At 41.4% G+C, this 60,948-nt stretch overlaps 1 protein-coding gene across 1 annotated transcript; it reads left to right on the top strand.

The window, feature by feature from the left end:
* Positions 1–723: 723 nt before the first annotated feature.
* Positions 724–27,916, top strand: NREP (neuronal regeneration related protein). Its single transcript, XM_016224926.2, has 4 exons — positions 724–858; positions 2,166–2,229; positions 21,961–22,038; positions 26,175–27,916. Exons 2-4 carry the CDS (start codon positions 2,215–2,217, stop codon positions 26,298–26,300), a joined length of 219 nt encoding a protein of 72 aa, XP_016080412.1. The 5' UTR covers positions 724–858; positions 2,166–2,214; the 3' UTR covers positions 26,301–27,916.
* Positions 27,917–60,948: the final 33,032 nt, after the last annotated feature.

Below are 60,948 nucleotides of genomic sequence, written 5' to 3'. Positions count from 1 at the left end.
AGGCACATAAAAGGGAAGGCGGCTGCCGCCCGCCGCCGCCCTCGTTCCCTCAGATGCCCTCTGCCGCAGGTTTATTATTACAGTAGGGCCGCGCCGCCGCTCCCGCGGCCCTGGCCGGGCGCCGGGCTGTGCAGCGCCCTGGCCGCCTTCGCGCTTGGCGCGCCCCCAAACCGCCTCCTCCACCTCCTTATTTGTCTGAAAAGCCACCGCACGTCGAGGCGGAGAAGCCCGCCGGGGGCGGGAGAGGCAGGGCCGGGTGTGTGCGCCCGTGCTCCGGGGGCGGGGCCGGGGCTGCGCGCCCAGCCGCGGGCCCCTTTGTCCCCGGGAGCCCCGCGGGCGCAGCGGGGGCCGCGCGGCGCGCCGGGGGCCGGGGCCGGGGCCGGGGCCGGGGCCGGGGCGCGCGCACGCCGCCCGCCCGCCCGCCGACGGGCCCGGGCCGCCGATTCCTGCCGAGTAAGCAGTCTGGCTCCGCCGCGGCAGCGCGGCGCGGCGAGGCTGGGCGCTGGCGCCGCGCCAGCCCCATCAGAATTAGCTCATTGTTCACTAGCACACTAGCAGCGGAGAGGAGAGAGGGAGGGAGAGAGAGAGACTCTCTGAGAGAGAGACACACATACTCTTGAAGACAGAGCACGAGGCAGGGAGACCTTCCCCTCCTTCTTTTTCCGAGGCTGCACTTCTTGGAAGTGCGGCGGGTTTGGGTTTTGTTTCCCCTGCCCCCTCCCCCCTCCTCTTCCTCCACCCCTTTCCCCTCCCCCTCCCCCTCCCCCAGCTGTCTTTCTAGCATGATGCCCTTTTTCATCCACATTTGTGTTTCAGGTGTAGAGAGGAGAGAGTGAGCAGGGAGCGGGGCTTTTGTCTGTAAGTATATGCCATTCCCATCCCCGGCCGGGAGCGCTGCTTTCTCTTTTGTGTCGATTTCTTGCCTTTGCTCTTAACCGGACCCTTCAACCCTGCAGAGTTCATGCTTCTTCCCTCTAAATTTTAAGGAGCTGAAGCGTGGACCTTAGAGAAATTCTGGCATTTTGGTCCTGCTGCATTAAGGCTGGAATTTAAATTGGGCTTAAAAAAATGCACAAGTTAAGAGGGAGAATTCTTTGGGGAAGGGGCGGGTTTAATCTGTTTATTTTCTTTTTTGCTTGTTGGTGTGGTTAATTTTTGTTCTTCTTGCTCCTAAAGCATTGCGAGGAACTGTTTTGTTTCTTTTGCATTGAATGCACTTTGGTGCATGCACCCCTCCCCCTTTTATTAAATGAATTTGTGTCCCTCCATCTTTATACTTTATTACTCTTTCAACGCTGCTGTTGCCGCCAAGGGTCTTTGTAGGCATTCAATCTTGCAACACTTTTTTCTGCATTTTCTTATAAAGCAATTGAACTTTGGAGGAAGAAGGGATGGATTAAAAATAAATGACTGCTTTTTGCTTGATGATGATAATGTGATTTGCATTTATATGTATGTATAATAACATATGAAAACTCTAAGAGCTTATGATACCCTTTTGGAGAACTTTTAGTTTCTCCATTCATCTTAATTTTTGTCATAACTTACGTTAACAAAAGAATTGTATTCTGATGATATAAATGTTGAGAGGAAAATCACTGCAGCATGTACATTAATGTTGATTTGGTTTAGGGAGAAGGGCATAATGGTGTATATTCCTCACTTTCTCCCCCCCAGTGTAGTTTTTTTTTCTTTTTTTTTTTCTAAACACGGAAGGTTATGTAATGCAGTGCCATTTCCAAAAATATCCACTCTGAGGCATTACACTACACGGTGGAAGGCTAATTCCTATTCTGCTGTCTTGATTGCAAATATACTGCCAGTAGTATGTCTGGGAACAAAGAGCAGCCAGAAAACAATCTATTTTTATCACTTGATTCTACTTTTAAGTTGCTAAACCTTTTGAACTTCGATTTAAAAATGAATCAAACACTAAGAATAGCCCAGGACTCTGCAAAGCCAGGTACCAAGGATTCCTTTGTCCCCTATTTCAGCCTATAGACAGGTTGGAAAGCTCTTTCAGAAGCCCCAGCAGTAACAGTAATTTGCATGTAACTTGTCTTAACCACAGAAAATGGTTATTTGTCTGTAACCTCTAAACAGGCATTTTTCATTTGCTGACCTATGGTGAGGTGATTTGTCTACTGTATAAACATATTTTGCAGGTTGGTCTTCCTGGACTGAAGAGAGGGAGGGTGCAAGTCCAAGACTGTTATGATTCTCAAAATGGTAAGAATTGGTCCTTAGAGGAGATTCTCAAGCCTATTCTGTCTTTATTGCATATAAATATCAACCACCCACCTTCATCCCCACCTTAGCCCTTCATTGTTCCTACCCCATCTGACCTTTAAAATGTTCTGTCTTCAGCCTGTGGGAGCTTTGCAGCACAGTAATTTATATGAATCGGATGTGGTGAATTAGGTAGCTCTTTTGATTTTTCAGTTATCTCGAATAGAAAACTGAAATTCCTTTTTCAGAAGTGAAGATTTATTTAACTTGAACAACAGAAACCATTCTGTTCTTTAAGAAGAGTTGTGTGTTGTGACATGCAAGGAATGGGCGACGGCAGTAGGGCTCAAACAAAGCAATGGGTCTTATATTAGAGATAGCCAGAACTTACCAAAAAGTAGGAGTCTGTGGCCAGCTAATCAAATTGGTATGGTGCCTGCTGTCCTTAAGAGCAATATATATGAAGAACGTGGACTTTTCTATCGATACACTCTGTCTACCGTATCTCAGATGTAATTAGCATTGTTTTGGGTTGATTTATAACCTTCGTTTATGAGAGACACCCGCTCGGTTTTAGAAGTCAAGCATGTTATCCTCTCAGTGCAAGGGTAACTGTTTATGACAAGCATTACAATCCAGAGAGAAAGCAGTTGAGTGCTTGACGGCTGATTAAATAAAGAATTAAGTGAGATATACATTAAATACAGCTGCATAAGCGTATCAGTCTTCTATGAAAAATTTCCTCTTTGGAAAAAAGTTGAATCAAAAAAAAAAAAAATAAATAGAAATGTCATGAAACTTTTCAGATAAGTACAGTGTGTCCTCCTGCAGATGTTTATACTCTTTAGAACACCTCTTTGCCACTTAGAACGTGTGGTTTCCAAATTTAGTTTTAGTCTTTCCTTTTAAACGAGGGTGGAATTTAATGAATCAAAGTTGAATCTGATATACTTGATGTTTGCTTTGAGCACAACCCAAGTATAAGCTTCCAAGGAGGAAAATGAATTGGAAGCAATTACATGAGCTCTGTTTGAACCCTGTCATGAAACAGGCTCGCAATTTTTTGTGTATGCCTCACCTGTTGTTTCAACAGGTGGATTCCAAGCACCAAATAAAATAGCTCTTGCTCGGACTTTGATAATGGTGAAATTAAGGAACTTGAGGTAGAAGAGCAGAAGGGATGAACAGAAAATTAAATTGATCAAGGGTTTGGGGCAAATGGTTCCTAACCTTATGTTACATTCCTAATTAGCCATTGCCCCCGAGTGCCAGGATGGAAATAAAATGAACCGCTGTGAAGTATTTGTTTATTTAATTGCCTTTTACTGGGACTGGCCACATCACCTTGCGGTTTAGCTCTTTATCCTAGAACCTACTCTCTGTGTCACCGTAGATGGTTGTAATATGTCAGGCGATCAGTTTGGTTAAACATAAATTTGACCGCTGACCCTGCCAAAACTAGCCCTTAGAGATCAAGCTCAAAGAGTGTCATGTTTCTATGGTAGTGAGTGGAATGAGCTTTGCGGAAAGCAAGCATGTGAGCCAAAGCTGGGAATGAAAGTTGGAATGATTTGAACGCAGAAGAGCAAATTCAAATGATTATTGCATGTTGTTAATTTCTTGCAGTTGTCATTTATGTATGGTGGCAGAATGAGAAATTACAATTTGTTGCTCTTGGAAGGATTTTTACTCATAGAAAAATTCTCACAACTTTTTGGTGATCCTTTCATCAAGATGTCAGTCCTTTTTGGCACAGGCCACTGCCTGAAATGAAACCACCGACAGTTATTGTCTGTGGGTGATTCCAAGTAACTTTCTAGCAATTCTCTTATTCCGGGAGTTCTGAGCTCTTAAAAATTTTTGTACATAGTAATGTACAAAAATTTCAGTTGTGTTTTTTAAAAACTGATATTAGAGGTGTTTTGTACCTCCACTTTTTCCTTTTTGGCAAAATGAAGTTATTTTCTCTCCTTGATTAAAACTGAAATTACTTTGTTGATTTATAACTAACTTAAAGATAGCCCACATACAATAAAAACTACTGCTAGGGAATCAGATTTGACACCTGACCACCTCTAGAAAATATATAAACACCCTTTCTGTTAAATGTGTTATTCCATTTACATAATTTAAAACACTACAGAATGTCTAATGTCAGTGTATTTAGCCTGTTTAGTAAAGGGCTTATTCCAAATACAAATTTATAATTGGCTCATTCCTATATAAGAAATTAACTGGTAGACTCCAGAATTCAAAACAGAGTGATTGAATATCTAGACATTTTATATACCTTAAAATGATAGCATTTCACAACAATAATTTGAAGATTCACTCGTGAATCCTAGAGTGAGTGCCTTTTGCATTATCAAAAAAATACAACCACTTTGTTAACTCTAGGAGGCACTAATCACATCGAATGCTGTGTATGGGACCCTTTAAGCACAACTCCAGGGGGTACCACTGACATAGACTACAATCACCTGGGACTGTGCAACTCAGGAGTACTGTTAAAAGTTTTAAGTTTGAGTACAGTTTTCCATGTCTTGGTTGAACATAATGTTCTTTTCAGTAACCCATTCCCCAACTTTTTACATTGTTTAGTAAACATGCCTTTTTCCAGTTGCCCTTTTTAAAAAAATGCAATTAACAAGATACTGTGAGTCTGCAGAGATCTTCAGCATTTCTTTAATTTATATTTGGCTTTTGCTAAATTTTAATTTCTAAGATTACATTTTGTATGGGTCCTTGGAATTTACATAGGTGTTTTATTTGCCTGCTTTTGATATGTCAGTGAGAGAAAAATACTTCAGAATGTACAGATGGTCTTACTGAATATTTTGAAAAAATAAATTATTTAATCCAATGTCAAGGTTAAGTTCTGGCTGTCAACATGCCTACCCTCTGTTCAGGAAACTTGCCTCTGAGTGTGTGTGTGCCATGGACTCAGTGGCATAAAGCATGTGCTCATTATATTTTAACAGAGACCTAGGAATTGGAACAATTTAAGTTCTCTTTAAGGCTGTTGCTGAGCTTTTAAAAAAGATGAGTTGACTCCATTGTATGTTTCATAGAGCTCTGCTTTCTGTCGTCTGTGAAGTGGCATTCATGGGTTTACAAGGAGACTCTTTGAATAATCTCTCCATTAACATAAGGTTTTCCTGTTTAGAGAAAAAGACAAAGATTGAGGAGGGATGTGGTTCTATTGGTAGCTGTGCCAGTGGGTTTTAGAATGTAAATTTGCAAGTTGCTCACAGTAATTCTTGATTGTGGGGATGCTGAAGAGTACCTAGGAGGGTAATTTTATATGGTCCTATCTTCTCTTTCACCAGGCCTTTCAGCACACTGGAAGGGGGAGAATTGGGAATTGTTTGGGAAATTAGGACAGTAGGGATGGTCTATCTGGGTTTAACCTCAGTCCGGCTTCCTTTTGAGCTATATAGATCATTCAGGCAGGATAAGGTGTATGTTAGCAGAAATCTTTGAATAAACACCTATTCAAAGTATCATTCTATTTTAACCTAATACAGTTCTTAAAAACTTGTGTGTAAATCAGATAATCATAAATACACTGAAGGAATTCATTTTATTTTAAATCCTAAGATGAATACTTCTAAAATAGGAAAATAGACTTCTAAAATATGACTATTTTACTAAAACTAAATGAGTAACCTCCGCATTTCTAGTTTTGTACATTAATTATTCATCTACATTGGACTGACTAGGGAGTGTTGGAGTGAAATACTGTGCCTGCCTTGGTCTTGCATGTATTTTACTTAGTGCTGTTTCTGACTGGAAAGTCTCTTAAGGCCTTATCCTCACAGGCAAAGGGAAATGTAGGGTTGAGATAATGTTCTGAATAATTATGCTTAAAAAAACGCTTAGTTTTTTTCTGATTCATTTTGGTTACTTAAAATGTTGCTGGAGTGATATAGGAGTGGGGAGGATTTGCCTGAATTATTTGAATTCCTTTGTTATACAGTAAAACACTAGGGACAAAGAAATTTTATCAGCAAATCCAGTTAGAATATAGCAGAGGGAAATGTATTGAATGTACTTGGACCTGTCAGCTTGGTTGATCAAGGTTCCAGTTTTAAACTTCTCCTTTACTTTGAACTGGAAAACAGGTTAACTATAAATCTCAGCCCACATCTGTAGAAATTATGGCTGCTGAAATTATCATTTATTGGGTTTAAATTTATGTGAAATGGGTGTTTCTAGGCATATTTTGCACCTAGGGATAGCTTCAAGAATTTCACATCTCAATGGTTTAAAAAATGGCAGTGATTCTGAAATTGATCTTCTAGTGTGTTGCAAGTGTTAGCAGCTCTAATGATTTAAGATTAATAATTAACATGGCTCTCAACTAGATTCTAAATATCATTTCAGTTATTAGTAGCAATGACTGGGTATTAATCTGAGCATAACACTAGATTATACTCTCCTGCCTTATTTGTTGGATCATATGCATTTCTTTCATTGACCAACTAAGTTATAGGCACCCAGAGAGTTTATAAATTTCATGTACAGTGCTAAATAAAGTATTAAATATATGTCAGGAACTATTTGGTTTGTGCATGCTAATATAAATTAAGTTGGACTTCTTTTATTTATTGTTAATGGCTTAATCATGTTTAGTTTGGGTGAAATGGAAGTCATGTGTGTCTTTACCTTTGTCTAAAAATCTAGGAAGTTGATGTGAATGTATTTTAGTTTTCACAACAAATTATTTTCCATAATTTATTAACAGGAGTAAAAAAAAAAAAAAAAAAAAAAATTGTGGTTAAACCATAAAGCCACTTGCCAAAAAAGAGTGGCTTACAACTGCTCACCTTGACCAACTTTTAATGCCACACTCTGAGCAACCCGGTGAGATCGTAGCTGTCTAGGTGTGATTCAGCTGTGGTACTCAAAGCTCACAGCAGCTTTTCCTGTGGCCATAAAAATCCCCTTCAGGGTCCAGGAGGAGCTGTGCTCCCAGTGTTGGAAATTTAAAGTCCTCATTTATTTTCAATATAATCTGATTTTGTGGTATTTTGAAGATGATCCCAAGAACACAAAGATGCTGCGTCTGAAAGTATTGAAAAGTCTGAGAAGAGTTAACAGTAGGATTATGCATCTGTTCGTATGTCAACTGAACAAGGATATTTTGGGGGAGTTTTTTTGGGGGGGAGTATTTTATTTGTGCTTAGTTCTTTGCATTATAGAAAGTGCACACCTGCCTTATGCCCTCAGTGGATTTACATTTCAGGTGTGGAAGGAAGGCTAACATGCATGACAAACTTAACAAACAGCGTGGTGCAGTCTAATCTAGAGGAGTGCTTGAGGACAGGACTGGGGGTTGTAGGGGAACACTTCTTTTTTAGGAAAGTAGAAATTAAGCTAGATCCAGAGATGGCAAATATATGGCACACATGTCACCATTAACTCTTGCTACACCTGTGGCAGACATTGCTAATCAACCTTGACAGCCATTATTATTATTATTCAGCCTCAATATGATTTCACAATCTTCAGTATAGTGTCCCATCAACCACCAGTTGGAGTTGGCACAGAATTTGAAACCTAGAAGAGGGCTATTTGTTCCTGAGAGCAGGCACTGTGCCTTCTTAAGTTTTCTGTCCCTAGTCCTTAGCACCAGTCCTTAATAAATATTGAGTGAATGAAGAATTGAGAACATTTGGGTAGATTTAGATAAGAGAGAAGCATATTCCAAAAAAAGGGAATCCATTAGAAAGGTACACTTGTGGGAGCGAGCTTAATGCATTTTTACTGCAGTAGGGAATGCCCTTGTGCACCTAGGCCCTATTTGCTATCAAGGACAGAGCTCACGAACTAGACCTAGGAGTCAAGGACTTGATGGGCTGAGCCAGAGGAAGCTGCCGAGCAGGCATCTTAGACATGGCCTGAGGCTCTCACTCAGGTTCCAACCTGGGTCAGGTTCTTTGCAGTTTGATTGTGCCCAACAGAAAGGAGCTCACACACTCACATAGGTTTTCAGTTAAAAATAAGCTGACTTTATTGCTGCCTCTCACTGCCTTTGGGCTTGGGTGGAGCGGTGGAGAGAGAGAAGGTCCTGAGCAAAAGGGACTTGGGGAGGAAGAAAGGTGCACACTTAACCTTTCTCTTTTGAGAAGGTGGCAGCACTTCCATTGGCAAATCCCAGCAGTTCAGAGGTGTCCACTTGGCCAGAGAGGGTATTGCTACTGTGCCAGGTGCCCAAAAGGAGGCACCATGCTTCCCTCTTGGGAGACTTGCTGGGTGTAGCCATGTGCTAATCAGTTGTAACCACATGTACCCGGCTGGTTCTCTCTCCCTCCACTTCTTCCTGAGTAGCCAGACATACTTATTCAAAATTCAAGCCAACACTTACATCATCATAATAAAATTGTTTACAATTTGAGGCCTACAGGCTGTTATTAATTTAGTCAATAGTCTGGTGACCATCTAAAGAGAATCTCATCACATGATATGCAAAAGTTGGGGCAAGCCAAGAACAAGAAGGATTTTTCTGAAATTTCTGGATATAGCACAGGCTCCTACCTTAGAATGCATCAGCTGCAAGATTTTCAACATGAAATGATTTTGCTCGCTCTTTTAGCCCCTTCATATGAGGTTGACTTATCACCGAGTCGCTCAATAAAAGTGACATAGATAAGCATTGCTCCTTGAATTCTTTCTGCCTACTCCCACTTCATACTTTCAAATACTTTTTTTCTAACTGCTGCATTTAGACCTCCATAAATTTAATTTTTTTGGCTGGGCAGCCATGCTAGGAGCTATGTGAACTACTACTTTATTTCTAGCCACGATGGAATATATTTTCTTAGAGGAAGCAGGCCACTTGTTATTCTAATGTGCCCCAGGAGTCCCTCCTTTGTGCCTCTGCTTACTCAGTCCTAGAAAGAATGCTCCTCTTGACAAAATAAAGCTATTCTTCCAGACCGAATTTAAATGACAACTCCTTTATGAAACTCACCTCAGTACATCCAGCGGGAATCATCTCATGCTCCTCTGTACACTCATTACACGTTCAACGTTCTACCTGTAGCTGCCTTATTTCTGCCACTACCCTCCAAGACTGGAAACTTGAAACAAGAAAATCGACCCCTAGTAACTTAGCATCATCCCTCTCTTTGGTAGCAGTTGAGGCTGTGATGCCTTATTTTTTTCCTTTGCCTCCATCAGCAGGATGGTGAATTTAGGTGTGGAAAGGTTTCACTATTAAGAGGGAACTCAAGTACAGCTAGTGAAGTTGATTGGCCTTTTCTTTCTCCAAAGTGGAAGGAAACCCTGGCCTTCATTGACATGCTCTAATGGGACCTTGGAACAGATTCCATATCCATGAACCAGTCTAATAGCTACTCCAATACCTATACAGGATCTGGCACGTCCTTAGTGATCAATAAATGTCTGTGAAATAAATGTGTGTTAATGGTCATGGGTACATGGAGATCTGTTTTTCTTCTGAGCAGAACCAAGTGGCTCACCTTGAGATTTAGAACTAGTAACTGCCCAACACTTTGCAGAGTTGAGACAGTTGAGATTATAAAATATATAAAGCCACACAGATTATGAATTTGCTACTGAAAAGTCCCTTCCACTGAACATTTCAGAAGGCTCAATATTAGGGAGGTAAGGGTGGGGGGAGAGTTACATGAAATCTAAGCAGACTACAAAAACAACTTCTAAATTCTGGGCTCTCTTCTTTTACACTTGTTTAGACAGAAGAGGTCCTGAGAGAGTCCACACACTTAGTTTGGTCTGGTCTGCTGAAAGAGGAACCTCATGGTAGAGTAGATTTCGCACATCCAAAACACTGGCTGTGGAGAGCCAGCATGCACGAGATTATTAATGGTGTTTTCCCAGCAGTTCCGCATTTGTCTCAGTAATCTGATTGAGGTATTCATGGCAGTAGAGCATAATCTGCCCCGGTTTCACCAGGCAGTGAAATCTTCATAAATAAAATTATTGCCTGTTATTACCTTAGAATGATTTTCCATCTAAGCTTTTTGCCTTAAAAGTGTTATGATTATCTAGCTGGAGATAGTTTTAAGCCCTTGATTTTAGACTGCTTTTTCAGTGTTCATCCTTACTTTCATAGACTAAAATACAAATAGAGCTCACGGTTAGAAAGGAGGAGATACATAAGAGAATGTGGTCCATGAAAGGAAGGTCTGTTTGCCCCTTTTAAGCTGAAATGAGGGACCAGAGCCATTGATTGGAAAGAAAGGGAGACTAGCTGAATAGTTGTTGCCAGTAAAAAAAAACGAGCCAAAGACTCATACCAATAAGTAATTAAAACAAGAGGGAGATTCATAATGTGCATGGAACTTTGGAGTGGTTGCCCAGTTCCAGCTCTTCTCGCGTCTCCAGCCCTTACTCAGATCACCATCACACACCACTGTCTTGATGACTGGGGCAGGTAACAGCCTTCCTGTCTGAATTGTGTTTGATACCATTCCAGCCGGGAAAAGTACTGCAGTCCGGTGGCTGAATAGGGAGAAACTGACACAAGTTGTGTTTAAAATGGGTTCGGGCATTTTGAGGACGTTTTGATCGGATGAGGTCAGTGTCAGACACAGAACCTGTTCTTGGGCAGGAAAGAGTGGAAATTAGGAGAAGATGTTGCATCTTTGGCAGTCAACATTCAGAACTGTCAAGGAAGGTCTATAGTCAGTAGTTAGATGGATAAAATATATTGACTAAGGTGCTTATAAACATGACCCCAAGTTAGATGATTACTACATACTTTCCCAAGACATACTGTTTTGTGCCCTTCAGGATGTCGCGGTAGAGTTACTCAAAATGTTCACTGGGACCATGACCTCAAAGCCTGTTGTTTGCACTTTTGCCAGGCAGGTGCTGAATCTCAGTGTGTCCGTGGGTGTGGGTGTGGGTGTGGGTGTGGCAGCACCTGGTTGAACACTTAGCCTAGTGCCTGCAGCATTTTAGGGATATAATACTGGCTGAAAAAATGAACACTGTGCAGGAAATGGACCCACTGTTTGAAACAGGCAATATCAGGGTCTTCAGTTACATGGTTAAGAGAATTAGAATTTGAAAAGATGAATTGACTAGCCCGCTACTTTCCTGAAAAGATGTCCCAGGATTTGGTAGCTTAGTTCTAAAAAAACTTTTTTTGCAAAAATGAGTCTCTTTTGCTACTTCCAGCCCAAATTAATGGGACATACTCTTTGATAAAATATTCATTCTATGGGATTGAAAGCTACCTACCAAATATTCAATACGTCACAGAAAGTAAGTACTTAGTAAATATTTCTTGATTAGTTGGACAATTGGGATTATATACCCAACCAATTCAGTTAATACAGCACCAGAAATTCTGCCCACATCTTCTCTCAGCCCTTCTCATCTTCATAATTTTGATCCTTAATTACCAAGATTTGACTGTTTCCAATGCCTAGATGCTCTGGACTGTAACTGAGTCTCCATTTCATGCTGCCCTGTGGAAACTTGGGTCTAATTATATGTCATGAAATGCCCCCGGCTTGGATATTTTGCTCACTTCTTGATAATAGAGTCTTAAATTGTTCTGATTTTGTTACCAAGGTCTGGGAGCCAAGTCTCCACATCTTTTCATTTTATCTTCATTAAGTCTATTTTTTTTTTTTTTTTTTTTTATGAGGACTGCTTTTTAAACCTTAATTTCATTATATGAGGCTTAACTGTCTATACTGTCACAATCAATTCAATCAGAAATTCAATTAAATTTGTTATTTGGCATTATACAAATAATTCATCTGATAATGTGCATTTTTACTAAATTGATCAGGTGTTCTGCTGTTGTTTGGATAAAGCCAGAGGGACACCACAGCTTTGACTGTGATTGAATGCAATACTCTACGTGCAATCTGAGGATCAAATACGACTTACCTTGTTATTTCCTATTTGGTACCTTCATGGTAGTAATAACTAATAATTGGCTTGTTACTCCAGCTTCAGTTTTCCATTTTCCTGTCTTTATAACTGTCTGCATTTCTACTACATTAATTTAAAGTTTCCAAATGGAGTCAGGTTAAATTTATTTTTCATTCCCAACCACTATTCTTAGTAGCTTATACACTGCCTCTTTGGTCTAATACGTTTTTATGTTCTTCCTCTTCAACTTGGATCACTTTATATTTTTATCTAGTGTATAGTTTGTATATCTGCAGATCACTGATAAAGACAATGTTTTAATTGTCCCCTAACTAAGCAGTTTTTAAATTGACTGAAATTTTGAAAAGCAAACTCACAGTAAACATGATTTCAGGTGCATCTGATGGAAGAAAGATATTCTGAATGAGATTGGCCATTGCTAGGCCATCTGAGAGGTGGTTTGAGAGTTCACTTGGGGATCATATTGAAACAATTTGGTTTCTTAGCAAATGCCCTTTATAATTAGCTGCAATAATTACTAGACATATGTATTGTGCTGCAAATCTTCTATACCCTCAAAGAGTGCTATATTTTTAAGGTAAGTTATTTTTGAAGGGCAGCTATTTATCAGAAGCACAGGTAGCAGAGCAACATATGTTCTTGAGAAAATTGCTTTTGACAGTAGGTGTCAGAAATCCATCTAAATTTCATCACAAGGGCACTAAGCAGAGATGCTCAACACCTACTTGGGGGATTGAAAACAGGGTCCAGCACTCAGGGGGCCTTGTGGTGTCACTCCAGGTGGCTTTGGGGAAATAGCAGAGAAGATGGATATTGACGGACTGTATTCTATGAGAGGAGAGGCTGGGTTTGCATCCTGTCTTCCCAGTGCTTGGTTTTGTGACCTTGGGCAGGCTCGTGTGTAGAATGGTGAGGATGATGATAGTGATTGTTAACCCAGATCCAACTACTCCTGTGCCTGACCCTGTTGCCAGCACTTTATATCTATTGCTGCATTTCATCCTTGAAGCGGCACTGTGAGGGTTAAATGAGTGCACCTGGAAAACATGCCTAAAATTAAAAAAGCAAAAACAAAAAACATAATGGACTCTATATGCATTTCCACAGAAAACTGGGGGTCCCAAATTTACATACTCTGCCTACATTGGTGCCAACAAGTCTGTGTATTGCTCACAGTTCTCTTCCTTTGGAGAAGTAAAGTTTTGATGATTGGTTTTCGGTGGAAAAGAGACAAAAAGATGAGATGGGATTATTCCGTTGCAGAATGTAGTCAGGACTTGGAATGAAGGTCTGAGTTTCCGTTTATATTTTTTTCATATCTATTAGAGTGTGTGAGCCCCTTTCCAGGGAACACAGCCTCCCGATTCCGCACGCCTTTTGTAGTTATCGTCACAACTCATGAGCTATTTGCTTCTCCCATGACTTCCAGCCTTGAGACATCTTATGGATTTGGGTTGGTGGCCACCGCTTAGGTCTTCTCTGCTTCCCACGGCACTGGCTGGCTGGGCCCTCATCGGAGCGAGGGAAGCCTTCCACTGAATCGGACCCTGCTCCACACAGTGGGGTTGAGAATCCAGGTGGTGTACAGGGGCACATCCATCCTAATCTTATTCTCTTCCTCTTTTACTTTTAGTTTTTGCCAGTTTTCTTGGAGGACAGGTTATTGGAAGCCTTCTAGTAGCCTCTTTGTGACCTGAGTACTTGTAGCATGGAGGTACAGATCTGGGAATATTTTTCCTCTTTTTAAAGGCAAATGTCTTAAGAGATAACCAGCAAGGCTCCGATTGAAACCTATTTTAAATACATCCTCCCACAATAGAAGCCCAGACCAAGAAAAATCCCAAATCGTCATGTCTCAATGAATAAATACGTATCTCACTAGCCTTTGGTTGAGGGCTTTAACAAAAGGAATCTGATTTTTGAAGACTTATTTTCCTATGTGGTTGGTGAAAATTTTCATAAGATTTTAATGGATGGCACAGTCATTTTAGGACAAGAGGAAAGAAAAAATAATTTTCTTGGTGAGTAGAAATTAGACTTCTTATAATTATTTGTAGGAGAAACCCAGCATACCTAAAATTATTCAAGCCGGCTAATGAAAGCAAGTCTAGATGTTTCCTATTAACCTTGGAATGTGCTTGGAGAAAGTCCTGCTGACTCCAGATGTGTAGTATTGGAAAGCATATCAAGAGCACTGCTCTCATTTGTGGCAAAGAATATATAGTTCAAAAGTTCTGAGTGCAGCTTGGTGGATGAGGGAACAATATAGTTTTCTTTCTTCCTTTCCTTTCCTCCCTTTTTTATCTTAAAAGTAGGAGAAGCATCGCAAAATGCAGTGTTTTAAATTTCTTGATTACAAATGAAAACCAATTTATATAAGGGAGTAAGGTGGTCCAGACTTGGAACTCAGATGTGTTAAGTAAATATTTACTCTGGTTCCACTCCAGGGAGGTAGAAGATTTTATTAACATATTTGTTGAGGTCACAAAGGCAAGGAAAAGCTTATGCTGTGCTTAAATGCCTGAGGGGCCTTTTTTCTTTTTGCTGCTAGTTAACAAAGGCCAGCATTTTATTTTTTTTCTGCTGAAATGAGCAAATATCTTGTTTCGTGGCCTTTCCTTTTTATTGTTCATTCGTAAACTGCTTAATCTCAGACCAGAGCTCTAAAAAGCTGCTTTATTTTTTTTTCTCTTTGTTCGAAAAATCTCTTCTTAGATACCCCGTATGAACTTTGCTTCCAAGCCTTACTTCTGTGCTTTTTCCTCTGGTTGACTTTGGGCTGTTATCAGCTCTCTGTATTTTGTTTTGTCTTCATCACTGAAAAGAAAAGTCGCCCATTTAAAAGTCCAGATTTGAAGTGTTGAACTTGATTCCTGGAGTCCAGTCCACAGTTTGGCTCTGGTTACTGTACCAGGCTGACCTCCAGCCCAGGGGAGGGTGTCTTGGCAGAAATCTGAGAATTCCTCGATCAGTAACTCCCTTTTTTGGATTTATGGAGTCTTTAGGTGGATTGCTTTGTGCTAAGCATGTTCCTCTTGGAAAGGAATGAGGCTGGGACGAGAGAGGAGAAGTTTGCTCAGCACAGATGTTTGCTGCTAACCTCTGTTCACTGTGCTCCAGTTACCCAGCGGCAGCTGCACCCTGCCTTGAACCACACACCCTGAAAATTCACCCAACAAACTGTTTTAAATAGTGGTGAAAAAGCAAAGTTGGGTAATGTTGTTAACCTTTTGTGGCTTGCTCCCGACTTGATTCATTGCTCCTCTTGAAAGTCTGCTATTATTCTTAGAAATCAGATTTTAAAAGACTCAGCGGCCAACAGTACATTGTGGAACAGAGTGACTCTGAAAGCTCTTTGTGCTGACGATTAATTTCACATGTAAACACTTTCATTTTGTTGCCAGATTTCCTTTTCCTTTCTCTGCTTAGTTGAAATTTAGAAATGAAATTCCATAGCTGTCCGCTTCCCACAGATTCCTCCGTGGCCTCTCAGCATGGCCCACAACGAGCAGAGTGAATTTAGAGGATTCCACTGTTCAAGTCCACACAGCAGGGTTCAGACACCCATGTCTGACATGTAATGTTGGGCAGTAGCAGAATCTGCTGCATGATATTTATAAAACATGGGCATTTTCTGTGCCCGTAGTGGCCACATGCACCCAAAGCAAAGCCAGTGCCAGCTGGCTTAACCAGTTTGGGAGCTGTCATCGTCTTCTTCCTTGAACCTTGTTGTCTCCCTACCCCCATTTCTGCAGGTGAAGAACTTTTCAGGCCATGGAGAAGCGAGTGTCAGCACGTGCTGCCCTAAAAGGCCACCCTGTCCTTTCTGGCAGGAGGACATTTATGGCTGAGAATGTTTTGTAATGCTTGCTCTGTAACTCCCCATTGTTATCACAGCCACGCTTCCCTTGGTCCCCAAGCCAGCCGAGGCGCGAGCGGGGCTGTGATTTTGCCCTCCAGAGCGCCCAGCGCGGCTCAGGGGCCTGCCTGCTCCCCTTTGCCCTCTGCTTGCGGCGCGTTTTCTCCGCCGTGTGCTTCACCTTCAGGCAGCGTCCACAGAGCTAGGCAGCTCTCTCAGACTAGCCTCTAGGGACAGTGCATCATCTCCTGGCACCATCGAATCTTTGAGGTAATGCTGTTCGGAGAAAATGATCCCCGTAACTCATTTATGGTTTCAGTTTACACCCTGCCCTCTCACATGACCAGCAACACCTGGGTGCAGAGTGGCTTTTGAGGGAGATTCTTATGAGCACCACTTCAAAGGGTATTTGCAGAAATGAAGTGTGTGTCTATGCACGTAATTTCCCCTTGTATCACAGTGCGAGGTTCCACAACTTCCCAGCCAATTAGGCTGAATGAAACATGTACACACACACAGACACACACACACACACACACACACAGTTTAATTGGCAGAGAGATTATGAAATATACTCCTTTGCTGCTCAAGGAATTAATTATGCAGGTTGGACACCTGCTGCCCTAGTCCGCTTTCCTAATTACATGGGGTGGGCACCTATCCTTGTTAAGACATAAAAGGGCCATGTGTGTACATTCTTAAGCACATAGAACTCCATCAAGGAGAGAAAATATAATTATGGTCATTAACAACCAAGCCATGCAACATCTTCATAGCAGGTTTCTGAGACACTATGTTAACCAGTTAAGTAAGTGACGTATATATATGTGGTGTATTTAAACTCTGAATAAAGCCATGGCCCTACCTTTGAGGATCCATCTCATGTAAGAGTCTCCTAAAAGAAACAGTGATCAAGACAGTAAATAGAAGAAAACACAAATTTAGAAACACATAATGAGTAGATGTAATTCAAATTTTACATGCAGTATAGAAGTGGTTGTAAACATCAATTAGATTGATTCTGTATGTGGACTATGCCACTGGAAAAAGAAATAGCAAGTTTTGAAATGAAAAGCTTAAAAGAGATTAAAAAAGAACTTAAGGGATAATCCAGTTTGCTTTTTTTTAGGACCTTGCAGAAGGTCTCTGGTTTTCCTCACATTTTATTTTTCTAATTAGGATGCCAAGTCATAGTCATTGCCAGGCTAATTACCTTATAGACTTTAAAAAATGAAGCTATTTTTTATGATGCATTGTCCAGAGAGTAAAACAAGCCTTGAAAAAAAGACTTAAAAAGGCAAAAACTATGAGCATTATTTTCTCAACTTGTATGCTGTGATAGACAATTGAGACTTAAATACCAAACTATCAAATGAAATAGTACATTTTCACCATTAAACTGCATCTAAATATATTGTGGGTTTAAATATGTTCAATATATACTTGAAAGCAAAAAATTGCTTTAACCTAAGAATTGCTCAGGGATATTTAAATACATATCTATCATGATTAGTGTATTTAAATCAATGTAGTTTTTCATGTCAGTTCTGTTTTTAAATATAGTCATCAGTGACATCAATATAGTATTGTAGAAAAAGGTGCATTAACTAATATATTTAGTGAACATCCAACCTTTCCCAGAAAGGGAAAAACCTCTGCATGTTCTGCAATTTAAAACAACAAAATTTTCCTTCCCCTCTCTATTTTCACAGTGTTTTCTTAATTGTGAGGGTATAGCTTGCTTCTCTGATTTCTGGTTTCTGGAAGAACAGTCTTCTAGAGCAACAATTTTCAACCTTTTTCATCTCATGGCACATAATGTAATTACTAAAATTCTTTGGCATACCAAAAATATATTTTTTATGGATCTGACCAAAAAAGGTATAATTTTGATTCATCCACACCAGACGGCTATGGTTGTATTATCATCTTTTTTATCTGGCAATCTAAGGAAAAAAAGGTCAGTGCCCCTGACTAGTCAGCTATTGAATGTTTTTAAATTCTTGCGGTACACCCATTGAAAATCGCTGTTCTAGAGAGTTTTGAGGATTTTACTTGAGCAAGAACAAACAACTTCTTATTTTATACATGGAAGCCACTTTTAAAGGACACATAGCTCTCCTGTGAAAATCAAGGCACACTTTGGCTTCCTTATTTAATAAATCAACAGTTTTGAGGTCTTCCCATTTGGATTATCCAGATGGCTTACATTTCTGAGACTTACATCACCACCATAAAGAGAGAGTTCAGTGAAGTTATAAAAAGAAAGAAAAACAAACTTGAATCCAGAAAACTGAATGAATGGAGCATCAGTTGACTAGTACCAAAAAGAACGAACAGCTTTTGAGTCCAGCAAGAACAGAAGAACTCCAGAAAGATAGATCCACTTATCTCTGTTTTCTGACCCATGTATCATCAGTACTCAACAGCTTCAATCACAGGGTCCTTGCCAGCTCCTAATATTCTAAACTAGGTAAAAAACAGGACACAGCAGCTGGTGGAGTCGCAGCCCATGGAATGGCTTCCAGATCTGCTCACTGCCACTTACATTCCCTCTGTTGACAGTGCTACTGGATGTTTTGCTAAATGTTGGTTTTGTTTGTTTGTTTTTAGTCTGTTGATATGTGTTCCAACAGCTATTACATTTGACATGACCTATACTTTTTTAAATTGCACTTAAAGCACTGTATTAGTTTGCTAAGGCTGTCAAAACAAAGTACCACAGACTACATGGCTAAACAGAGGTTTATTTTCTCACAATTCTGGAGTCTTCAAGTCTGAGGTCAAGGTCTTGGCAGTGTCAGTTTCTTCTAAGACTCCCCTCCTTGGCTTGTAGATGGCCTTCTCCCTGTGTCTTCACATCACCTTCCTTCTCTGTGTGTCTGTGGCCTCATTCCCTCCTTATAAGGACACCAGTCTTTGGATTAGGGCCACCCTGCTGACCTCTTTAAAGACTCTTATCTCCAAATATCATCACGTTCTGAGTTACTTGGTGCCTAGGGTTTCAACATATGGACTTAAGGTTGAGGGGAAGAAGCAACTCAACCCATAGCACACACTTTTAAAATGATCTTTTAGGTCGATCTCCTCTGCTGCCCATTTGAACTCCTAGAAGGCAAGAACTACATTCTCTTTTTGCAGTCCCCAGAACCCAGCACATTGCAGATGATTCACAAACTCATGGTGAATGCATGGACAAAGGTGTTTTGAATTACTTGAGAAAAAGGTAATAATTGTCATAGATCTTTTCTCTGAAAGCCCTTCATTTTAGTCTCAAAACACCACAGGTATAAGAAAGAACAAAGCTATAGTGTAAGTGGTATAAATTTTCAATAATCTGCCACCTTTTTCCAAAATCATAAAAGGAAGTTCAAGTATCACCTTTAGATACCATGTCCAGAGATATGCTGAGTTCTTAGAGATCAGCCAGTAGTTTTTAGTAGTTAGTAGACTCCTCCATCCCTGCCATTTTGGGCATAAGGTTCTGATTCTGAAGGAGACAAAGAATCTACCAGAAGGCCAAAGTGACACTTGTTCCTTAAGTATGCAGTGATTACTTTATGATTCAAACACTAAACAATGCCTATTTAGAAATGCCCTTGACAAACCTGTGGCTAACTTAATATGTTTCAAAAGAACAAATTCGAGATAGGTGGGGAAGTTTGCTCAGTTGTGGGTCTTGCTATCAGATACTCGTGTTCCTGAGTTCTTTGGCAAAGAAAATCACTGACTGTTTTTCTTTAAAAAAGGAAAGTTCTTGGAAAAATAAGTTGTAAGAATAAGTATAATAATTTCTGAGAGGCAGACTATCTTTCCCTACAGATCAGACTGGGGTGGCTTTAGTATTGATGCTTTGGACCTAGAAGTTAAATGCTAAAACAGTGTGATTTTGTTAAAATAGCATATCACAGAAAATCACAAGAACACAGACATAACACCTTTACTTGCCTTTGCTTTTCATTTCATACATGTGCCTACTGAATTTTTATATGTATTTTTATCAACATGTTTGGTTTACAGGGAAACTTTATTTCTCATTAATATGTGCAGTATTTTTAATGGTACTTAAAGCATGCTTTTAAAAGTAGTAAAGTAGAAATGTAATCATTTTTTATCAATTTATAATAAGTGAACTTACGGTTGATCCTAATTTAATGGCCGCCTCAGATTCAGCCCAAACTGCGATTTTGTGTGCTGTAACTTTGTTTTAAGCCTTAAAAACCAGCATGTGTGTTTTAGATTGCAGGTTTGCTGTCTTCACCCATTCCTGGTTACAGGGCATGTCATGGGTGGCTCTCTGTCCCAAACAAGGCAGATGGTGGATTTCTCCCAGAAGCAGCTGGTCACAGGAGGGGGAAGCTGAGCAAGAGGAAGGAGGTGGGGTTTGGGGGAAGCACATGGCCCAGAAAGCAGACCCAGTGCAAAGTCAGAAAATAGGTCCAGTTTTTACAGGATGAGTTCTCAAATATTTAAGACCTAAATGTATGTGTTGGCTGTGGACTGTGTAATTTTTGAAAGAGAGGTGGTAGGCCATTTGCATTCTTGGATAATTCAAGAGCATTGGGATAATGGGAAGAATTGATGTTTAGAATCTGGAAACCAGGTTTGAGTTTAAGTTCTGTCTTACATTGACTGTGACTTTGGGCAAGTTGGGTGACTTTTTTGAGTTTCAGTTTCCTCTTCTTTGTAATGATAAAACCTATTCACAGGTTTATTGTCAGGATGATTTAGCTAATGTGTGCAAAACTGCTTTGTGAACCAAGATGTGCCATAAATATTACTAGAGTAGATCAAAGGTATTGTTAGACTATCCCAAGGAACCAACACAGCCATCCACATTTCTTACCGAGACCTCCAGACAAATGGATTGATTGGGATATTGAAACATTCCAGTTAGCCCAGAGATTAGGCTATCACATCTGGTGCTCCAAAAACATGAGCTACCAGTAAGTCTGCTTGTTAACCTATTAATGCAGTACGATTCTTAATATTATCAAATATGAGGCTTATTTACAGCACTTAGAGAATCAGATTTGGAGGATATCTTATCTAATTTCCTCCCCTCCCTTCAAGACGGGCCTGATCAAATGTGAATTAGCCCTGAGTTAGGTTGTTAAATTCTGTTTCTAAATTTCTTAAAGTGGGTTTAACATTTTTCCTCTGCTAAGTTTTTTCTTATAGCTGACCTAAATCTGTAGGTGTAATTTAAGTCCTAATCCCCGACTCCTGTCTTTCACGGAGACGGAGAACAGCTGGTCAGCAAATTCTTATGGTAATAACTCTTTGTATATGTATTTAAAGAAGAGTTACTCAGCTCGGCTCACTCTCTGCACCTCATCCCACCCCTACCGCCACCCCCAAATTCATCAGCTAGTATTCCCCGAATCATTTGTGGCGATGCTGCCCATCTCCCCGCCGCTCGCTCAGGCGCTGTGCTACTTTCAGGCAGCTGGGCAGTGTGTTGTCAGTGGCTGCATGGACCTGGGAGAATGCCGGCTGCTTCTTCCTTCCCTCCTTATGGTTTATGCATAATCTTGAGCCTTCTGAGAAATGATCAGGATAACCCCTAAAAGTGTTTGATGGGTGCATGGCACATTTATCTCATAAATACTGGATTTTGCAAGATTGTTATCATAATTTGTTTGGAAGTTAGGCCTCCCCAGTGCCTTAGTTTGCTCAGCCGCTCATGCCATGAAGCTACCACTTGGTATGCTAAAGATAACATTGATTGATAGCTCTGTGGACCTAGTCTCGGAAGACGTGGAGCTAAAACTCTCCTGAGTGCGGCAAACATGCAGAAGCTCACTAACATTCTTAATTTAAAGAGTTGATGGGCCTCCCCAGCACTCTAAAGTTGCAACGGGGAAGTAACTGATCGGTTTGGAGGACTGAGCTCATTAAGCTGATCATAAGTGGGTTCAAAGTGGATCCTATTCTTAATCTAAATGCGTTTGCTCTTATGTCTCCTTTAGGTTTATTACCCAGAGCTTACTGTCTGGGTCAGCCAAGAACCATTTCCAAACAAGGAAATGGAGGGAAGGCTTCCTAAGGTAAGATCCTTAGCTACTATTTTGTTAATTCTTTTTAAGTTTAGAAGCACTTTTTAAAAAATCAGAGTTATTCATTTTTCATTTTAATATCCATTATAGCCTACTATAATGATTTGTTTCTCTGTTACTATTATGACCCTGGAAATAACATATACTAAGAAATAAAATCATATCCTAAAGTCCTGTGACTCTTAAAGTTCACATTATCTACCTTTCTCGACAAGTACAAAGCATATTTTCATTTAATAACCATGGAATCAATGTACATTTTATAGATTTTTAATGTGTTTGTTCCATTCCTGGGTAAAGTCAAATGCAGTGCTGAAACTAAAAGACATCTTAAAAGGATAAGATGATGACAGTTTTGTCCAGCAATAATGCCTGAATGTTTGATAAAATTACCAGGGAAACAAAACAGAAAGAACATTAAAAAACTGTTATATTTCTTTCTTTTAATTTTTAGCCCTAAAGTATTTCCTATAAACATACTTTCATTGTGCTTACATATTAGATGTGACAATTCTCTGCTTTAAAAAAAATTGTAAAATGTAGATTTTAGATTTTAGCACCATTTCTGATCAAAACATTTAAAAATCATTTATTAGTTTTAGCTATAGATACTTTTGGACTTTGCCTGTTACAGTAAATATCATTTGACCTTAAATAACAAGATTGTACTTCTTACCACTGGCCTGCTGAGTTTGCAATTAATAAAGAAAAACAGAGTCCATTGAAAATAAAAATTAACATTTAAAAGTTTCAGATGTGTAATTGACCAATGATGAAGCCTACCCAGCTATTACTGATATATCAATGTTTGAAAAACTCTCATATTTACATTAAATGGTTTCAGCAATTCTGTCTGTTACTGGCAGGCAGAATTTGAAGAGAGTGTGTCAACTGGCAGTTTGCAATGAAAGAAAGCACTTCAAAATCACTTTATTTTTTAGAGAATTCCTGAAGGTCAAGGTTGAAAACACTGGCAGAAAAGCACATGAACAAAATTATTTTGGCCCTGTCTGAGCTAGACTTGGCTGATCTTGTGTAGTTGGAGTGGAAGTGAGCTAAAATACTGGAATATCACTTAAAACACACCTACACCCTGCCATCACACCACCACATCGCTAACACTGGCAGTGTAACTATAGGCATTTGTGACTGGGCCGGCTCAGGGCAAAAGTCCCCTGAGCAACTGAGGGTAAGACATGATCATGGAAGCGGTGACAGAGTGTAGTCTTTTCATTAGTTCCTGCCCCATGCAGGCATCCAGAGGTCCTCTCTTTGATACTGGTGACAGCAACCAGAGAGACAAAACTAAGCAAGTTTCTCAGTGCCTCCCTTTCTTCTTGGAAGCCAGTCCAGGTCCCAGGCCTTGCATACAAGGAGGCGTGCTTCAGGGAGCTGGCACAATGGAGCCTGCGATTCAGGTCTTCTGTTAATTTTAAGCTCTTTCCTCTATATGTGAATAGCATCTTAAGCATAATATATTTGTCCTATTTCCAGCAGTTTCCTTATGGAAAAGCACATCTTCACATAATCATAAGAAAAATAATCTTGATTTTCTTGGTCCAAGGCACATTAAGGAGTAGCTGGGGGATTCATATACTAATAGTTATGAGAGAGGGGCATCTGACCCGAGGTAGATCAGCTGTAGGGGCTCCAGGAGAACCAGTCTGTGGGAGCCACTGCCCTTCAAAATGCCTCCTTCCCTTGCTACAGAAGCCTAAAATTCCTTTAGTGAGGGCAGAAAGACAGTAGTGTTTTTAAAAATTTTTTTATTGAAGGTAACAATTGAAATCTAGTAAATTCTGGCCCCCAAAGGGAGCATGTGCAGAACTTTCTCTCCCCAGGAGCTCCTCTCCCCACAGTGTTGGGTTGTGGCCCCTCGGGCTGCTTCAGTAGCATATGCCTTGCATGGGTTACGCCATTGCCTTGCTATTTCAGTTGTACTTGGCAGTCTCCCATACAGCAAGTTAATTAGGGGCAGGATGGGCAGGGACTGTTTTTGTCTCTGTTTTAATCTTTGTGGGCTTAAAATCTAATAGAGTACTCAAGCCATAACAGGCACTCAGAACATGAATAATAAATGAAGACATGAATGTTTGGGAGCCTCACAAGAGAGAAAAATAGTAAAAATGTAGATTCCCACCTGAAATAATCTTCACCTATTTTTTCTTTCTTGGAAGTAACCTTTCCCCAATTATACAGGTCCCACTCAGCTCTTCATTTCGTTTTGCTGTATATTTTCCATGGAGGTAAAAGATTAGTAAGACTGAGACATATAGAAACAGACTAATCTTCTGTATATTTACTTTTGAACAGAGTGAGTCTGAACTGAAGTTAGCAGTTTGAAGGCCAGTCATGTACAGAGGGCAGTTGTTGAGTGAAATAATGTTTGTGAACTTTTGATTTTCTTTCCTGGCCTGTGACAATGAGGAACCACTGAATTCTTCACTTGTCTAAAACCTGTTTGTCATATCTCAGACCATACATGCTAACTGGCTAGTGGGAAGGAGGAACAAACATTATTTTAAAGGCACCAAGATTACAGTAGACTTCTTTTCTTTTTTTAATCTTGGGATTGCATACCAAAATTTTAAGATTGAAATGATTTTCTTAACTCATAGGAACTGCCCGATAGAAAGCTTTGGAAATTTATCTAGATCCTTAAATGTGTGTGAGGGAGGAATTATATTCTAATTTAATTTCCTGGTTTGGTTCTGTTGATATTTAATGAGACCAACACAGCCTCTAAATTACAACCTAAGACTGGAACATTAAGGTACATACTGAATGGATCTGATATAAATCTTAAAAATGTTATATTGTCTCAATGTCTGAGATTTCTAAACACAAAATTTAGGCATACCAGATGTTTAGTATGAAAATTCCATACAGTAAATAAGACTTCTTGAAGTTGAATTATTTGTGACATTCAGATCACCCTGGGGCTGCTAAAAACATTGATTCGGTTTCAGGTTGTTAGGCAGTTCCTAATGTCTTAATTCTTCTTAAAAAGAAATTCAAATGTGATCGCTTACAGATCAGAGAGCAAGATGATCACTTTAATCCAAGTTCTTATATGCAGGCAAATTAGCTTATTATAAATGTCCTGTTAGAACATGTGACCTGAGCAAAAAGGAAAAAAACCAGATATTTTAAAACCACAATGAGTAAATTTTTCCAAAGAAACTCTAGTAATGAATGGTTTGTCTAAAAGAGAAATGTGTCAAGTCACTATTTTCATATCTGATTGGGGCATACAATCTATTTGTGGTAAAGTAAGACCTTTATTTTATAGCATCCAATGGCAACTGGGGCTTCCTGTCCTGTCCCCTTGCTGCTTGGTTACGATGGAGCGCTTCTTTCCCTTGGCGCCCAATGGACCGTCGGTCACATTGCGGTCGGATTTTCTTAGAGACACAAGAATCTCACTCATCAGGATCGTGAGCAGAGACTTAGAATAGCCCCAGCTAGTCCCAGCTAGCTGACTCTCTCTCTTCTGGCCTTGGTTTCACATTATCATCCCCTTTCCTGCAACTCTCTCCCCTGCAGCCCCTCCCTCCCAAACACTGTTTCCCTCCCAAACACTCCCACCTCTGGCCCCCACTTCTTGTTCTGACCGTGTGGCCCACATGGACTGTGCCAGCGCTTCTAGAATAGACTACACATAAATTACATTTGTGATATGCACATTGTGATATGCTTTAAAGACACTTTTATTATATATTAGAAAATAGACAATTACCCTACTCCACCACATTATTGAACTCTTTTTAAAAAAATATTAATACTGCTGTGAGCACCAGTCATCCAGCTTCAGGTCAGGCCCTGACACCAGAAGCTGTCCTCGGAGCCTGACTCTTGGGGAATGCTGCCTCCCACGTGGCTGGCACAGCCACTAGAGAAGCACTTTTCCTGCTGAAGCCAAGGCGGCTAGTGTTTAATTACTTCATACCCCCACAGACCTAATATTTACATTCAGGTGAACTGTGTTTAATATGTAAACTCTGTTTGCAAAACATTGGGAGTTCAAGGATAAAAGGCAAAAATTTCCAAATGGTTTCAGACGTATGACTAAGTATGTCTCTTTTGTGTGTGTTTGTCTGCTTGTGCCTGGTCCACCTGCGCTTCAGGGAAGACTTCCCGTCCCGAAGGAGGTGAACCGCAAGAAGAGTGACGAGATGGAGGCTGCCGCCCCGGCTCCGCCTGGCAGCAGTGACCTCCGCTCCCCAAGAATCGGTTACCTCCACTCTTTTTAATCGTAACACCTCCATTTGTATTATGTATGGTGTATGGGTATTGATGAGGTCATGGTATCATATATGGGATTTTTTTCTGTGTAAATCATCAAGTATAAGAAGAAACTATGGGACTCTGAGCCTTGCTTTAGAGAATTTACAGTGGACAAATAGGTATCATCAAACCAGTTTTTAATCATTCTGACTCAAGTGAAAACGCTCAGAATTTCACACTGTGAATCCACGTTTACAACCCTTACAGGTGGGCCTTCAGGCCTGGTCGCTACGATGACGTCTTCCACAACTCAAACTCCCACTGCTCTCACACAACCGGTCCACTCCTGCCTTGTCACTCATACAGCTCCCGACTGCTTCTTGCAGAGGCTGAGAGTCCCCATTTTTTTTTTCATTTAGATGTAACAAACCTAGTAGTTTATGTTCATCAATTGTCTGTATATCTCTATATTTTACCCATGTACTCTTTTGATGTATAGAAGTAGTTTGAAACTCATTGTTTCCTTGTGGTAAGTGACCGAGATGCTGCCACAGGACCTGAGACACTGATGAATGGTGCTATTTTGGACTTTCAACATGCTCCTTGGCGAGGTAGCTCTGATGGAGTTATTTTTTATTTCCATGTTCTAAGAAGGTGTTGGTACTCTGTTTCCCTGAATGTTGTTCTCTAGACTGGATTGACTTGTTTTCCTTGTGTCTTCAGTGTGGCTTTCTTCTTCAGCATTGTAGGTTGAGCGAATGCTACCGGAGAGGGTGTGAGAGGCCACGTCTCGTTGGCTGGCGCTCACCGACCCGCAGTCACTGGAGCGGGAGCAATCACAAAACTGTAATTTACTTACCAAATCTCTTCCTTTTGGTAGCCTCGCCTGCCTAACTTAGAGAAAGAAAAGCAATAACTGGACAGGCGTTTTTAGGTGTCTCTCTTGGTTCTTTTTGTTTGAAAGAATATTTGGGGGGAAAGGGAAAACTCTTTTTTAATAAATGCCCTCTAAAAAAAAAAATCCAAAAAAACTGGCATTTGAGTAGGAATAGGGAAATTATACCTTTCTCAAATATTAGGTTGGAAAAAGTCTCTATACAAAATTAAAAAGAAAAGAAAAAGGCAGAACACTCTTTTTTGGTGGTTTTGATAAGCAAGGTATAGATTTTACATTTTTGTCCTTGCTCCCAATGGAATGGATAAACAAACAAAAAAATCAGAAATACCATCTACTCACGGAATGTTGTTGCGTTAGCCAGTCTGAAAGCCCACCTTAATTTTTATATAACTGTCTTTTAGCTCTTCCTTCGACAGGGCAGGCTCTGTTCTGAACTGTTCCGCTTCTGACTGTTCAACATCGATGATGCATGCGCTGCGCTTGCCCTCCTCTTGCTCCCCCGTTGGCCTGAGTCTCTCGTGCATTCCCCTCTCCCTCCTTTGTTAGAATAGGTATTCCAGCTGTGTAAATAGAGCAAGAACAGTACTCTGCATCTGTGGCATTAATGTAGTTGCAGTTGTGTACTGCTGAAAATGCAGGCTTTTGTAACAGTGTGATCTTTACTGATGCACTCATGACAAGTACCCAATGTATTTTAGCTATTTTAGTAGTATTTGTTCAATAAATATACAAGCTGTAAGGTAACTGGCTTGGCTCGTCCTTGGAAAGGCCCGCTTTGGAATGCTTTCCCTGCTTCATGTTAATTTGTGTGTTCTCAGAACCCCCAAAGTAGGCCCAAGGGCAAACATCAAAAGGGATCGAATCAGCTCTACCTTCCATGCATTTTTCCCTTTGGAGGGTTTTATGAGATTAGGGGCCAGGCACTGGCTCATTAGGGTGGGATTTGCAGAGCTGCGTTTGGATACAAAGAAGAATTAAACTAAAACCCTTTTATTTCTACACTGATTTTTCCCTTTTCAGGGCATTCCCACACACCTCAAAACTTATTCTCTCTTACTCCCTACCGTTAAGAACTACTCTGTGGTATTCTCTATCCAAGCCATGACCTCACTTACAAACAGACAAAAGGCTTATGTTTATAAGGTGATAAAAATTTGAGATAAGATGTTAAGTCATTAATTCTATAGACCCAGCTACCTGGAATCCTGCAGATGATAGATAAGATGGAATCACCAGAACCTTCTAAAGGTCTCTTGTGAGCCTGAAACCCTGCAATTCAGGGGATTCATGCTCTCCCTGTGCACAAGAAATGCCTGCTGCTCTCTTCTCATCCATTTTGAGAGGGAAACTTCAACTGGAATTACACAAAAGTTGCTAAATTGGCTGGTTGGGTTCAGTTATTTGAGTTTCACCTGAACAGAGGCTGAGGAACAGACCCTGAGATAAGAGGCAGTGAGAGAAAGGAGAGGAGCAAAAAGTTACTTTGCCCCAAACGGGGAGCTTAGGCTCTGGAGAGTGGGGATCAGATGCCCTGAGAAAGCTTGGGTCTTGACCCCTATGCATGTCAGGAGGGACATCTACATTGGAGAGTTACTTTTGAAATTAATGCACATTTCAGATTTGGTTTAAGTTTACGACTTACTCTCAACTTTTAACCTAATTAAGAGAAAGGAGCCTTAGGGCAGAACTAAATCCCAACTGCATACCAGATAATCAGAATTTGTTCAATCTGAAAGGAAATTCTTAAAATGGAGCAACCACTGCCGCCTTTGGCAATTTCATCCAGAGGCTAGCACTTGTGAATGTAAGAGAAGCCCTCCTTAAACTGAATTCCTTTCATCTTATAAACAATCACCATTTCCTTCACCCAGCAGGCTCCCATCACCCGTATGTTTTTTCACAGCTGTGAGGAATATATCTCGCCTTCTTGCCCTTGCTAACGGAACACCAGAGAAGGGTGATGAGGCCAGGCCATGGTGGTGGTATGGCCTGGGTCGCTTTATGCTCCTCTCTTTTAGTTACCTCTTGCCACATGACACATTCCAACCACACTGCAGCTCGAAACAACAAACTTTACTTAGCTCACAGATTCTGTCAGGAATTCATCAGCAGTTTAGCTGTTGATCGTGACTGGGGATCTCATGAGTTTGATCTCATGGGCTGCAGTCGTCTGAGGGCTGGACCAGGGCTGGAGAATCTGCTCCCAGCATGGCTCACTCACATGGCTGTGGGAAGGACAATTCAGTCTCTCCACGTATGGGCCTCTCCATAGCCTACTTGTCCTCAAGACCTCTGGCTTCCCTCAGAGCAAGTAATTCAAGAGAAAGCTGAGAGCAGGCCACACCATCTGTGACCTATTCTCAGAAGTCACCATCACCCATCTTTAGAAGCAAGTTACTAGGTAGAGCCCACACTCACAGAGAGGAAATTAAGCTCTACCTCCTGAAGGGAGGAGTATCAAAGAATATTTGGATATATTTTAGTGACAGCACACCACCTGAAGTTAGAGTGCTCAGGGAAATTGTAGGCTAGAGACTGAAGGTGAGTGAAGAGAGCATCTAGATATTATAATATTGGGTCTGCATAGCCTTCATTTACAAATACAAGTGCTATTAGTCCCAGAAGGAATATTTAGAGAATGCTATTGGAAGCTATAAAAATAGGAAAGCCAGAATAAATGATGTCTAAAGTTCTATTCAACTCATTGGACTTAGGTTTGCTGATGACAGCTCCCTTGACCTCCATGGAGCTTGACCCTACACTTCACTTTAAACTAGCAAGGCCCATGTGGGAAGGATCAGCAAAGTTAATATTAAAGTTAATAACTGCTGAGGCAGAGCTAAGAAATTGGAGCTCTAGGTGGAGTCAGAGTGGGAGACCCAAACTGTTTAAACACTACTTTGTTCTCCAGAGTAAAAAATATCACGATGTTGCCTTTGGGCAGAGATTGCTAACCAGCAACTGTGGACCAGTAGACTTGTTTTGTTTTGCCTACTGTGTGTTTTAGAAAAATGTTGATTGAACTGCCAACATTTACAAATTGAAAGATTTCACCTGAAAATGCAGGTTTTGGCTTCCCTTGAAAAGCGAAGGTCTGGCAACAGTGGGGTTGTAGCTGAGTAGCAGCTGCCGCCTTTGGTGCGGCGCGCCCCTCCAACTTCCAGTCCTTACACCACTTAATTTCTTATAAACTGTCCGCTTGATTCATTTACGTCACCCGCCTTCTTCCGTTGGCATGTGAGTTTGCCACACTGCCTCTGGTTTCAGGGGATGGTGACGTGCTTCCTCCCGACAAAGGGCCAGGGGACCTTCTCAGAGCTTTACGTTGGATGGGCGTGGAGCATGTGCAGGCCTGTGGAAACAGGATCCTGTTACTGTCCCCAAGGCGGGCTGCTGCGGGTCCACCTCTACTTCGGGGTCCTTTTAGACCCTTCAGTTACGCACCCCTCCTCAGTGACAGAGATCCCCATGGTAAAAAAGATCTTGGACTGGGTCAGATTAGGCTACATAGGAGTCTGATAAACTCATCATTTTCCAACTGGGGTATGTCCCTCAGGGTTACATGAAGTCTTTCCAGATCTTCTATAAATACTGTACTCTTTGCTAAAATTGATCTGCTGAGAATGAGCCTATGTTCATAATAGTCCTTTCCCCACATTATATAAAACTATACATATAGGCTTCACCTATCCCAAGTCTTAGGACACATTGCCCTTAATATGACACAAAAACCCCGGATGTGGCAAACAAAGAGAAAGGTTCCTTTTATGATTAATCATAAATCCATAGAACTTTGGGCTTTTTCTTCTTATACACACATTAAAAGTGGTATGTTAGAATGCAAAGAAATGAAGGGTTTGGACTCATATATGCATTTTCAGAATTCAGATAATGTAAAGTGGAGTGATGGAAATAATGACAATTTTTATTTAAGGCCTTCTCCCCTTCCACCTTCTGATGCTTGTCAAAGAATAGCCTGCTCTTGAGGGAGAACCCGAGAGTGAAGCAAAAAGAAAATCAGTAGGAGATGTTAAATAACAAAAGTTTATTCATGTAATTGTTAGCAATTATTTTCCACTATACTCTCTACTCATGTCTAGAATATATCTTAACTGGGAAGAAAAGTAACTTAGTAAAGCTAAAGCGATAGTGGTTTGCAATGCTGATTATTTTAAATGTAATAAAAATGCCTCCTGGGAATACCAGATTTTTACAGGATAAAGGGATAAAACCCAAGGATAACCTTTCAGGTGGGTTCTCCCAGATTTGGCTTGGGTTAGTTAACAAAGTTGTCAAAACCTCTTGTATCAAATCATAGCATGAAATATTTATTTCAAACATATTAAATCATAATATTCTATCTTATAAAACGAATATCCTTTTCATAACAACAGCAAGAAAGTATGTGCTGCTAGACTGATTAGCAGCCTAGACCCTTTGTGTTTGGCATTTCTGATTTTTACACTAGTTCTACTTATTTCCCAAAGCCAGTCAGTAGCATTCAGTAGCCTCACCCAGTTTTACCAGATATTTACCATGCTCTTTATCATCATTCTTGTTACTTTTTATGAGAAAAAGTGTATTGATCATCTTGGGTTTACAACTTATTTAAGCATGGAATAATTATCATTGCATCATTTAATTTTTATCATTTTTAGTGATCAATTTCATAAGATATGCTTTTAATGCTTGTATTTTTAGCAATCAATTTCATAAGATATGCTTTTAATTCTTATTAACTTTTATAATAATTCTCAGGATAGCTATTTGAATTGAAAAATGAAGTCAAAGATTTTTTTCTGACGAAGTGTATCTGACTTGGCTAATTGGTTTGACGGTGAAGATTAGCCAACCTGAAATAAGATTTGTGGTAGACATTGCCCATAAATGAGTTAAGTCTGCAGCTTCAGCATCATGGTTATATATTTAAAACACGAAATAAGTTCAAAGCTTTTTATCAAAATGCATTATTTTGGCAAAATGCAATGAAATTAATCATATATCTTTTTTCTGCCATTTTTGAAGATATGAGATTTAAAAAGGGGAGGTCTAAGTGAAGGTGTTATAGCATAATTAACAATAATTTGATATGTCTTAGTAGAGCTTTTTTGGTATACTTCCCAGAAAATGGGACAGTGACTTATTCTAATGACGAGAACAAATCTCTTTGTAAGTCAGGTGCTTTCCAAGTCACTACTTAAAAGAAAAATAAAGAAGGACCTAATCAAGTTGTTAGGTGACAGGAGATTAAAAATATTTTTTGATAAGAGATCATTATATGAATTTTGGCATACAACATAGAAGGAGTTCAAAGAACTGAATCATATTGCTCTAATAAAACACTTTCAATTCTTAGAGCTTACATCTATAAAAATAAAAAAATTGGAAATAGAATTGATGCTGATCCCTATCTCACCTAGCAATAAGTAATATTCATCTACAGGTACATGAACTAAGTGAAAAAAGTTTGTCATTTCATTAAAGGTGTATTTTGCAATATAATTTCACTTTTTGCATTTAATAATTAGTATAATGTATTCATGCTGTTTTAATCAGTAGTGTATTATCAATAATGATAATTCAATCACACAGATTTTTTTTTAATGTTGAGTGGCTTATGGTAATAGAAAATAAAAGCTTAAAAATTTAATTTAGATACATTATTATTGAAGATAGATGTGAAGTTTTTTCAAGAAAAAATTATATACATTCAGATGAAATTCTTTGGGGAAAGTGGAATAAAAATTTAAGTTCAAAGAGAAAAAGAAAAGTCAAATTTCTGCAAATTAAAGAAGTGTTTGTTTTAAAAAATGACATTGATAGATAATCAGTTGTTATAGTGTTTAGACTCAACTGTATACATTTACAAAAGAGACAACTTTCATTTTAAAATGGAAATATTTACAGTATGATCCAAATTATATTCTTTGAAAACATTTAAACTTACAATGAAAAACTTTGTTATTAACTTAAAAATTACATGATGGTACATACTTTATTAAGTTTCCTTTGGAGGGTATAAAACCCAAAGAGTTTGAAGACCTCTGAGCTAGACAACCAACTATGGGCTGTGTTTTGAGGAACTCACTCTTTTCACGCAGAAACAATGCCTGAATTTCCCCATTATTTTTCTGATTGAAGCCTGGAAGGTTGTTGGTCACGAATTCATGGCACAGCAGGGGACAAGACCCTGAGAGAATACAGCACCAGTGAATTGTGATGGGGAAGTGAAAGAAAGACCCAGCCTGCCTGGCAGGGCATGGTCCACCGAGGGACAGACCACACGTGGGAAAGGCCTGAGGAAGATCCCAGAGCTCAGCCATCCTGGGCTGCGAATTCGAAGTCTGTAAAAGATGGGCAGTTCTTAGAGCCTTTACTTCATTCCCTTACACTGAACATCAGATCCCTTTACCTCTAATACCCTTTTCCTCCCGTTTCTTCTAAACACTCCATTGTCTTTCTGCCTAGCAAATCCAAAAGGGCTGGGCCAATGCTCACGGAGAAGTGGGCTCAGGTCAGTGAGAGAAGTGGGATTATACAGCAGGCTCCCAACTTTAAGTCACTGAGTCCCCAGCCCCCCTGAGGAAAAGCCCTTAGAGCAGCAAGCAGCTCGTGTCAGAGCAGAAAAGGGGGGTCATCTTTTCTTTTATTGTGTGTGTCCATTAGGCTTACCCATGAGCATAACTACATAGAAGCAATACGAATTAATCCGTCCCCTCACAATACACTGCCATTAATGCACAGCTTAGCTATTTCACCGAGGCCCACGTGGCTGCGTGAGAGCCTCATGGAATAGAGAATTTTAAGAATGCATTAGTTTGCAGGTTCCTCCAAGTTGCCAGCTTTAATTATTAGTTGGAACCTTTTTGAGCCCAATGCCGCTATTACTCTCCACCCACCCTGTGGGCCCAGCTGTTCTCAGGGCTGCAGGCTAAGCGGGCTTTTTCTTCCACAAGCCGGCCTTTCCCGTCCTCTCCCCTTGCCTTTTCTCCTCCAGAGCGAACTGCCTCAGCTCCTTTAGGCGGTTTTCCTGTGACCTATTTTCCGAACTTGCACCACCCCTATTGCCCTCTTACAGGAGCCTTTGTTTGTGGCTGTCCCAGCACATAATGCAAAATAGAGATAATGTACCATAGAACTGTACACTTGAAACCTATATAATCTTATTAACCAATGTCACCCTAATGAATTTAATTTAAAAAATAAAATAAAAATGATAGCTGAGGTCTGGGGAGAATCAATGTCAGAGGTTCCCATGAAGGACACATTGCACGGTGTGCTGGCCATCAAGGTGACCTAAAACACGGCTCGGTCCAGAGAGTGAGGGTCTGGGCTGGTGAGTGTGTAACAGCTCCTGAGAGCCGCGTGCGCTCTGCTCCCCCAACACTTTGGGTGCCTGGTGCCGCCTCCTGTTCCCTTACCCTGCTCTGGCTGTGCCCAAGGTTGGGTATTTGGCGGAGGGAGCAGGCAAGGTGCCTTCTCTGCATCTTCAGGGCCTGTCTTCCTGCTGGCTCCCTCCTTAAAACCCAGGCTCCTTTCTGAAAAGCAAATGTTCCCGCAGAGCTGAGGGGCACTGCGGGATCTGCTTTGTCAGATGTGATAATGACGGAGTATTTGATGTGAGTTCTTGTGGGGGAGGAGGATTCGCTCTGGGGGACATTTACAAAGTGTGGTAACAGCCCCTGGAAGACTGTGAAAGAGCCGCTTGCTCAGTGCATGGGTAGGACACTTGAGGGCTGTCACTTATATCACTTCACATATGGTCCCTGCAACACTGGGAGGTCAGAATCATTAGCTCAGTTGAGAGCTAATTAACTGCCCAGAGTAAAATGTGGCAGAGCCTTTTCCTTAAGCCTCTGCTTTCCCCATGCACTCCTGCGTCCCTGGTGGGAGTGTAAAGTGAGGCAGCAGCTTTGGGAAACAGCTGGGCAGTTCCCTAGAAACTTAAACACAGAGTTAGCATATGACTCAGCAATGCCACTCCTAGGTATATACCCCAAAACTGAAAATAGGTGCAAGCAAAAAGGTATACAAATGTACATAGCAGCATTATTTATATTAGCCAAACAGTGGAAACAAATGTCCAGCAGCTGATGAACAGCTAAACAGAATGTGGTCTATCCACACAATGGAATATTATGCAGCCATAAAAAGAAATGAAGCTCTGATACATGCTACAACATCCACGAGCCTTGAAAACATGCCAAGCAAAAGAAGCCAGTCACAAAAGGTCACATATTGTATGACTTCATTTATATTAAATGTGCAGAATCAGCAAATGTATAGAAATCACAAGTTGATTAGGAGTTGCTCAGGGCTGAGGAAGGAGAGAGTGGAGAGTGATTGCTAGTGGCCATGGGCTTTCTTTTGGGGGTGATTAACATGTTCTGGAATTAATTAAATGTGATGGTCACACAATCTCAAGAATATACTGAAAGCTACTGAATTGTACACCTTAAGAGAATGAGTTTTATGATGTTAATTACATCTCAATTTTTAAGAATTCAACAATAAAACATTTCACTAAGAAAAAGGCAAAGGACCTGAAGAGACAAACCTACACACAGAAGATACAGATGGCATCTAAGCCCGTGAAGACACTCAACATCATTAGCCATTAGAAAGATGCAAATGAAAACCACAAGATATCCTACAATCCATCAGAGTGAAATAAAAAATAGTGACAACATCAACTACTGATGAAGATGAAGAAAAACTGGATCACCCCTCCATTGCTGGTGGGAATGTAAAAACTACAGGCCCTCTGGAAGACAGTCGGTCAGTTTCTTAAAGAAACAAACATGCTGCTGACATGTGACCCGGAAATTGCATTTCTGGGTGTTTATCCCAGAGGAAAAGGAAAATTATGTGCATATAAAAGCCTGCGTGTGAGTGTTCATAGCAGCTTGATTCGCAATAGCCCCAGCTGGAAACAACCCAGATGTCTTTCAGGGGGTTGGTTACATCCACATCATGGAATACTACTCAGCAATAAAAAGAGAGGAGTTATTGATACATGCAACTGCCTGGATCAATCTCCAGAGAATTATGCTGAGTGACAAAAGTCCAATCCCGAAAGATTACACACCTTATCATTCCATTTATATAACTTTCGAAGTGACAAAAGTATACAAACAGAGAGCACATGAGTGACTGCTGGGGGATAGAGAGGGGTTGCGGGCAGGAGGGAGCAGATAAAAGCCAACAGGAAGGCCCCTTGTAGTGATGGGACTGTCCTGCCTCTTGTGCATATCAATGTCAGCGTCCTGAGTGAGATACTGTGTGACAGTTTTACAAGACGTTATCACTGGAAAAACTGACTAAAGAGTAAAAGGAGTCCCTCTATATTATTTTTTACAATGGTATGTAACTATAATGATCTCAAAATAGCAAGTGTAATTTAAAAAGAGAGGAAGAAAAAACATTGAATATCTGCAAAATATTAAATCATAGCAAATTTATTATTTACATTGAACCTTTAAGCTGTTTCTTATTTTTCTCTCTCTAAATAATGCTGTGATTAATCTTTGTGCCCTGAAAGCTTTATATGTATTTGTGATGTTTCATTTTATGCTTTGCCAAACTGCTGTCTGAAAAGTTTGTACCAGGCTACACTCTTATCAGCATGGTAGACGCGGGTGTCTGCCCCAGGACATGCTCACCAGGCTCGCAGTGTACCCCTGCTTTCCAATCTGCTGATTTTGTAGGTGAAAAATCGTACATCTTTGCCTCTGTTCACTTTTCTGTGGTGGTGAGGGTAAACATTTTTAAGTGTCCCTACATCATTGCTGTCACTGTATGATTGGTCTATTCATCAAGGACCAAGGGGTGCCTCTGACCCTTCGTGCATGAAGTGGTGGGCACAGGAAACATTAAAAGCTGGTTAAAAATTGATTGTAATGTGTTAAAAGTTACCAAATTGAACAAAAGTGACTTGTTAAACGGAACAGACAGATTTGGAGGTTAGAGGAATTCTAAGGTGAAATATAACCAAGAAGTGGGAGGGTGAGCAGACATAACCAGAGCGAGGTCAGAGGTGGGGTGCAGGCAAGACATGATTTATGTCTGGGGAGATGGAGAAATGATTTCTCTGTAATGTACAGAGAGCAACATTACAGCAGGGGCCTGTGAATAAAGAGCTGGGCATAGTCTTTCCTGACAGAAAAAAGGAACAGGGAGGCTGAGTAAATACACAGAAATTGTGCAAGAATCAAACGGCATAAAAATACAAATGGCAGACATCTGGAGAGGTGGCTCGGGGCACAGTTTTAATCCCAGGAACAAGCTCCTATTGTTTCAGTAGAGACTTATCCTTTAAAACTCACGTGGGACAAAGGGGCCAGGACTGTTTGAACATGTGTGTGACTGTGGGCACAAATCAAGGAATGGGGAATGTCAGATCCGTGAACTGTATGCACCTGAAACAAATGTGAAAGCAGAAAAGTATTTACACTGCTTATAACATGGATAAGCTTTGAACTGTTTTCAGGAAAAGTGCATAGAGTTAGAAATAAAGAAAAAGTGATCTCTATAGACCAACATTCTCAATCTGTAAAACTACCAGAGTAGAGAACCCTCCTGTGACCACACATGGATAATCACATCTAAATTATACCCAACAGGAAAGAAAACAGGCCAATATTACAGAATCTCTGTGTTGAAGAGAAATAGGGAGACCTTTCTACATCTAATTTTCTACCCTCTGTTGGAATCTCCTATGAAACCTCAGATAAACCTCTGATAAGATCTTAGTTTATTCTTAGATATGCTCTTGATAGAAATTTTATATCAGCAAAAGATAGCTTAATCTATTTTACTAATACTATAATTGCCACAAAATTCTTTCTTTGAATTGACTCACTATATTCCCATTTCTGATTCTTACCCATAAAAATCAAGTTCTCCCTCAGGAACTTCACCAACCAATGACAATAATAGATTATATTTAATGAGTGCTGACTATTGGACACTATGTACATTACATGCATTATTTCCTTTAGCTCCCACAACCTTAAAAATAGGTAGCTTTTATTATTCCTGCCTTGTAGATGAAGAAATGGAAGGCAAAAGAGACCCTGTAACTTTCCCAAGTTAGTGTGTGCAGACAAACAGTATTTGAACCCAGGTCTATCTGTTCTCAGCTCTTTTCTCTGAAGTATTGTGTTAGGTTCTGCTAAGCTGCTTCACAAGTCTAAGCCTGTGCCCTGTGAGAGTCCTGTAAGTTTCGGAAGCCTGCTTTTCCATGAGTTACAGATTTCTGCCACTGAAATATTGTCACATGTGCTTCTAGTGACTCCTCCATGAAAAGTATGGACAGATTACACGAAAGGACAAAGAGCTGGCATTTTAGGTTGTATGAACTGTTTTGTGTCTACTTATTAATAGATGTTTGTTTAGTAAATGCCTGGTAGACATGAGGCAGAATTCAGTTGAAGACCCTCTTTCTATATAACTTGTTGGTGACTTTGTGGGAAGGTAACTAATCTCACCCACTTCTAGCTGTTATCTACCAAAATATCCACAAAAACAAACTAACTAATGAAGAAAAACCTCAGAGTCCGTGAGTGATCAAGCTGGCTCAGGACAGTTAACAACAACTGGGCTTAATGACAGGTTTCCATGAGCGAGCATACTGTGCCAGGGGTTTGATTAGTGTGGAATGGAGGGAGGTCACCAGCTTCCTCCCTGTGACACTCCCCTCCCTGCTCAGCCTAAGGCTGCAGCGCCTGGCAGGCTCCTGGCTCTGAGCCCTCCGGTGGGCCCTGGAGGACTCAACATCCAGCCCTAGTCATTTTCACGCTCGCCGCTGGTCCATCCCAACCTTGTACTAGCTGATGTGAGATTTTTGGTTCACTCAAGGATAGTTTTTCTGTGTTGAAAAGACTATTCAGGTATTTACTTTGTTTTCAAAAATGGATATTCACTTTATTAAAGTCACCGATTTTTAATAACTTCATTCTTCCTAGGCTTTCAGTGTACTTTACAAATCCTGTTATTCTAGTTCTGCCTAGCAATTTTAGCAATCACTCTAATGGCCTTTGGACAATACTGGATCTCATTTACAACTAGTTAATTAAACACTTTCACATATTTTACCATGCATTTATAAGTTTAATGTATTTTATTTCCTTTTAGAGTAATTCAATTGCCTGACTGGCCAACTTCACTAAGTAATTCATACAAATCTAATAAATTAAGTTTATAAATATCATGAACCCTGAGTTCTCTTAAGTGTTACAATATTGTATTATATAGTTAGTAACAATTCCAGTGTGAACTACGAGTCTGAATCAATTACTTAATTAGATATTTTAAATTGAACTTACAAAGCAATTATTCAAATGCAATTGCCAACCATTACAAGTACATAAAACATTGAATTTTAGGTGTCTTTAATTAAAAAATATTAATAGTATGGGTTTTCGTTTCCTAAGATATTTCTTTACCTAGTTCTCAATTCTGGGTTTTAAAGGCGAGCAGGTGCCATGCTAGTTAACTGAGGTACTAATGACCAGAGTGCTCGGCCTGGACCTTGATGGGATGCAACAAGCTTTGTTTTCACTTGATTCCACAATCAGGAAAGATGTGCCGTGTGACCTAGGTCTTTGGATTTAAGCCGTACACATTAGCTATTTCTTCCTGAGCCTACTCACGGAAATCTGCAACTCCCTGTTCCTGCCACCCAAGTGATCACATGATTATTCGCCTCTCAAGATATGTAATTGTCTGCCCAGCCAGGCCTAAGACCTTTCACATGGCCAGACCCTTGCATTCTTTTTCAATGACTTTCTCATATTACAAATAAAAAATTGGTTTTAGATGTCTCCCATGTGACTTAAAGCCATAGCTGATATGAAAATTCTACTGACAGCCCTTTTTTTTTTAACCTAATCTTTGGTCTTTATCTGGTTAGACTTAATATGCTGAGATCATTTCAGATGCTAATTCTGCAACCTTGTCCAGCTTCCTGTTCTCCTTGAATTTAATAAACTTCTCATCCATATCTGAGGCACTGGCAAATGTGTTGGCTGGAACAGAACCTGGCTTGGCACTTTGGGAAGCCTCTTTTTGGTTTGTCTTTGGCCTTTGAGTCATCTCCCTGGGACGTCACACCTGCCTGTTCATGAGAGTCATTTGAGAAGCTTATGACATGACTTCTGGAATTCACTCCACAGCCTAAAGGGCTGTGGCCCAGGCATCTTGGACCATTTCACAAACTCCGCAGGAGACTCTTAAGCAAGAGTTTTAGCTCTAGTCCAAGGACTAGTGTTTGAAACTGCTGTCCCTGTGTCCCTGTCTTGACTACAAGGACAGAACTCTGATTTTGTCAAGTTTCTTGCTTAGGTCCAGACTCACTAGGTCTAAAGCACACCGTTTACCTGCAGAGTAACATAACCATAAAGGAGACAACAGTCTGGGATGATGTATGTTTCTTTGTGACACAGATTGATTCTAAAGGGTTGGCTCCAACCTCACCATGTGCTCAGGAAAATCCCTCGAGATAGATATTAAATTTACTAGTGTTCAATTTCACTACTTTATTTTCTCTTTGAAAAAGTTATATCATTTTCTCCTTTTGTGTCACCTCTCTCGCCCACCAAGTCCTCCAGCACCTCCCCAGGTCTCCATGATTTGGTTCTCAACAATTATCTGTAGTGAATCAGTGATCTTATTGTCAGTTTTCTTTTACTCATGAATGTAAGCTTGCCAGGCCTGAGAAAACAAAGAGAGACAAAGCAGCTATATAGATTTTTTTAATTAAAAAAAATACCAGCATATAGACATACAAAACTGGCTCTAAATCAACAACTCTACTTGTCTTGGATACTTAAAAAATAACTTGTCTTATCTGAATAGCACTTTGGCAAAATGATTATTCTGCACTTACAATTGATAATAATTTTATTGCTTCTACTGTTCTTTTTGTGTTCTTATTTTGTCTGTTATTCTCAAAGCCTGGCCGTCTTTACTCCCCACTGTCTACATGCATTACCTTCTTTAAGTAGTTATTCTAAACATTCACAATAGAAACACATTTTAACTTATGAAAAATATGGTCACTAGGACATCACCTCTTGTGTGAATATCCTTTCCAAATTCCCACTTCGTGTGGACATCCACAAGATGCCTGGCTTAATGCCCACTTCTTGGACTTGGAGGAGGAGTGAGGACTTTCTTTTGGAGACTAAGAGGATACCCAAGAGTTGGAGAGGCTTGCATGAAAAGCTACTGGGGATCATGGAAGCTTCCATTTTAAGCCAACAGTGTTCAAGACCAGGAGAGGAATCAAGTTAGTTTCTGGAGCTATCCCGAAGTCAAGGTCCAGGAACCTCGGTCTACCTGGCCTCACATCTGTCTAATGCAGGTTGGCAGTAGGAAATGAGGCTCCCTGTCACACGTGGCCTGGTAGTTGACAAACAGGAACTCTGCTTGGACTTTATTCCTGGGCTCTTTTACAGTTTCCCCTCTTATCAAGAACTCACTCAAGCCAACTGGCCTTTCCCAAATGTCATGTTCCTTTGGTGAATATTAGTAACCTTCTACTAGTTGAATAAGTGAGAGCCACATGCCTTCTTTGATCAATCTCTCTGCCAAATGGTTTATTGTAATAAGCAAAATTATGTGCATTATAATGAATAAAAGTCTCAGACTTGGGGCTGCCTCACTTACAAACCTTTATAAATAAGGAGGCACCTTATTTACATACAGCTTATTTATTAAACTGCTGAGATCCTCACTCTCCAATGTTACCAGCACTTTAACATATACTTTATAGGAAAAGCTTGTGTTGAAACAAATACTGACTAGAGTATCAGCTGACCTTTGAGTAGAATCAGGCGAGAGGATCATTTTCTGAGTGTCCTTTCTGAGTGGTCCTAAGGGAACATAGGACCAATTGGCATTCTAGATCAAGGGCACGCTCCCCCCCCCAAAGAGTTCGAATGCTAGGCTTGCTATAACCTTACACCTCATTCATGCAGGGCCAAAATATCTGTCTCAATCTTCCTGGCCAACCACCTTCTTAAAAATCTCTAATTCCAACTGGGAAAAGTGTTTGCTAATATGCCTCACTCTAATTAAAAACTCTCTGGTGTATATTTAGAGAGCAATATTTGGACTTATTGCCCATATGTGGATTTCTGATTAGGGTGCTTCATATGCTAATTAACATCCCTGGAATTTATATTACAGTTCATTTGCATAAATGCGTACAAAGCTGTATAGACAAACATATTTCATAAAACAGAAATGATAACCTCCTCACAGAGGGTAATCTCAGTCCCTTTCCTGGTACCCCACTGGCAATGGTGGGACATCCTTCTGGTTCAGACCTCCACTCTCTCCTTCTATCATTTTTTTACTTCCCTAAGTTTACTCCAACTTCTTCTGCTTTAGTCGAAGCTCAGTTTTCTTCATTTCTTCTAATGAAAGATCTTAATGGTTCAAGCAGTAAGGGACTTGAGTATACTTTAAACATGTATACTCTCTTCAACATCAAAAAATCTGGCTTCACTTCCCTTGTGTAAGTGCTGAGAAACAGTCACTTGATCCACTGCCTGGGATAAACAAGCATATTTGTGTTTCATCCCGGGGAGCGTCATTTTGTTTTTTAGAACGTACCAAGAAATAAAGAATGAGTTGAGATTTTATCCCCAAAACGTATTCATTCATATCCCAAATCACATGTCATCAATTCACCTATTTATAGGTGAGTATCCAGATAGGAGGTAAGAGTGCGAGGAGGTGGGAAGGTGCCCGGATCAGAGAGGGTGGTGCATGGGTAGGAAGCCTGAGGTTGTGGGAGTGGGATGGTGGGAGCATGGCTGGTGGTGCTCTGCAAGGCTGGGCCTGCCTAGAACTGGGAAGATATTTGCAGCACTCCATACCTCTTAGAATTCTTTGGGTCATGATATCATAGAACACAGCCACTTGAATTCCTTTCTTCTTTCTTTTCTTCCTTGAGCTTGGAGTCTTTGCTTAGTACACCGATTCCTGATAAGAGTTCTATGATTCTGGAGCAAAGGAGGCCATTCTAAATAGAAATAAATAGCACCAAGTTTTTGTAAATTCTTATGACACTAAGTCAAGCCTTTTGCAAGGTTTTGAAATTCTAGCCTCATTACAGCAAAAGACATTGTCTGCAGAGAAGACTGCCAATGATGGAAATGAGACTCAGAGAAAAAATAGCAATTGTTTCTGAATACTGAATTAAACTGAAATTCTGAATAAACAGATAATCAGATTTCTTATTCTATAATAGAGGAATCATGTTATTAGGGTACAACGGTGTAATCTCGTGGTTCTCATTCCAAGGATAACAGTGGGAGTATTGTTGACTAAAGTAAATGGAATTATGTTTGTTTAAAAAGTACCTACCAAAAACTGCCAGTTAGACTGCCAGTTAGAAAATCATTATTGGGTACCCACTGAACATATCTCCTTGGTCTCCTGGAGGATTTGGTTTTTCAGGAAGAGCGTGAGATTGGTGCCCACCATCCAGCAACCACACACACATGCAAGCCACCTAGTTTCACAACACCTGGGACTACCCATAAGGTCTGGTTTCAAGTTAAGGGAGAATTTTGTCTCATTTAAAAAAAAATTCGAGAATATTTGCATATATTTGCATGCTGACTTTTAAACATATGGAATCACATATTAAAAAATAAGTTTGATAGCATCCTTCTGTTTTGGTGGCCAAACTCAATTCAAAGAATCATTTGAAAGAATTCTAAATTGATTAAATTCTAGAGTATAGGAGAAAAAAACCATATAGGGACACAGGGACTTGAGGAAAAAGGAGTAATCATTAAAAAAACTCTCTAAAATTCACAGACGGGAACCATTTAAAACCATAAACAGTCTATAACTAAATGCACTTTCAAAATACTCTTTTGTTACTATTACCTGTAATCCTGTATCCAATTCAATAATGAAAGGCATTTCTCATCCCTCCTCACTCTGAGGATTCTGGGAGATTTCCTTAAGTGTTTGTCAAGCTGCAGAAGCCCCCGAGAGGAGTCAGACAGAGAGAGCAGCAGAACCTCGACGTCCCTAACGTCACTGAGAAATACTTTGATGTGGCTGCTGTCACTTTGTGGAACAGAAAGCAAGTGCGGAGCAGCTGATTTCACAGGGGTTCCAAGGGGGCGCTACCTCCTTCCTGGTGTTCAGTGTCCTCTGAAAGAAGAATGTCCTGTGTTTGGTCTCTTACCAAGTGCCCATCATTGCCCTCTCTTGTCTCCAGAATTTACTGAGCATCTATTGCTGTATTTTTCAGAAATAGGTTTCTTTTCCTTTCTCCAACTATAAAACCAAAACATAACTGTAAAATCAAATTCAAATGTTCAAACAAAGTGAAACCCTGAAATCAGCCCCCTAATAATCTCTTTGTCTTTCATATCTTTCTGTTTGCATATATAACTTAACATACATATATTATATATATAACATATTATGATTTTGTTTTCAAAAGCCAAATTTCTTTAGATGCACTCCCTGCAACATACTTTTTTTAAAACTTAACAACATATTGTGAACATTCTCTGTGTCAGTTTGTGCATCCCTTTTGTTTTGAATATCTGCTTAGTATTTTGGGTTTTTTTACTATAACTTAATTGAATAGCTAGTACCATATTGATAGACCTTTAAGCTGTTTCCAATTATTCATTATTATGAAAATTTCTGAAATGAGCAAACTTGTGTAAATGATCTTTGTGCTCATGTGTGGGCGCTGGAGTGGGGGAGAAAGGTTAGGATGTTCCTAGATTATAACTGTAAGGAAAAAAGATATGCACAATTAATATTTTTTTAATCTTTTGCTAAACTACCCCCTAGAAAGCTTGCACTAATTTACACAACTATTCACAGGAAATCTGAGGGTTCAAGTGCATTTCGTTGGGCTCCCGTGTGCGAGTGCACCGTGCTCAGCCACTGTACGCGGCAGACGCTGTGTCTCGGGTCCAGCACGCGGCCTGGAGCCACACCCTGGGCCCAAGGCACTCACAGGCCCGGTGCCTGCAGAGGACCCGGGGCTTCTGAGGTCTGGCCTTCAAGCCTGTGAGGTGCTTCTCAGCAGTGGAGCTTGGACGCGGAGCCTCTGGGCCCACTTAGAAGCGGCCGTGAAGCCTCGAGCCTGACACCGCAGGAGACTGCTGTCCCTGAGCAGGAGGGGCCAGGAGACGGGGACCTCTGCCCGGGTAAAGCAGGAGCTTCTGCCCTAGCCTTTGCTGTTTTCATTGTTGAGCCTCTCGGGGAGAAACAAAAAGCGCACAGCTTCATCAGGCTTCAAACTGCAAACACCTTGACCCTCCCCACCCCGCCCCGAGCCCGGGAAGCGTAGCTCTTCGTTCCCTGGGCCCAGGCTGTCCAGCAGATGCTCTGTCGCTGGCCTGCTGGGCGCCAGGCACCGTGCGGGATGAGGCGGGAGGGCGGCGCGGGGGGCAAGGCTTGCGCCCCACCTGCGGTGCTCCAGGCGTGAGGCTAACCCCGCAGGAGCAGAAGGCCGGGTGAGGCAGGGCGCTGCTCTCGGAGGGCAACGCTGCTGGACGCTGGGCTCAGGAGAGTCCCCGGCGGACCCTGGGTCACAGATGCGCAAGCACAGTGCCCCGAGGCGTCAGAAAGGAGAGAGGCTTAGGGGAATCTCCAGAACCCGTGAGTATGTTATTTTACACGGTGAAAGGGCCTCCGCAAATGTCATAAAGTTAAGGATCGTGAGGTGGGAGGTTGCTTGGAATATCCAGGGGGGACCAATGTAATGACAAGGGTCCGCATGGGAGGGAGGCAGGGAGGCAGAGAAGGAGGCCGTGTTGCTTTCAGCCGCCGCTTGGCGGTAATCTGTGCCGGTGCCAACAGAAAGCAGAGGGTTAGGGAGCGCTGAGCGGACGGCAGTGTTTCAGCTGAACTTGGGTGCACAGGCAGGAATCTAACAGGCAGGAACGAGAGACAGGCTTCCAAGGAGGGGACAGCGCGGCCAAAGGCGCAGGCGAGGGGGCCGAGCTGTGTTCAGCGGGTATTAAAAACCACGGCGCCTTTAGGAAACGAGGAACCTGGGAGGCACACACAGAAAACAACACCTGGCGCTGTCTACTCAGTGTTGAGGGAGGGCTCGGGCGACTTCAGTGAGAAGGTAGGGGGACTCCTCTTGAACAAGGCCTAGGGAAATGAATTTGGGTCTGGGGGCTTAGCTACAATTAGGTGAAGGAGAGTGTGGGGGTCACTTTGTCCAAAGGGAAAGGGACAGCAAGGGGCAATAATACAGCAATGCCCGAGGGGACAGGGTGGGGGGCAGCTGAGGCGAAAGGAAACAGGAGGTTTAGCATAAGCTAAGGAGTGCCTCTAATATTGAGCCAAGGGTTTGAACTTCTGTTAGGAAACACGGAAGGAATTTGAGGATGCCAGTAATACGACTTATTTGTATTCCTTTGTTCTCTGTAGACGGAGCACCAAAGCCACCATAGTGCCTTTTAGCTGCTTCAGGGGCTAGCCGGGGAGGGAAATGGACAATTCTTGAGGTAGGGAGAGGAGAGTACCCTCCCTTCAGGCTTCTTGGCTGCACAGCTCATGTACTCAGATCTGTTATTTTGTCTGGCACGCAGAGAGCTGGCTTATGTGGTTTTGAGGCTAAGGTGGCGTTGTGGGATGGGTGGGATGATTAAGAAGCCCTTGAGAGCCACAGACACACAGAATAATGTCATGAACCCTGAGCTGGAAGTCAGGGGACCTGGATTATGCACACAACTTTCCAGCAATGAGCTACATGAACTTGAGCAAATGACAGTACATCTCTGGGACTCAGTTTCCCCACCTATGAAATAAGGGTCTGAGCTGCACTATATTTGGTAGTGTTGGGGGATGCAGTTCAACTATGCCCATCACTCCTGAAGCATTTCTACTTTGACTCTATGTCCAGAAATGCTTCTGGGCTGATGATGATTTTTTTTTTAATCTTTATTGTTGAAAGTATTACAGATGTCCCCCATTTCCCCCCCTTTACCCCTTCTATCCTGCACCCATGATGATGCTTTTAATGTGCAACATTGTACAGCCCAAGTTCTACTCTAGCCACTTGTTACTAAGGGACCTACCATGTGCCTGGGTTTCTCTGTGTGTGAATATCAGGTCATTGAGCAAATCTCACTTCCTATTTGGCCAATAGCACAAGCTGGGAGTGCAGAGCCAGGATGGCTGATCCCATTGCTAAGTTACCATGTGGGAGGCAGAGGGCAATGTTGGGTGGGAGGTGTTCTCAAAAACATGGATCCTTGTTGAAGACTAGGAGAAAGAAATAGTTGAAGACAGCAAAGCATGCTTTGATTATCCAGGCAGAGGTAAAAATAGCCTAAAATAAGCAACCAGCCAAATTTCTAACATATGATAAGAAAAAAACCCACAGCACTTCAAAAAGAATTACAGAGGGTTCCCCCTGAAAATTCACACTTATGACCAGAATTAATCTTCAGATTTCAAGGGATTGACCATCTGAGTCATCCATTAAAAAATAATTTTTGGATCAGCCTTAGGCTAAATGCTCTTTTAGCCGTGTCTATGACTAATGCCGGAAATCAAGATTTCAAGGATAACCCAAGTCACCATTCAGGGTCCAGTTTGTGTATTTTCTTAAAAAATGGTGGAATACCAAGCCTCTTTCTGAGACTGGATATCAGGCAGGGGACCTGGTAAGATTTAGAGTTAATTTGAGTTCAGATACTGGCAGGGAAGTGACTTTGACATAGGAAAACCTTTCCAATAGCTAAATATACAGGAAAGACTGCTTTCTTTTTTTTGCCCTGGAAAAGTTTGATGGTCTTGTTGCATTGAAGTTTCCCTGGCAGATTTAACTAAACAATTTCTGTGGTCCTGTCTAGCTTTATGATTTGATAATCAAACAGGTGTCCTTAGATGTCACCTTCAATTAAGGAGACTAAAAGAGAACCTGGGGTCACGCCAGGTAATGCTACAGTGTAGGAACAAGAGCTGGGGGAGATAACCCAATAGAAACATGTACATTTTTACACTTTGTTCTTGCTGTTGTTGAATCACAAAATTGGAGTAAATAAGCCTGTGCCAGCTAAATTTACTACTATATGGCCATTAATTGTTAATGGCTAGAAGACAGATTACTTCTGACCTACACATCCAGAGCTCACTTATCACCATGAAGAATAACTGTGTGGGCACAGTTGATGCTTTCACCGGTAAAATTTGTTCTAGAAAGTAAAATTCAGAAAACTCTGTAGAGAGTAAACTGTGAGGCAAGTAGCATATCAACATCCTGAATACTTTGTGTAATTTTCTCTGTCACATTAACAAGAGGAATGAAGTGCTGGAAACTTGACAGAGAAATGTTCAGCAAGCATTTGAGTGCTCTGCCTTGAGTGTGTTTGAATGAAGTATTGGATGCCCCAGAGGTAGTTGGGAAGTCGAGTGCAGAAAGCAGATTTGCGTGTAGCATACTTGTCTCTGAGCCAAGCTCTTACTGCTGGGCCCAGAGACAAGAGGCTCCCTTCATTTCATGATTTTAACCCTGCGGTCTTTTCCATCACACCATTTCACTGATCCCTGATGGAGATCTCTCTATTAAAACCTTCTAGAAAGCTTGCATTAGGAGATAGCCTAGGGTTTCCAGAAAGACAACCATTTAATGACGCCATGATTTCCAGACAAGAGAGAGGATCAGAATAAAGAGGAGAAAGGTTGTTATCCTGACATTGATGCCACCTGCATCTCCTTGTTTTATTTTTCTAGACTTTAGGGCCTAGATGCTATTGCGTTCTGACACCTGTATTAACCCCTGAATTATGCCCTTCCCAAATTATCATTGAAGTCCTGGCCCCCAGTATACCCCAGAATGTGAAAGTATTTGGAGATAGGTCTTTAAATAAGTGAGTATGAGGTCATTAGGGTGAGTCCTAATCCAATAGAACTGATGTCTTTATAAGAGGGAGGGACTCCAGGAATGTGGGTGCACAGAGAAAAGGCCATGTGAGGACACAGTGAGAAGGCAGCCATCTGCAAGCCACGGAGAGAGACCTCAGGAGAAACCAGTCCTGCCAACACCTTGATCTCAGACTTCCAGCCTCCAGATTGTGAGAATGTTGTTTAAGCCACCCAGCCTATAGTAGTTGGTATGGCATTCCTAGCAAACTGATACTACCCAAATGCTGGCAAACCCTCCAGCTTTGGGGGTAATTCTCCCTTTTCATTCAAATAGCAATGACCATAAATAAACAAACTCAATAGCCTGGAATCCCATTCTGAGCGATGTGTAGATACGATCTTACCAGATTCTTTTCTACTCTCTCACTACCCCTAGTAAAATTTTGAGAATTAGCTTAGGAATGCTTTCATGCTCCATTCAAGGACTTGGTCATCCCTGCACCCCTCAGCCAGCTTTCTAGCTCTGACTATTATTTCTTGTTAACTAGTCTTTCATCTTTTGCCATCTCATAACTTGCTTCCTCCCTAAGTACAGACATTGAACCCTCCCATTTGGATGTAGGCAGTTCCTTCAAGTACCAGCTGAAACTATGCAGCAATGTTTAACAAAGGAGTACTGAAGTACTGGGTGTAAGGCAGTACTAATGAAAAAGAGAAAATTAAAAACCAGCTCCTAGATAGAATGTCTCCTAGAATCTCCTCCTAGGAACTTCCTCAGGGCTCTTGCACAGGTTGTCTGGGTCCTTAGCTTCCTGCGCCCTTCCATGAAGGGACCACCATGAAGGGACTTACTCCTGGACAGGAGGACCGACCTGTTCTCCTTCAGCCAGGATACAGGCCTCCAACCTCACCTCAGGCCCAAGGAAAGGGAGGAGTCCTCCTTTATGAAGGACCCAAGTGTGACTTATTTTCTACACTGGGTATGTGATGAGCCACAGGAAATCTCACCCTTCAGAGGACAGCCCCCACAGGGGATGGGGATCCAGTGATTTTGAGTTTCATTTCTTAAGTCTGGGACACAATTGTGTAACTAAAGGGAATAGGAGATAGTTTATTAAATTCATTAGTTTAAAATTAATTTTAAAAATCACAATCTATCCCTAGTGTGCAAGAGATTCCAATCCTTGATTTAGAAGAGATCAGCAGAGTCATACATCAGGTTATGGCTTTCTCCAAGAGTTTATTCATGGTGGTTGAAAATTGTGCAACTAACAAGAAAAAAATCTTTGCCCATGAAAGAACATCATTCAGGGACAAGGGGAGATGCCACTCAACAGTACCTGCCTGGGCAGGTGAAACGGGTAAAAGGTGAACTTCCAGTTACGAGAGAAACAAATCATGGAAACCTAGCTTATAGAATGGTGACTCTAGTTAGTAGTTCTGTGTTGCATAGTTTAAAGGTGCTGAGAAGCTAGATCTTAAAAGTCCTCATCACGAGAAAACATTTTTAAAATTGTAACTATGTGAGGAGGAGGATAGTAACTAGACTTATTGTGGCGGTCATTTTGCAGTGTATACAAATATCGAATCATTATGTTGTACACTTGAAACTAATACAATGCTATGTCAATTATACCTAAATAAACAAATTTTTAAAAGAGTACTTGGTTTTCTCATATTCTTTTTTCCCAATTGTAATCTTCTAAACCCCTATTATAGCAAGGATAGCCATAAAACAGATTCTCTGACCTAGACTGGTAACTGCACTTCACTGTAAAAATAACAATAGCAGCAACAATAATAGTAACAGTAATACTGATATTATCTATTGTATTCTTAAAATGTGACTGGCGCTCGCTTCATTATTGCTTTACAAGCATTATCTTGATTAGTCTTCATCACAACTACTCAGAAGTCGGTGATGTTATCCCAGTTTTCTAGATGAAGAGACTGTTTAGAAAGTGAAGCAATTTACTCATTAATCTCACCAGCCAGAAAGCTAATATTCTTTCTTCCCTCTCCCCTTTCCTCCCTTTCTCCCTCCTCCCCTCCCCTTGTCTTTCTTTCTCTTTCCTTTCCTCTCTTGTTTTTTTTTTTTTTTTTAATTCCTAAGCTAATTCTAGGGATATCCTCTTGTCTAGGAGAACATGATGCTGACAATATTTTATTTAATTAGATACTGGCATTCCTCTTAGCCCGGGTCATAAAAAAACAACAGTTTGTTTTTCCCAGGAAAACCTAATATCCTGAATTGGTGTTGGAAACATAAAATGGTTTGAAGGTCAGCTTCTTTTAGGTTGGTAATTTAGTTCATTGGACCAAGATTCAGTGAGAGGCTTGAAAGGCCACTAGTGTACACGGTGCCATGGGGACATCAAGTTGAACAAGAGACTGTCCCTGCTTCAAGAATGTTGCCCTTGTATTGTCGACCAAAGCCTCCTCTTCAGGGACAGTTTCGTGGTGCATGCTTTCTGTAAAATGTTTTCGGGTACAATGCTTTGAGGTGCTAAGCTTACCCTTTGCGCTCTGTGAATTCAACCACATGATCCATTTGAAATGTCATCTGGAAACAATGATGGACCCACAACTCTTCCAAATGGCACTTAAGTGATACTCCTGGCAGTTGGTTGCCAAATGTCTGTGGAGTAGAAAAACCCACTTTTTCCCAACCACAAATGAAATATAGTCATAGTTAGCCTGCCTCCCTCCTAAATGGTCTTTCAAGGGAAGGCCAAGGTGACAGGCTGTGCAGGCAGTCACTGATCTAAGTAATACCCAACTTACTGGCAAAACACTGAGAAAGGGAATTAGTAGATTGAGCAATGATAAACCATAAACAGTCAAAGGCTGAAGCTGCTGAAACTACCAATATTTCTTGGTTCAGAAAATAATGTCAAGAAATTTAGCACTGCACAACAGCATCTGATTTCAAATTTTTTTTCCACACATACCATTTAGAAAAACTAATAAGCTCTAGTGAATACTTCTAGTGGGTGATATTTATCCAGTGGGCACAATACTATTATTTTTATTATTTATGTGGACTAGTTTTTTAAATGTCTCTAATCTTATAAGGCTTGCTTTCAAGGTGACAAACAAAGAGAGCAGAGTGCCCAGGTGACGTCATTCCAGTTTGGAATCCTGTGGGATCATTTCCAGCAGGGCTGTATTCTAACTTTTTAGTCCGTAGGTGCTTTCGCCTTGGTGGGCCCCTTCTTCATTTAAAAAATAAAATAAAATTATATTTTATGACTTCATTGGTCTAAAGACAAATACGATCTAAACTCAATTTATTATTATACATTCATATTGATTATATTATTTTTCTTCTGATTTTAAAAGAAAGTAAAATTAAGACATTTTTGTAGGTTCCTAAAACTATGGTGGGCTCCACGTACTGTACCTAATGGATAACTTGGCCCCCTGCCCACATGCTAATGCGCTGCTAGGCCCTCTTGCTGGTGAGGGGAGCCTTGTGGCATCAGCTTGGAATTCCTTGGAAATTCTGGGAGGGGTGATGCTTTTCCTTACATTCTCTGCCTGGAATTAAGAACATGAAACCTGTAGAGGCCACAGCCGTCTTGCAGCCATGAAGTGATAGTATCTTCTAATTAGAGACGGGACAGCAGAAAATGGAAGGACCCTTGCTTCTAATGGTATTTTGAGTTGCAGCATTAGCCAAAAGTCTTGTCATATTGGGGGGGGGGGGATTTCTACTTATTGATGCTAGTGGGTGTTTGGATTTCTGTCATGAAAAAAGAGCTTCTCCTAACTCGTGCATGGCTGCAGGCCTCAGCACTGTTTGGGGGGTTGGGTGTAAGGTCAGGACTTCACCCAAATCTGTTCTAAAGGCGAGGAAGCAGCCTGAGAACCTGGAAACTCAGTAGTAGCTGCAAGCCCAGAGGGCGACGCTAACACCCCTTCTCTGAGAATAAAGGCAGCGTGAACTTTTGCTTTCTCTGGGTGTGACTGTGAAGCTCCTGGCCTGCAAGAAGCCATGCTCATTGTCAAAACCCATGCAGTGTTCCCTCCGCTCTGAGACGTGGGACCTGGAGATCTGGGCCTCAGGCACCCACCCTCGGCTGATCTCTCCAAGTTGGTAGCTGCTGGGAGGCCTGGAAGGGGAGTGTGACAGGAGGGGACTGATTCCAGAGACGCTGGGCCCTGGGTAGAGCTCCTCGGGGCTGGGGTAGAAGGCTTCTCCCCGATGCTCCAGCGCTATGTAGAGGGGGACAGCGGAGCTCCCCCCGGGGAGGGTCAGTGCAAAAGCCTCGGGTGCTCTCTGCTCCTGGTTTTTCCAGACCCCAGGAGCTGGCAGGCATGTGTCCCTGGATCCCAGGGCAGAGCTGGATTCCTTAGTAAGCCCCACATAGCAGGTAAAAAGTCAAGTGTGTGAAATGAAACCTGTCCTGTAAAGTTTCTTCTTGGAATTCATAGAGCAAAAGGGTCAGAAACTTGAACACGTAAAGAGCAACAGTTCCTATGTCTATTAGGAGACAAATTATTTTAGTTAAATGGCTTTTGGGGAAACCCTCCTCTACTGGGAGCTGATGACCTGGGTAATATCTTTTACATCTTCATTTTTAGTTTTGTCATTTGTTTATTTTTTCAACAAACACTTAGTAAGCACTGGTGTGTGTAAAGCACTGTGAGGGAAACAAAGGCTCCATTCCCACATTCAGGGGGCTAATGAGCTGGCAGAGCAGGTCAGACAAAAGCAAAGACAAAATAAGCAACCAAAGCTATAATGGAAATAGAACGGAGGCATGGGCTGGACTTTGAGTGTTTAGAGCTGTGGTTCCTAAATTTTTGCATATTAGAGTCACCCGGGGATCTTTTAAAATTTCCAAAGCCCAGGCCATACCCAGGATCAACCACAATCCTGGGATGGGACACAAGCAGCAGGAGATTGTGAAGCTCCCAGCTGATTCCAATGTGCAGACAAGTTTGGGAACCACGAGAAGGGGGGTTCCCTTTCTCTGACCAAATATCTGGGAACCCTGTGGCCTAATCAAGTTGACACATGAAATTAGTCATCATATCCACTTAGAAAATTGGACCTCGATGGATCTCTTAAAGGAAACTTAGCTTTTCCTGGATTACTTCTTGCTCCCAACTAACTTGCATTCCAGGTTGTTCACCTGAGCCAGACCTGCCTGACTGCTCCATTAACAGAGTCCTAGGGGACTGAGGTCAACCTGCAGACATTTCCTTGGAGAATCTTCACCCTCTGCTATCATCTGGGGCCAGAAAGGCAGGGCATTCGTTTAGATGTGGCCTCACCTCCTCTGAGCTCCCCCGTCCTTACTGGCCTGCTGCTTTGAGAAGCATGGTACTGTAGTGGGTGGAGGAAAGATGAGTGAGTCTGGAGTCAGGAGACTTAAAGGGCAGTTCAGCTCTTATCAGCTTTATTTCCTCAGACGAGGCACTTCTGAGTTGTTTCCTCCATCTGTGAAATGGGAACTCCCAGGGCCCTCATAAGATTTTATAAATCTTGAATTAGCACACAAAACATCAAACACTATACAAATGGCAATTCCTATTATTAATTTTTAGTAGCAAGAACTAAACACATATAAAAAAATCAGCAACGTATCACTATTTTTACTTTAATAATGACTGTTTGGGACTGTGACCTCCCGGAGGGCAGAAACCAGACCACATAGTTGCACAGCATCTAGGCAGGCATCATCCGCAAATACACGCTTAGTACAAACATAGCTGATGATAACGAAATCGCTTTCTAACCTTTTCCAAATGGCTTAGAATTTCCTTTATTTATTACTAAATATATCTCCCAGAAATAGGGTTGCCAGATAAAATTTAGGATGCCCAGTTAAATTTGAATTTCAGATAAACAATGAATCCTTTTATAGTATAAGTATGCCCTATGCAAATCATTTGTTGTTTATCTAAAATTCAAATTTAACTAGGTGTTCTGTATTTTATTTGTTAAACCTGGTAACCTTATCCAGGATGGAACTTGGGAAAACTTTATCTTAAATTTGAACATTAACATTTTCTTAAGTGATGAATATTTAAAATATATAATGTGAAAAACATCATACTGAGAGTTTCTACTGGTTCTATGATTGTTTGGCATTTTTAAGTGACTTACTGAAAAAGCTAATGGATCTAAGTATGTTTTAACCTTATTAGTTTCATCCATAAAATGAGGATATAATATTTAATGTACAGGGCTGTGTTTTTTATAAAATATATCTTTATTGATTTTAGAGAGGAAGGGAGAGAGAGAGCAAGATGGAAACATCAATGATGAGACAGTCATTGATCAGCTGCCTCCTGCACGCCCCCACTGGGGATCGAGCCCACAACCCGGGCATGTGCCCCGACTGGGAATCGAACTCCGATCTCCTGGATCTACAGAGCTGTTTTGAAGTTCACCTGAGATTATCTGTGAGAAAGTTCTTTGTAAAGAGACCCCCAAGAAGAGTCTCAGTGGAGGCCAGACTTTGCTGTGTGACATATCTCTGACTGAGTCCCAGTGTTGCCATTTATTACTATGTGACCTGGAAGGAGCTACTTAACCTCTCAAGGCCTCATTTTCTTATCCACAATGTGAGGATAATAAAACCTACCTCATAGGATTTTTGTGAGAAGGAAAAGATAAAATGCATATATAGTGCTTAGTGCATAATAAAGCACTTAAGTGCTAGATTTTATTAAAAATCTAGAACAAGTCCCTTTCTAGAAAGTCAGTAATGTATGGTAATAGGAAATTATGAGCCGAGCTCCAAGTATAAACTCCTCCTCTCTCTGAGTATTCCTTAAAATAGGGACTATTTTGCTCCTGGGCCATCAGGTGCTCACATTATATTGTTGCAGGAATGGTCTAATACATGATCGAGGCTCTTCCTGTCTGTACTCTTCCTAAATACCAAGAATGGTGGCTCTCTTTGTACCCTGGACATGTCACTGCAGGCTTTCAGGAAAATGCAACAAGCCCCCAAAGGTTTGGTTCAGATCATCCTTCTCTTAACTTTGAAAAGATCATTAATATCATCATCAGGAAAAATAGAGCAAGTTTTTCAACTGCTGCTTTAATCTTAGAAATCAGCCTGGCGGTCAATAACAGTGCCATGCCCCACAGAGCCTTCCGTGTGCTCCTTCTACAGAAAGAAACCTGAAGAAATCATTAGACATGAGAAGAACTGTTAGGTCAGGATCTCAGGCCAACAGGCTGAGCTCACTAAGGCCTTAGGGACTGATATGGGCTTGTCCATCTTGGTAGAGGGTTGAAGGATCAGGTTTTAGAGCAAAGATTAAAGGTGAAAGGCCACAAATCTTTTTCATGGATCCCTAACAGCCTATTGCATTGCTTTTACTGTGTTGGAAGGTTCAAAGTTTATCAGTGGCTGGTGAGTATTGACATTAAAGTCATGGCCAATGATTGTGTGCTCTCAAATGTTACCCCTGGAATTATTCAGGTTTTCCTGGCGTTTCATGAAGACAGGCATGGTTAGATCACAAGCCACCTAGTTTTCTCCCAAGGTGCAAGTTTATTTGATTAACTAGGTGACCAGCAGTAATTTCTTCCAGTAATTGTGTTGTCTCATTAACCTTGTAATCTTAAATCTTCATTTTATAAAAAGAGACTCTCCCTACTTAGGCATAGAGCATGCTTAACTGGATGAATTGCCAAGTTTTTTTAAGGGAGCTCTATTTTTCTTTTTAAAAAAGATTAAATTGATAGAGTTAAGACAAAAAAGGGAGTTATGCTCTCTAGCTCTTTCTTTATGGTCCGCTGTGCCAAGGATGGCGCGGTGCCTTCTCACATCGCCATCAGCCCCGCCCCCTCACATTTCTCTGAACAGCTGTGCCAGGATTTCACACAGGGAAGGCTTTATGCCACACAGCCCTTTCAAACTTCACATCTAGATCATCTTTATTAGCCTTGAAAGCTTGGATCCCGGGTGGGGTCCTGGCACCCCGAACAGCGGAAGCCCTGTGTGTGAGCTTGAGGCTCGAAGCCACAGAGGCGACAGCACCCTCTGGTTGAAATGCGTTTTCAACGATTTGTGTGCCACGGAGCTGCTGCTTCTCCACTGCCCTCGGCAAAGGGGAACTTCAAAATATTTGGGCATGTGAGATTTACAGTGCATGTTGACCAGGGGAAACCGTGCATCGTTTATTAGATTTGCAGTGCTTAAGGAGACACGTGGTGGTTGTGTTTTCTGATGCAAACATCAGAGCCCTTGACTGTATTGTCTAAGTAAAGGAACAGGAGTTACTAGACCAATGATCTTGATTTGCTTCAGAATCAGCTAAGAAGCCAGTCATCTTTGGTCTTTTCTCAGAGAACTCTTTCTAGTATCTTTTCAGTACTTGATGTTGATAAAGCCCCCCCCCCCCAAATTATTTGTCCATGACCCAGGCCACACGAAGAAACATCTAGATACCAGCATTCTCCCCATTGAGGGACCTGCACTAGTAGAAAACCTCATGTGGTTCCTAAACAATGTGGTGACTCTGAGCAGACTGCACAGCCCCTGAGAAGCACCATGGAACTGCAGAATCGGCTGTCTGCTCCTCGCTCAGTGCCCACCTTTTACCCTAATGGTCCTTCTCCAGACTGACAAGAGCAAGCATGATGCTGGTCATGATAACAATAGACACTTAGCCGGGGCTTCCTAGGTGTCAGGGAACTTATTAACTCATTTAAATTTCCACAGTTTCCTTTAAATTCTTCCTGGGAGTTGCGAGAGTTTCCCTAAGGTCAACAATTTAAAAAATTTAAACTAATATCTTATTTTATTATTACAAGCAATATTTAGGATTACAGGAGAAAAAAAAAAAAAATCAGAAAATATGACTAACCAAGACCAAAGGAAATGTTGAAAGCACCCTCCATTGCCTGCTCTGCAAAGCTCACCAGGGAAGACCCCTCGGGAAAAAGTGCCCCTCAGGGCAGGAGCTGTTGCGTGCCTTGCCCTGTGCGGGAGCTCAGAGCTGCCCACCGCCTCCCGGGCTCACCCACTGAGGCCTGAAAGCCTGGCCCTCGGGCGCAGCCCTCCATCCCTGCTCTCCTGCTCCCACAGACGCCTGGCCGAGCGGGAGAGGGGCGGTACCAGGTGTCTCACAGGAGCCGCCGAGGTGTGGCCGACTGAGATGTGGCTACGGGGTGCTGGGAGTGTCTGGAAGCCGCACTCGCAGGCAGGCACATTGCTCTTCCGCAGAGTGTGTTTAAGAAACGGGCATAACTGATGCTGGACGCTGAGCTGCCAGACTGAAGGGCAAACATCCCCCTAAGATCACCCTGTAGCAGGGCTTATGTTTGACCCCACTAGGGAGAGAAATGTTAGAGCAGATAGAGTGTCCCCAAGCCAGAGAGAAAGGGCAGCTGTGGAGACAGGAAGGGGCGGCAGGGGAAGAGAAAGGGTCCAGGACAATGGCTCTTATGTCATCTGCTCGCCTGGGGCTCGTTCCCCCAGGACCCAAGCAGCAGTCGGCTGGCTTTCTTTGTCTTTATTGAATTAGAAGGAAGCCAAGGAAGCCTAAATGATTGCAAGTCAGGGAAATGCAAGCGACTTTTAAAAGCTGCAACATCAAACTTTCCCACTGGAACGAAGCCAGCCCAGGGCACATGTGTCAAACGTCTGCTTCTGGCTGCCTCGCTCGCTTGCTCCAGGAAGCGGAGGGGGGCATTAAGGGGAAAGAAAGATGACAATGTCGTCTAATGTTGCACTCAGTCCCACGGCGGGAGACCTACAGGTGAAGGCAGCCCCAAGAATTGCTGAGAACAGTCTGCAAAAACAGCAAACCAAGCCCTCTCCGTGCAGGAATGAGAAAGGAGGCAAACTGAGAGGAAAGTCAGGGCCGTCTACAGCATAACAAACAACCACAGGCTGGAAAAGTACAGTGCAGGGCAAATGCGGGGTGGGCAGGCTCCTCACAGGGCTTGGGGCGATTTTCCTTGGCATCCTATCAATTCTGTTGGCGCCGCCTCTTTGAATTTGACCATCTCGTGCTCTGAGTTGGCACGCTCTCCGCATTTTCACCAGCCTGCAGTGGGGAGGACCTTCCGCGGCTAACGGGAGGCCCAGAAACCATAAAGAAAAAGGCTGACAGATTGGAGTGATTAAGAAGTCAGAACTTCTACTTGGCAGCATCAGCTCTCGTGAACAAATTTAAAAGTCAAATGAGGACTGTGGGAAATATTTGCAACCCATATAGAAGAGGGTTAACAATCCGTCAGAGCTGAAACGCTCCTCCTAAACAATATAAGATCAAAGGGGGGAGGGGAGAATAAATGATAAGAAGAGGAATTTTAGAGAAGAAAATTACAAATGGTCAATAACATTTGAAAAATGCTCAGACTCACTAAGAGTTACAGTAACTTAATTTTTTTAAAAAGGTTAATTTTTTTGGTTAGGTTGACAAATTTTAATAAGATTTTGATGACATACAGTGTTTGTAAGAGGATAGAAAGATAAACCCCTTTCTATTCTGTTAATGGGTGTGTAATTGGTATGACATTTTTGAAAGACAATTTGGCAGAATTTATCAAATTTAAAATAAACATTTTACAATGAAGTAGTCCCTCTTACCAGATTCTATTTTAGAAAAGCTCTCACTCTGGAGGGGAAAATGTGTGTGTGTGTGTATGTGTGTACAAATTATAACATTATTATAATAAAAACAAACAGAGGACAACCCAAATACAGTCAATGAGGAAATGGACAAATAAGTCATAAAACATCCAAACCAAAAAATATTACGGGATCACTAAAAAGATGTGGTGGATCTAAATGTTCTGACATGGTAATGATTGAAATGAAAAAAGACTCAGAAATATGTATGTACATATTTATTCTGTTAAGTGTCATCGGTTATTTTGAGATGCTTGTTTCAGTCTTCTGAATTTTTCATTCCATCACGTATTGTCAAAGTTATTTTTTCAGAATTTGCATCCTACCTACAACAATTTGATGAGTATGACTTCTGTGTCTACATCCAAGTTCTTGAAAAAAATAGGCCAAGGTCAGAGCTCTCCAGTGGAACACGGGAGACCTCCCTGGAGAGGCATCACAATTCATTAATAAACACAGTGGGTTCATTTGTTCCACTAGCCTCAGATCCTCCTTACCAGACTATCAGTTCATAGCTCTCCAACCTCCCAAGGATTTCCTAAGATTTCACAGCATGCCTGGGTGAAGACTCAACTCATCATATTCCCTCCTCCACCCACCCCTACTCCTCAATAACCTGCCGGTTGATGGCCCCACCGCCCAGCCCACTGTGCCAGGATCCTGGCTGCAATCCCAGGTCGTTCCTCTCCCTCACCCCTCCCAAAAGTAAACTGGTGCAAAGTCTAAGCAGTAAAGTGCCGCCACCACTGAACTGGGGCAGCCTGGACAACTGCCGCTAAGCGTCTCTCCACGTCTCTGGACTTTCTTGTCTTCCTCCTCACTGGAGTTCTTTCAAAACTGCAGGTCATATTGTGTTGCTTCCTGGAATAAAATCCACCCAAACTTTCCAGTGTAAGGATAATAATAAGAATATTTAACAAGTCCAGCCGGTGGTTGAGTGTCAACCTATGAACCACTGTCAGGGCACATGTCTGGGTTGAGGGCTCGATCCTGTAGGGGGTGTGCAGGAGGCAGCCCATCAATGACTCTCTGTCATCATTGATGTTTCTGTCTGTCTCTCTCCCTCTCCCTTCTCCTCTCTGAAATAAAAATTAAAAAAAGTTAACAAGTAGTTGAGTATGAGCAACAACCAAGGAGAAGGCCAGCAGGGCTACTCCAGATGTACAACAGGGCGCCTTCTATTTTCAGATCCCCAGTGTCTCTAGGAGGCACCTTCTCACTCCCTCTACCTGCTTCCAGGGGGTTCAGCAAACCCCACATTTGCATTTCAACACTAGTTCTTTCTTC

This window comes from Miniopterus natalensis, chromosome 3 (assembly GCF_054644295.1).
Source record: "Miniopterus natalensis isolate mMinNat1 chromosome 3, mMinNat1.hap1, whole genome shotgun sequence".
In the NCBI taxonomy this organism is placed as follows: domain Eukaryota; kingdom Metazoa; phylum Chordata; class Mammalia; order Chiroptera; family Miniopteridae; genus Miniopterus; species Miniopterus natalensis.
Note: the sequence above shows the minus strand (reverse complement) of the source record. Positions and strands in the feature narration are given on the sequence as shown.

What these genes read in the sequence shown, in the direction of transcription:
- NREP (XM_016224926.2), top strand. An exon ending in TGGAGGGAAGGCTTCCTAAG is followed by an intron (nt 22,039 to 26,174) that starts GTAAGATCCTTA and finishes CCTGCGCTTCAG; the next exon opens with GGAAGACTTCCCGTCCCGAA.